At 53.9% G+C, this 70,309-nt stretch overlaps 4 protein-coding genes and 1 long non-coding RNA gene across 5 annotated transcripts in view; 2 read left to right on the top strand and 3 right to left on the bottom strand.

Moving 5' to 3' along the window:
* Positions 1 to 12,475: 12,475 nt before the first annotated feature.
* On the bottom strand, positions 12,476 to 25,580 carry LOC119109079 (uncharacterized). The gene is made up of 4 exons (XR_005095388.1): positions 25,453 to 25,580; positions 18,774 to 18,851; positions 16,388 to 16,495; positions 12,476 to 12,630 (listed from the first exon to the last, which is right to left on the bottom strand). It is a non-coding gene; the product is annotated as an uncharacterized LOC119109079 (long non-coding RNA).
* A 3,823-nt stretch (positions 25,581 to 29,403) lies between these two features.
* On the bottom strand, positions 29,404 to 39,470 carry LOC119110689 (tyrosine-protein kinase RYK). The gene is made up of 11 exons (XM_037234591.1): positions 39,383 to 39,470; positions 37,944 to 38,142; positions 37,403 to 37,536; positions 37,049 to 37,130; positions 36,685 to 36,846; positions 36,167 to 36,338; positions 34,695 to 34,984; positions 34,163 to 34,328; positions 33,147 to 33,299; positions 32,486 to 32,782; positions 29,404 to 30,510 (listed from the first exon to the last, which is right to left on the bottom strand). The coding sequence occupies exons 2-11, from the start codon at positions 38,044 to 38,046 to the stop codon at positions 30,399 to 30,401; spliced, it is 1,671 nt and encodes a 556-aa protein (XP_037090486.1). The 5' UTR covers positions 38,047 to 38,142; positions 39,383 to 39,470; the 3' UTR covers positions 29,404 to 30,398.
* Positions 39,471 to 39,825: 355 nt separating this feature from the next.
* Positions 39,826 to 45,818, top strand: LOC119109732 (cleavage stimulation factor subunit 1). The gene is made up of 10 exons (XM_037233481.1): positions 39,826 to 39,865; positions 40,168 to 40,260; positions 40,967 to 41,094; positions 41,554 to 41,759; positions 42,429 to 42,656; positions 43,320 to 43,480; positions 43,750 to 43,900; positions 44,099 to 44,192; positions 44,575 to 44,706; positions 45,385 to 45,818. The coding sequence occupies exons 2-10, from the start codon at positions 40,187 to 40,189 to the stop codon at positions 45,495 to 45,497; spliced, it is 1,287 nt and encodes a 428-aa protein (XP_037089376.1). The 5' UTR covers positions 39,826 to 39,865; positions 40,168 to 40,186; the 3' UTR covers positions 45,498 to 45,818.
* Positions 45,819 to 52,310: 6,492 nt separating this feature from the next.
* On the bottom strand, positions 52,311 to 56,822 carry LOC119109350 (activating signal cointegrator 1 complex subunit 2). The gene is made up of 6 exons (XM_037232963.1): positions 56,808 to 56,822; positions 56,562 to 56,618; positions 56,107 to 56,304; positions 55,032 to 55,210; positions 52,841 to 53,041; positions 52,311 to 52,470 (listed from the first exon to the last, which is right to left on the bottom strand). The coding sequence occupies exons 1-6, from the start codon at positions 56,820 to 56,822 to the stop codon at positions 52,311 to 52,313; spliced, it is 810 nt and encodes a 269-aa protein (XP_037088858.1).
* Positions 56,823 to 62,930: 6,108 nt separating this feature from the next.
* LOC119109352 (activated Cdc42 kinase-like) overlaps positions 62,931 to 70,309 on the top strand; it is an 18,083-nt gene continuing 10,704 nt past the window's right edge. Inside the window, 5 exon segments of the mRNA XM_037232964.1 lie at positions 62,931 to 62,956; positions 66,198 to 66,383; positions 67,005 to 67,142; positions 68,097 to 68,294; positions 69,666 to 69,815. Of these exon segments, the coding sequence (XP_037088859.1) occupies positions 66,297 to 66,383; positions 67,005 to 67,142; positions 68,097 to 68,294; positions 69,666 to 69,815 (573 nt within the window). The 5' untranslated portion in view covers positions 62,931 to 62,956; positions 66,198 to 66,296.

Here is a 70,309-nt window from a genome sequence, read left to right on the forward strand (position 1 = left end):
GCGGGGCCAGCCACCTCTGCAGCCGTGTACATCCTCGGAGCAACCACCTCTGCAGCCGGGCACACCCTCGGATCAACCACCTCTGCAGCCGTGCACACCCCTGAGCCAGGGCTAATCACCTCTGATACTGGGCACGACTCCAGGTCAACCACCTCTGAGGGCGGGCACACCACTGGGCCAGCCACCTCTGATGCTGGCCACACCAACGGGCCGATCACCTCTGAAGCCGGACCAACCACCGCTGAGGTCAGCACAACCATCGTCGGAGGCGGACACACGCCTGCGTCAAGCGGTGTTAGCCAAGTCAGTCACGCTCCCGGATCCGGCACCGTTACCACATTGAACCCAGCCGCGGAGGCCACAACCGACAGGCTTCTTGGCTCCTCCGGCCGGCTGTCCGCCTCCACCTCGCAGGCCTGGTCCTCTTCCACATCCCTGTGGCAGTCCTCTTCTACGTCCCTGTGGCAGTCCTCTTCCACGTCTCCGGTTGGCACCGGGACAGCGTCGGCCGGAGCGGCGGCTGCGTCGGCTGCGCAGAGCGTGCCCAGCACCATCGTCGCGTCCCTCCCACACGGACAGACCCGCACCGCGGCTGGAGCCACCGGCGCGACGGCAACAGCACCTCCGGCCGGCGGGCTGCTCGGAGAGGAAGGCGAAGACAGCTCTGACGGAGGGGCCTCCGGCGCAGCTGCCGACGCTGGGGCGTCAGCCGGCGCCACCAGCTCTCTGGGCCCGACGTCTGTGAAAGCCTGGCCTGGCCAGCACACGGCCCCGGCCGCCCCTGCCTCGGTGACACCTGGGTCCGATCACAGCGGTCTGAGTGGGCTGACATCTATACATGAGACAACGCACGGTCACCTGGCCGAGACGGGGTCTACAACTCAGACAATCCACAGTCACCTGACCGGCACGGCGTCTACAACTCAGACAACCCACAATCACCTGACCGGCCCGACGTCTACACCCCAGACAACTCAGGGTCACCTGACCGGCACGGCGTCTACAACTCAGACAACCCACGTTCACCTGACCGACCCGAAGTCTACACCCCAGACAACCCACGGTCACCTGACCGGCACGGCGTCTACAACTCAGACAACCCACGATCACCTGACCGGCCCGACGTCTACACCCCAGACAACTCAGGGCCACCTGACTGGCACGGCGTCTACAACTCAGACAACCCACGGTCACCTGACCGACCCGAAGTCTACACCCCAGACAACCCACGGTCACCTGACCGGCACGGCGTCTACAACTCAGACAACCCACTATCACCTGACCGGCCCGACGTCTACACCCCAGACAACTCAGGGCCACCTGACTGGCACGGCGTCTACAACTCAGACAACCCACGGTCACCTGACCGACCCGAAGTCTACACCCCAGACAACTCAGGGTCACCTGACCGGCACGGCGTCTACAACTCAGACAACCCACGTTCACCTGACCGACCCGAAGTCTACACCCCAGACAACCCACGGTCACCCGACCGGCACGGCGTCTACAACTCAGACAACCCACAATCACCTGACCGGCCCGACGTCTACACCCCAGACAACTCTGGGCCACCTGACTGGCACGGCGTCTACAACTCAGACAACCCACGGTCACCTGACCGACCCGAAGTCTACACCCCAGACAACTCAGGGTCACCTGACCGGCACGGCGTCTACAACTCAGACAACCCACAATCACCTGACCGGCCCGACGTCTACACCCCAGACAACTCAGGGCCACCTGACTGGCACGGCGTCTACAACTCAGACAACCCACGGTCACCTGACCGACCCGAAGTCTACACCCCAGACAACTCAGGGTCACCTGACCGGCACGGCGTCTACAACTGGAACGATATATAGTGACCTGAGTGACCCGGCATCTACAACTCAGACGTCTCACAACCACGCGGCATCTACAACTCAGACGTCTCACAACCACGCGGCATCTACATCTGAGGCAGTTCACATCTACCTCACCAGCCCGATATCTCCCACACCACCTGCGGGCAGCCTGGCTTACGAAGGTAGGAAAGGCGTTATGAAGCGAGGTGCTACATGTACGGTCAGACTTTTCCAAATCATAACACATGCCAAAAAGTTGTATTCTCGATGTTCCGTTGAGCTCTTCATCGAAGACGCAACAAAAAGTGATTATTTGTTCAAACGTCTCGAAATTATGGCCATGCAGAATTTTTAGCTGATTTGTTCAAGCACTTCGAAATTAAGACGATGGACTTTTTTAAGCCGATTTGTAAATGGGGTGATAGGGTGATGGAAGTGCCTAGATATGTCAATGTATAGCACCTAACGTGCTTACTTGCGGAAGCAAGAGTCACGGTGTTAGGCTTCCCCCCCCCCCTTATTTCCAAATATTTTGATGGTCTGGCTAAGAACGTTGAGCTTTGCTACCGACTTACATTTTTCGCCGTGTATTTCAGAATTAGGTTTCTGTGGGATTTGGACGGACAAACTAGATATCAGTCGAAAAAACAGCCATGCGAAAAGGGCAGTAATGACTCGTTGATGATGATCAGTTGCTCGATATGCATCATTCGAGGGAGGCACTATCATCGTGCTCCTATCAGCAGGACTGAAGATCCTGGGGGCAGGAGCAGCCCTCAATTACACAACTTTGGCATGAGGTCTGTTGCGCATGCCAAATATTTTGGACGCCATAAGGGCCTGCAGTCCACTCGGAGTGAGCCTCTCCCTTCGTTGCATGCCTGGCCATGCAACGCTGCTGTTGCATGGCCCGGCTCTGCTGCTGTCAGATGGACACGGATGGACGGTGTCATGAACTCCAGGTCGTTTTGGTGAATTGTTTTTGAATTCCAATGTTTTAATCAACGAATTAGAAACACGCACAAAGGGTCACACGAAGAGGTCAGGACTGCATGGTTAGAACATCCAATACGCTTGTATGATGTTACAACCGTATGGGCATTACAAAGCAGCATTTTTGCGCTGCGTCCAAGCCTGCAGTTTCCGGTGGCGCCACACTGTGACGCCGGGCGAGTGCACGCCATCGGAGTGCAGGCACGGGGCTGGGGTCCTGTGCAGCAGTGAATGGCACGTGGCTGAACCAGCTGACCGTCCGCTTCAGATGTGCCCCTGGTGGACGGCGGCCCCATCGACACGTTCACATCGTGGCGGAGCACCTGCCCACAAGGTGAGCGCCGAGCGAGAATCGCCTCCCTCCTCTGAGCTGAGCTGCCTGTTGTGACTGAGCCGGCCTGTTCTCAGTTCAGGCCCGGGTCAGAATCCGAGTCCAGCCGCAGCCAAGTCAAAGCAGTTGTGACGGAACTGAATCGCTGCAGCATTTGGGCGAGGCACGGATGATGATGGGGTGCGATCGGCTAAAGTGTGACGGCAGTCGCATCAGACATTCGCCTGTCACCAGAGCCGCCATTCCAGGGTACGCCGTCAGCGCGCTGATTCCGGCTGGCACCACTCTGTCATTCCAGGGTACGCCGTGAGCGCGCTGATTCCGGCTGGCACCACTCTGTCATTCCAGTGTATGCCGTCAGCGCGCTGATTCAGACTGGCACCACTCTGTCATTCCAGGGTACGCCGTCAGCGCGCTGATTCAGGCTGGTACCATCTTGAACCAGATGCGGTGCACCCAGCTGCCGAACTACCCTTCACATACCATCGCAACCAGCGTCGAGGTTGTGATGATCGACAAGTACAACGTGAGCAATCGACGCTGATGAACCGAGAAAGCAGCTCCACCCAGGAAGGCTGCAGTTTGCAACTGTTCAGCCAAGCCGAGGCGGTCGCTATAGCTTCTCGGCATTTCGCCATATGTGATATAATCTCTTCGAGGGTCTATCACATGATGTGCTGCTGTGCTCTGCGTGATTTGTAACTTAAACCAGGGTTATTTTACAAAAGCTTTTGCGGTGGATCCGGCAGGTAGGTTCTGATGACATAATATGATACTGTTATTTCGCAAGTAGTAGATTTCAGACTTAATCTGCATTTTTTAGCTAAATCTATTTTGGTGACTTTCATCACTGCACGTCGTATGCGTGAAAGGTAGACAATGGTGTCTAAGTCACAATGTTCACATAGATGGCCTTGGTTGAAATCAGGCCACGTGGTTAAAATCTTACAGTTAAATTTTTGTAGTTGGTTATTATAGTTGCTTTAGAGTCGTGTTTTTATTAAAATCTTAGAGTTGGTTTACATCTTATAGTTTGCTAACGTCTCATATATTAACATGTTATATGCAGTAAACATCTTATAGTTAGCCAGCAACATACACTTACTGAATTGTTATTGTTAATTGTTACACTACCTAATTGTTTTTTAACATTTTCTTCTCAATCAACATATTATTGTTAGTTAACGTCCTATAAATGGTTAGCATCGGATGATACGTTATCGTCATATAGGTAGCTAACATCTCATAGTTATAGTTCTAGACTCGCGCCGCTTGTCAGACCTTTTACTGGAAGATGACTAACCAGGGAGACCGATGTCTGTGGCGCGTGCTCCATTCTATCATAGATCGCAAATGGTAGCACTCAGAAGCACACACCATTCCATCTGACGCACCCAATGGCTTTTATCTCACGACAGAAACAGCCACGGCAGCCAGTGCACCGACGCCAACAGCGTCAGCTCCGGTCAGGCTGTCGCCAGTAACCACTAACAGCCACGGCAGCCAGTGCACCGACACCAACAGCGTCAGCTCCGGTCAGGCTGTCACCAGTAACCACTAACAGCCACGGCAGTCAGTGCACCGACACCAACAGCGCCAACTCCGGTCAGGCTGTCACCAGTAACCACTAACAGCCACGGCAGCCAGTGCACCGACGCCAACAGCGCTCTCCCTCAACAGCTCCGGTCAGGCTGTCACAAGCAACCGCTAACTTAAGCTCTTTTGAGATCCAGTCACCATATGTTGTTAATTTGCATGCGACATGCCTGGGCACAGAACCAATCAATATCCGCAGGAGCAGACAGCGTGGATGTTGTCATACCGCAAGCAATCTCCGGGCTTCGGTGATATCGTCCTTACCCACGTAAACTGCAGCCTGGCCACTGGACTCGTCTGAGCCGCGCAAAAATACACGAAAGTTATACCGATACTCGAGGGGATGACGACCAACAACAGTCCTGCCTATGCGCGCCCCAGTTAACTTTGCCCGGCATAGTGAAGACTGTGGAGCAGACAGTGCGGAGAAAGATTAGCCGCCTGGAGGTACACCAATTACTGACTGCCGCGGGCTACAGATATTGAAGTCAACACTCCATCGACCGACGCGGCCCTGGGCGCCGCCACTGACGCGTCCCTTGAGGGGTGGACAGCGGTGGGATTCCAATATTCGTTCTTCTCAATCGTTCGAGGTGTTCCGATGCCGTGCCAATCAACAGCTTCTGAAAAACATACTGTAGGAAAGTGAACACCCAAATTCACGTACATAAGTTCACGGACTAGTTAGCGGTACTCAAGCGAACTGAAGTGTAAGGTGTTGATGACTTAAACAATGTTTTCCCTCGGCCGAAGAAAGATAGAAAAGAGGTATTTCAAGAGGGAGTCACAGCTGCGAATTGTGCGTGTTGCTTGCGAACGACCTGAGTCTCCACTTGCTGGGCGCGCCACCATCGCTTAGTTTGCTGACGACCCTAAAATTTTGGTCGCAGGTAAACCGCAGGATTTGGTAAATTGCATTGATATCATGGAGACAGCTCTAAATAAATTTACCAATGAATTTGCACGATCAAAGGTAAACGGGATAAAGATCATCAGCGAAAAAACTCATCTGCTGGTGCTCGGCACGCTAAGTTGCAAAACCTTCCGTTCGTAGCAGAAACTTTTTGAAGACTGTAGTGGATGGGGCCAATACGGTAAAATTGAAGGGCCTGGAAGATCGCCATCTTAATACCAGGCACACTTTGATCTCTAAAATATGCAGATAAGCTGATCCGGATCTACAGCCACGCTCAACATGTTTTATCTGCGAAAATTATAAAAGTAGTTGTGTAAGACTGGTATTTTCCGATGTCCGTTACTACACGAGTGTGTATGCGTTATGCAGCATTTCTCAAATCGAGCAGGTGCATAATAGCATTCATTTGTGCGCCTGAGCTATTGCGTTCGGAAGCGTCATGACAACGTGCTCTGATGTAATCGACCGACTCCGCTGTATGCTGGCAGCATAACTAGTCGAACATCACGTCGTTTCAGCTGTCAAACGTGATATCGCGACAGATAATCTCCATTCCACTAGCGACTGCACTCATGGACGCGGGCGTAAGAAACAATACCCAAACAGGAATAGGGTGGCTTATGTCATCCAGAGTATGAAGGCCTGACATCGAATGTTGCATTCCAATCTTCATTTATTTGAAGTGAGCAGCATATGAAAAGCATGTCAGAGACGAGCCCAGGAATGAAAAAGGGGATTGTAGCCCGCAGCGACCGTGGCCGGCTGGCGGCAGCGCGCTGTCAACATCAGCCTGCGGCAGCGGCAGTGGGGTACACTCCAGTCATGTGCTCCTACTCCGCTCTTTTGGAAAATGCATACATCTTTGGCACCTGTTCAAAAATTGTTATGTCGGCACCATGCTTCATAGTTCAGCGGAGAGTGGCATGGTGAGCGGCCATAACATCCGCTACTCACTAAGCCTCCTTCTTCCACCACCCTAACAGGCATCTCACTTCGCTCATGCAGAAATCTTGACTTATTCCTCTGTGCAGGGGTGTCACCTTCTAAAATCGGCTGGGAGGCTCAGCCGAAAAGACTGGCCTAACCTACCCCACAAAACCTGACTCCTGAATTTCGGCCACTTGAATTCGGCCATTCGAAGTTAGTTTTTTAATATTTTGGGGACTTAAAATTATTCTTCTGTGGTGAATGACTTCCCATTTGAAGTGAAAGTGACCTGTCTTTTTATGAAACACTTATAATGGGCGAAAGTCAAAGAAAAGAGGATCTCAGTAAATTTAAGTAAAGGATTACTTATGATTACCGCCGTCGTTAACGGTATTGCATAACCACCACAGCCTCGCTTATGCGACATATATGCTTGCACCTGTTGGGGAAAATATGCGTTGGTTCTATCTATGCCACCATATATTTTTAAAAACGCCCGCATATAACAGTCAGACGTTCTTTATTACAATCTAGGCGTTGTCATCCGAAAAACTTGTCAGACACTGCAGACTGGCTTGACATATAAAGGAGTTGGCGCGACAAAAATATTAGGTGCCATAGATAAGACAATATTTGGCAAAAAACTAAGATGACACTACAAGTGTGTGTTTTAGTACCTACTACCCAGTATACCAACAGTTATCACCCCTATTATAACTTATTAGAAACTATTTTGGGGGAAATATGCGTGTCGTCGAGAGAATTCAAGCCCCGCTTGCTTTTCCAGGATCAAATCTCAGGACGAGGGAGGGGCGGGGTGATTCCGTCCCCGCCCGCCCCCAATGGGGTCACCGGGGAGCCGGTCCGGGGTAGGCCGGGGTTCGGCCAAAGTTTTGCAAAGATACATCTGAGGAAGAGGCGTGCTGGAATGCAAATGCAGCCTACCGTTTTGATTTTAAATAATGCCAGATGTCATATGAAGATCGATTAAGGAAGTTCCGGCACTTGGTAGAGTTCCGTGAGCAAGCACTACGATGTGCTTGAAGTCTTTTAACATTTACATACATTGCATTAAATGAGACAGTAGTATTGCCTTATTCCTCGGAAAGAAACAGGGGGATGGAGATATAGTTTGGTTGATTTTTCGGCAACATGCATTTATCAAAAGATTAGCAGAAGACCAAAAAAGACGTCTGTTATGGTTTCGATAAAGGTATGTTGCCGAAATATCACCCTAACAATATCTCCTTTCTCCTGGTTTTCCGAGGAATAAGGCTAATATTATTGTCTTATCTATGCGAACAATGTTCCCGCTAATTCACTGAATAACTTACGTAATTTCCTATACTGTTTTCATATTGGGACGATAGGCAGCCTGGCCCTGAGAAAGGGATTCAAAGCCGCTTGGTTGGATAACTATGCTATGTTTATGTATGACTTTATTGCATAACTGTGCATGCTATGACCACATGTGTATGGGCATACCACAAGACCGTATGTGGTATGACCATGAGACACCCATGATACCAAACGACACCCTATAACGCTCGCCCGTTGATCGAGCTCTGACAAGAGACTGTGTAAAAAAACTCCATTTTTCGCCTTCAAGCATTCTTGTCTAAAGCCCTCTACCGCCAGTCGTGCGCTGTAGGGTGACATGAGATTGCATCAGCTGTGGGGCGCCTTTGTTCAATCTCAGACACGTGCTCTGGCCGCCTACCAATTGTTCCATCGGAGCCTGAGGTTTGCCTGACCTCCGAAATGTCATCCGATACTTACTTTAAAAAGTTGCCTTCAGCGTCTCATTACCTGTAAGTTGCATAAGCCAGTTCGGGGATCACAAGGCGGTGCCGTACTTTCTGATTGGTTTAGGCGACCACCGGACGACGTCGCACTCGTTTCTCATTGGTTAACACCACGTCATTTCTGTACCCAAGGACCATGAATCGGTTCCCACGCGCACCGTATATAAACTGTACCTTTGGTGACCCTAAAAAGGAAGCTCCTACTCCATCAAGTTCAAAGACGCGAAATCGCTGTGTTGTGTGTGCGTCGTGGTGTGGACGTTGGTGATTGTAAGTGCACAGCAAATAGAAGCCCTATTTGACAAGATCTCTATTTAGTATCTGCGAGAAGGACTGGCACGAGCGAGGTTTCCACTAGCACTGTCACGCCACCAGTTAGAAATATGCTACAGATGGCTTTGACATTGATGAGGCTTGCTGCTAGTCAGTGTGTTTGCTGGTTGCGTGGCACCGATAAGGACGGCGTGCACCAAGCACGTGCTTAAGTAAATGTCGGAGCTTAGCAGAGTCTGTATTATGCGGGCAGCAGTTTAAAGCACCAGTCGTTATGATGTCCGCTCTTGGAAAATGTCCGGCCAAATGCTGTAATTATAACTCCATGTCATCATTTTTCACGTCAGTTGCGGGCTGTTGTTCGCAGGGACTTGACGGGCAGGAGCGAACAATGCATGTCTGTGTACATAACTAAATGAACGTCGACCAGACGTCTAGGTCTGAATAGACAACAGTCGTGACTAGCGCAGCGAGTTGGGTCGGGAGTTATGATGGCCACCCCGCCGCTTTCTTTCAGCAGGGTCCTGGCAATAGGCCTGTCGCTGCTAACAATCCTGTAACCAGCTATTGCCGGTGGGCGACCATTTAGATCATTTATACTGGGTGTATGCTAGAAGAAGTCGTTGGAGAGGTCTTGTGACGTATTTCAAGTTCAGCTACCCCGAGCATGTCTCGCTCTTTGCTGGCCTTACTGACGATGTGGGAAGACAATTGACCGTGCACCGTGCGGTCACTCGAACATTCGCTTCCTACTCATGTCCATAAATGGAAGTGCAAATCATATGTGAATGGGTTCTGTGTATGGGAGAGGCCACGAGCGGGGTATAATGCGGGGTCACCGTGGCCAGTCCATGACCTCCTATGAGGTTGCTCTTGGTGGTCTAACACTTCTGAGCATGCACGATGAATCTTGTGCGTCAAAAAAAAAAAACATCTGGAGGGTTTTAAGAATTTAACCCAGTGTGACCTTGACATGGATTAACCCTTACGACTTCCACCCCCTATGCCCAGCTCAGCCACTTTGGCTCCAGATACAGCGGGTGTAAGAGCTGATTGGCTTACTTCCTTGATTTAACTTGATATGACCAAGACCTTTAACAGCTTAGTAAAGGTTACGTGTCATAATATGTGCGTGCCGTAAACGCCTGACACATTGGATTCCACCTAACAAAGACGTTTTGTTCACACAGTGCTAAGAAATCTCCACATCTTTCTCACGCACAGCCTTGAGAAAAAGGAAAAAGGAGAAAAAGGAATGCCTCCACATGGTTAGAACTTAAAACTTTGGGACCACGTGTGAGAGTTTTACGATTTAAAGCCAAAGCATATAAAATTGAATCACGACACGCCGGGCGGTTATGGAAGTCCCCGAACCGGATAACACTTTTCCTTTGCCGACGAGCGCCAGATCATGAAGCGCCGAGGGAAGGCGTTATCCCGACAGCGTGAATAGTTTTGGTTTTGGTTTGTGCCGCAGCAAGCCGCGGACACGCCTTTCCTTTCTCGGGGTGTGGTGCTATTGGGGGCCGTGATATCAGCACTGGAGTGCGTGGAAAGTCACGCTCCAGACCGCGGATACGCCATTTTGGGGAGCCTGGTGCTATTGAGGGCCGTAGTACCAGCACTGGAATGCGTGGAAACCCAGGCTCCGGACCGCGGACATTTCTTTCCTTTTTCGGGGTCTCGGGCTATTGAGGGCCATGGTATCAGCACTGGAATGCGTGGAAACTCACACCCCAGATGGTTTCTGCAAACCTAGCTGCCGCTGGTTCATGTCGGTCAATATTTGTAGTACTTCACGTATTTGAAATATACGGGCCTCATGTTTTACCCTTTGTTCTGCGGGCACGTTTTACCCTCCCCATACGAGGGAGCCTTGGAAGCCCCGTAAGATCTTAAGAAACTAAACAAGCTAGAGTCACTAGCAAATGGCACTAGAAAGTCATCATTCTTGTATGGAAGGATTGAGACGAGGGTAAAGGCATGATGGATGAAATAATTGTTCAGACTACCGTCCGCGTCCAGTGTGTCAGTATATACACAACATTTCTGCCAGTTAAGTTTCCGGCGGTAGTCAGGTGCCATCGTGTCCCGAGAAGGACTGAACGTTATTTGGCTTTCAGCCATGAAGACATGGTGGTTCCTTCCCGGTTTGTTCAGCTGGTAGAACATTGGGCTGATGATCAGAAGATCCCGGTTCGGATCCCAGCGATTCTGAGAACAGAAGTCTGGGTACGACGAGTACATGGCTGGAAGCCAAACTCTCTCTAGTTTTTCACAGGGCTTGGTAACCACTAAATAACGACTCAGATCTCAGTAGCACGACGGTCGGAGAGTTAACCGGTCCAGGTGTTGTGCTCACACCGACGCACCGGACAAGAACGACAGTTCAGACAATGGTTACATCCATGGAAATCTGTCATTGAACTGTACCACGTAGACGTGACTGAACAAGGTATACTGTGACATTTGACATGCAGAGTCGGGTCGTATAGGTCAAGTTAGTACTGTGTATACCCCCGCTGCTGTCACGAGAACTGAGAATGTCACGACAGTGCAGAAAGCGTGGAATTGGTCTTGAAAACTATCTGAAGGACACTGATCAATATCGATAAGTGTGGCATGTGCTATGCCAGGTCAAAGGGGTGAAAACCAGTTTTTGGTTCGCTGCTTAAGTAAATCCAGAACCACACAAGAGTTATTTAGAATTTGTAAAATTTAGAAGCACTTGGAGAAGATAGATGGATGTAGATAATTATGGACAGGTGGATTTATATATTTAGCGGCCGCCACAAAGTGGATTCATTTTCTAGCTTACACGTCAATGTACATAAAAAGTCGCAACAAATACAAGAAAAGAGCACTTTTGATGCATTTTCCTTGTCAAACATGCGCGTGTTTTCACCAAATACACATTTTTATGTTTATAAACGCCTGCAGGCGGGTGGATAGTGTAGTGCCCAGCCAGAAATGCACTGGCCGCGCTCACCGCCTGCTGAGCCGCGTCCCGTTGCGCTCACGGCCTGCTGAGCCGCGTCCCGTTTGCGCAGTTTCAGATGACGGAATGCGGAAACAACATGCTGGTGGGAGCCTTGAACGATGGAGTGCAACAGGCGCCGTTCAGGCTGGAGAGAATGCGCTGCGTGCAGCTGCCGTCCACCCACACGCGGCACGCGTGCGTGTTGCACCCCACCCTGGCGAACGACGTGTCCTGCCCACCCGACTCATTTATCGCCGGTGTTAAGCTGGTGTCGGTTGATATCGTATACCAGCTGCAGTGTTGCCAGGTCGGGACGGTGTAACGCGACAGTCCAGTAGTCACCCGCTGGGTCGACACTGAACACTACTGCACACGCCGAGACGTCAGCACTCCGATGAGCTCTTGGTCAGGCCGGTGGTGTGCTTCAGAGCGGTGATCACGTGTTATTGCCATCAGCTGTCGCAGCGACCTTGCAGCCTCATGAGGCATGTGCCTAACGAGTGTGTAAAACCGTGACACAAAATATATGTTGAACGGTGGAATGTGTTAAAAACGCGGTGCATGGAGCCAGGCCTTAGCCTATCGGCTGTCACAAAAACTGAGAACTGCAGTGGAGGATGGACATACCTTCACTGCATGTAAGTCTACCCTGGAAATGATACGAAAAAGGACAGGCTGTTGTCACGGAGGGCATCTGTGAGGATAGCGTCAGGGAGGTCACTGAACTTCAATGCAAATCTTCTGCTGCGTGTTTGCGGTTCTCCAGAACGGCGGAACGACGGGTATCAGTCTGGGCTCAAGAAATTAGTCGAAAACGACGTCTGGTGTTTATTTGTTTTCCCGATCATCCACAAGATTTGACTGGCCAAGGGAGCACGTTACAGGCTGCCCTCGTTTGGACTACGTGATCCGTTCGGTGCACGGGGATCTGGCTTGATACCGGTCTTCTGGCTTTGCCACAGGACCTGAGAACACATCGTAGGGTCAGATGGGAGCGCTGCAGTCTTGATAGCATGACTGGAGAGTGTAGCATGGCAAGTGTTGTGGAGTTGCACCAACTTTCATTGATTACGGCTTAATTTTTACATTGCGTCATTGAAAGTCGCTCGCGGCTTTGCTGCACCAACTTTCCACAGTGTGATGCGTCTCACCTGGCAGGGAAGGGTAACCACGCGAGGGGTGCAGGGGCTCCCTTCGGTAGTAGATAAGCAGAGATATATGCGACCTTTCATGTAAATACTGAAATGATCATTTTCAACAGAGCGTTCAGCTATTTTGTTTTAACCGTGCCCATTACGTTCGCACTAATTAGTGCAGTTTTTTTCTAATCAACATTGTGTGTCTGATCGGATCGGGATTCCGTCGCACCCAAACAGCTTGAGTGCCGCTGGCAGGGGAACGGGGGAAGGAAGCCTGGGATAGGAGAGTGATGTGGGACGGATGATCTGGCCTGAGCAAGCATATTCTGCAAGCAGATAGATGGTGCTATCAAAAGCATCACGGTTGTAACACGCTCAGCACTCAGCCATTTCTTCTTATTTTCACTTCATCCTGCATACCGCAGGGTACCGGCATGCCAAAAGGACACCCTAAACAAACCACACCCCAAATAAAGAATCTGGCATACCCCGTGCAGGTCACGTTCTCGGTGGAAAGCTCCGAGGTGCATGCAGCATTGCCACGCATATCCACACTCCTTCGTCCAACAATTCTGAGGTGGTCCCTTATAGCCGAAGGAGTTAGCCTTGGCCATACCGTGCTAATGCGTTCGAAAGAACTAATTAGTGCTGAAATAGATTAAAAGAACCATTCACTTTTAGGGATACTCAGACAAGCATCAGGCATAGTGGAAAAAGCTTATTTTTACCTAGTTGATATGCTTTCGAGAGCAAAATACTGCTCCAAATGGCATCAGAGTCGCCGCCAGACTGGCCTTGTCAGAGTTGCTACTGTAGCGGACGGTGTGTGGCTCACTGGTGGTAATCATACGCGTTACAAGGTGACGGTGGTGGTATTAAAGGGAGTATTCCATATCTTTATGGGGTTCTGAACTGAGATAGCCACTTTGAAGATCAATCAGTGCACTTCACGACCCTGCCGTTCCTAAAACTTAAAATCTTCTGGTCTCTAAGCACGACGCCCGCGAACTTGTGCCAGACTATTTCGTTGCAAAATATTACGAGGTCACTCAGGCGTGCATGACGCCATGGAAACGTAAAGTAAATCCTGTGATCCTCTTGGCCATGCGACACTGAAGGCTCAGCTGGATATCATCGTTGAGCCATTCGCGTCTGGCGTAAATCAGTACCATTTCGGATACCAGCAGAGGCCAACTGACCATACAGCAATGTTTTGCATGCAGTTCAAGTTTCGATCGCAAATCACGTAGTTTTGTACTGCATAATGTAGGAAGTTGGACGGCGATACCAGTGATGACGGAAACAAGGCTGGAAATCTGATATCTTAAAAGTATCTTAACCGAGCATGTGAATGCGAGCGAACAATATAAAACCTGGTCCTACCAACAACGCACCGATGGCACGGCACCTCTCGAGAAGATGAAGTACTGCAAGTGAGTTAGCTCGTCCGCTACAACAGCAAGTTTGCACGACCACTTTGGCAGACCATCTGACGTCATAAAGCGTCCCACGATGCAGCAGAACGATGACGTATCGAGGATCATATTTACTGAATAGTGGAGCTTTGATGTCTATAGCAGTGTTTACACTTAGAATCATGCCAATAGTTAGAACTGAGCTTATCTGATGCCTGACTTAATGTGCTCACATATGAAACATTTCCTTTTAAAGGACATGGCTGCGAACTTCGGGGAGTGATCTTGAAAATCCTTACATCAGTTCAATTACGTTACATCATGGCATGAGTTCAATACCGTTTAATCAATCGATCAATCAAATAAATAAACAAAGATATATATATATATATATATATATATATATATATATATATATATTATTCATTCATAGCGTTATCAATAGTGATATACCGGTATATACTGACTGATATACCTAATATCAGTTACCATCGGTTACAACGATCATCATATTGATCACATATTCAATTGCTATATCATCCTCATCTGTTCCGTCGGCTGGCTTCTTATTTCCTTATTTCCCAAACTGAAGCACTCCAGTGCAGATATACCAATACGTAAAAGAACATCTAGAGGTCGAATCCACGCAACACCAAAGTATCATGTCAAATATTTCGCACCATTGGCCCGATGGGGCGATGAATGATTGTACCAACGAGCCGGCATTCCAGCTACGCCATCGAATGATTTTGTTTTTTCTCCTTTCGTCCTCAAAGAGCTTCGACACGTGCAAATTCAGCATTGATAGAACAGCCGCATGCATATAAACAGACACGCGGGCGCCAGGCAAGGTCAGTTCACCGAGATTGATGGTCCCGTAATCGATGTCAACCAATACGTTAAATATTGCTATGCATATACCTTTGAGGGCTGCAAAAACCCGTCAGCCCACGAACCACGTGGCCAATGTACTTGTTTTTTTACGATGCATGATTGTCTCTCTGTTTGTTAGTTTTCCCGGAGAAACTACAAAACGTAACAGATCAATTGGTGTCATGCGCATAGGCCACTTGATCTACGACACAAGTTTGAGTATGAGAGGAATGATGCCCCGATTACAATCGCTCCAAAAAAGCCTAGTTTCGTATCTCCGACAAAAGACAGTTGCGATGAGCACCATATGCATCTGGCACTGTTTGCGAAAGATTGCCCGACACAACGTCCGTGCCTTGATATGTCAGTGTAGAGTAACCCAGCAGCAACACATTTGTGTTATTCGCACAGTAAGAGCACCATGGAACATGATTGTTTCAACGCATCGCGGGAATCTTTGTGCTACGTTATGTTTCTCCCACTCTCCCGCTCTTTCCTCCCCATTCCTCTCTATAATATCTATCTCTCTCATGGGCTGTGCGCGACACCATATTCGTCCTCCTCTGCCGAATTCCATGGAAATATGCCGGTGCCCCCCCCCCCCCCCCCCGCCGCTGACCGTCAACAAAGCATGCACTGGCTGGTACGGGAGCTCTCAAACTGGGCGAGCCGCCTCGTTACACATGTGGCCACGACTCGCAGCACTTATCAAACGGGCTGGTACTGGCCTGGGGAAACCGAAATGTTTGGCCAAGACGTCTGTGAGTGAATACTTAAAACAAATGTCAAGAATAGCGGCCCGTCCAAATTAAAGGAACTGCACGGCGCCAATGCTCGCAGAAATCGCTAGTCCGTTCGCTGGTGGCGTCTGTCATCCTTGGAAAGACCCACAGAGCCCTACGTCTCTCTCGTAGTCGCCAGCTTCACGGGCGTGGGCCCCCTCCTCAGGTCACGAGGTCGATGTCTCTCTCGCAGTCGTCAGCTTCACGGGAGTGGGCCCCCTCCTCAGGTCACGAGGTCGATGTCTCTCTCGTAGTCGCCAGCTTCACGGGCGTGGGCCCCCTCCTCAGGTCACGAGGTCGATGTCTCTCTCGCAGTCGTCAGCTTCACGGGAGTGGGCCTCCTCCTCAGGTCACGAGGTCGATGTCTCTCTCTCGCAGTCGCCAGCTTCACGGGAGTGGGCCCCCTCCTCAGGTCACGAGGTCGATGTCTCTCTCGCAGTCGTCAGCTTCACGGGGGTGGGTCCCCTCCACAGGTCACGAGGCCGCTGGTCTCACTCCCTCCGCATGACTCACCGGGGCGCTGCCCGGACCGCACGAGGCTGGACACCTCAGCATCGCCAGCCCTTGGTAGGCGGATACGGATTCCAGTGAGTGTTGAGGGCCCCTTGAATGTGCCGGTACCTGTGAAATGAAATTCATTTCTGTCTACACCATCATCGATGACAGCATGCTCGAGATATTTAGTGGCGCATTTGTTTCTGGGTGAATAAAGTAAGGTTAGCTGTTTGGAGCGTACAATTTTGGCTTCGTTTACGTTTGCTGGACGTGACACCACAATTAGGGTTTAAAAGGGTGTTTAATGAATACAAGAGCGTTAAGACGCGCTCGGGTGGCCGGCTGGATACCCTTCGCTCGGGAGGGGGTTAATTTGACCCCACTGGGATCTCGGGAACTAAGAGAGCTAGAGACACCAAATTTACAGGGTGTGGTGACCTGTACGTGAACTCACTTATGTCGAATTTTGAGATTCCTGGGTCAGGACATGTTTCAAATAATGCATAAAAATATAATTCCGGGTTGGTCTCTGAAGTGCCCCTAGAACTTAGATAACTGTTTCTTAGCAAAAGACCACATCCTCATTCAAGGTCAGTGACCTTTTTTTTACCTTTTGAGAGTCATGGTGACCTAAATCATACAACACTGTTCCGAGTTTTGCATTCGAAAAAGCGACGAAGATTACGCTATGCAGTATGTTCCTAAAAAATAAAACGTCTACCTGGGTCGTTTTAGGTCAATGACCTATTCTGACCCCTAAAAGTCCATGGAAGATGTAGAATACGGTTCATGCAATCAATAAATTCAAAGTGAGCAGCGGAAACTACCCCACACAGCAAGCCCCACGGTAAGAAAGCATGTTGGTTTTGACCTTAGTCCAACCTTTCTAAGTGACCTCAGGTCAATTTTACCTTCTCATTCAATTGTTGTGTTGCCAAAGAAAGCATCTCAGGGATATATGGCTTTGTTTAGCACTCCGTTGTTGCATCTGATTAAACGATTCCCTACAAATTGACCTCGCTGAAACCATGGCCTGATTTTGACCTGTCATAGGTCCGCGACCTTACAAGGTGCATCTAAATGTTTAACACCAAACGATCCGCCATTTAATTGTCGATAGTTATGCAAAATTTGGCGCGGGTGCGCCGCGTCGCTCGAAAACAATTCTGGAAAAACCTTTAGGGAGTCAATTTGACACCCACCCGACCTCGTGTTAAGAAGCCTTAATACGCCCTCAAATGAGGGTCAATTTGACTTCCTTCAAATATTAGATAATTAAGGAGCTACGCTACACAGACGTGCCAAATTTTGCAAAGCTGGAGGTAATGGAACAGCAAATCCTTTGATATCAGCAAGTTGGATGTACCTTGTACGGTCACTGACTTACGGGAGATCAAAGTCAGGCTGTGGCTGTCAACGAAGTTAGCCTAGGATTCGTCCAATCTGGTGCGACAATCAGAGTGCTAGACGAAGCCATGCACCCCTGAAAGTTTCTTGGGCAAAACAATAAAATTTAGGATTACAAAAAAACAATGGACCTGGGGTACGGTATGAGGATTAGACGAATGCGAAAACTAATCAGCTTTTGAACTCGATAGCTTGCTACATGCGGTAGTTCCTGATACTCATTTCGAACCCATTGATATCAGAAGCCGCAACGGACATCTTACATGGACTTCTCAACGCTCAGAAAAGGTCAGGACCTAAAATAACACAGATCAGCATTCTGTCTTTTGGAACATACCATCTAGCACAATCCTCGACGCTTATTCAAACGCAAAAATCAAACCAATCCTGCAGGATTTTAGTCACCGTGATCTTCTTACGTCAAACGATGTCACTGTCCTTAAATGAACACTAGTGTCGTTTTGCTTCGCACGGGTACTTATGTCCATGGCTGTTGGATGAGGACATCTGGGGTACATTGGACACTAATCTCGACTTTTAACCTTGTGTGATATTATTTGAACTAAACATCAGACGTAGGAACCTCAAAACTTGATACAAGTGCGTTCACATACAGGTCAACCCATCCCTTGATTTTGGTGTCTCTAGCTCTCTTTAAATGTTGAGATCTCAGAGGTCCAATCACTCTCCCCTATCCCCCCCCCCACCCGAGCGAAGGGTATCAACTGGCCACCCGGGCACGTGTCAGGTGACCGTTGATTAGATTGGGCAAATACATCATATAGCGCTATATTTTTTCAAGCTACCCTTAGATATATTCAGTGCATTTGTAATGTTAACTACATGCTGGACTTCAGTTAGCCTTCGACGGGCATTTGATGTTCATCGCGATCCTTGCGTTCATTTCAAATCACTGTGATAAAGATTCTTGAATGCTAATTAATTGAGGGCAGTATGCAAAACATCCTCGTGGAGAACGGAATGCCACGAGACGTACTTGTTCTTTGATCCGGCCAGGCGTCCCCTGGCGATTTCTTCCTTCAGGTTACGGTAACATTTCTGGCTGTCCACATATCTACAAAAGAACATGATGTCACGTCATGCCTTACAGAATGTCAGTAGGTATATATCATATAAGGCAAACGTGATACCAAGCCGAAGTCACCATTATGTTTACAACTACCATTAATTAGCCATGCATAATAGCGCGACAGCGTTTTGACAGATCATGGCCGTTGCCAAGTGGAGTGAGACGCTTCAAAATATGTTACGATTTTGGCATTGTGGCATTGAGAGGCTTCCGTGAAGATCGGAATGCCATCATGAGTCTTTGTCAATCTTGTACGGACCGTGGAAAACGAGATGCGTGCAGCATTTATCATAACCCAACCGAAGTGTTGATTTGATATTGTAGACAATCCTAGACTTTCGTCCAGTCTCTATCCTTCCCGTCAGAGCAAAAACCGTATTGAGGGTTGTGCAGTACCACCTTCTACCTCCTTTGTGCACAAACCATCTCCCTGCTTTTTCTCAATGTCGCTCCAGACATCGCTGTCCTATTGAAACCGCCCAGCTCACGGCCCTGTGTCCTCAGTGGATGAGAGCAAAATTTGTGTTCTCTGCTTGATAGATCTTAGCAAAGGTTTCCGGGAAGTCGATCATTCCAAATTATTTCCCAGGGCGTGGTGGTATAGTGTTAAGGTCGTTCACCTCTGGACCTATCGGCCCTGACCTCGAGCCCCTACCCACCCCACTACTGTATCCCATATAATACGTAATAAATGAATCCGTTTCGAAATGGCCCCGGAAGTCGATGAGACGTAAGCGCCAAATCATTACTGAATTACTTTTCAGGCTGCAGCTGCAGTGGAACAAAAACGCATAGCTTAAACTGTATCTTTCTGACCAAATCGAGGGTCTGGTTTTCTTCGTCATCACATACCGGTCAGCTGTCAGTCTTCGGTCCCGCTTCCAAAAGCTCAGAAATTTTTCAGATGCCCTCGAGAGAGCCTCTACTTCGACGCTTTGCGAACGACCCGAGCCTGCATGCCACTGACGCCTTTGTAATACAAAAGGTCGATGCGCAGGCACTGGTTTCTAGTCGAAAATTTTTAGCTCAAAATTGCTAAAACACTAAATTGTGCAGACGCGTTGCCAGCTTAGAAACGTAATGAGTCACTTCAAGTGGTTGCTATTACAACGAACTTTATGCCAACAAAGGAACATCCGACCTATTTCGGGACTTGTCACAATCTACAGGGGATCGCTCCTCACAACGTAAAATTCCGGGTATCCTCCACCGCTCCTTACTCGGAGGCCAGGAACCTCGGTGTTAGCTTTGACCGGTGCAATGCTGGGGACGCTGAGATGCGCACCCTGACCCGGAAGTGTTGTGGGGTCCTAGCTGGCCCATTTTACCTTCGCCACAATCTTCCCCGGATAGTCCTCTCATACCTTTCTCTACTTATCTTTTCGCACGTCCGATACTGCCCAACCGCTAAACCTTACCACCAGCGTTCGCTGATGTCTGACTCTCTTTTAGCATGTCCTCAAAACACATTTTATTAGTCTCGAGCGTTACGCAGAATTGATGGCACCTGTCGTGTTCGGATAGGATTCTAAATACTATTTCGTGACTTCAGGGTTCAATGAGGGATTCAATCCGTGATGTCGTTGGTGTCTAACTTGTCAAAGTGCGCCGCGTGAATGATCTGCCCCTGTGTCACTGACTTGCTGATGTGAGCAGACTCAGGCCCGAGAATAGCCCCGGTAACCTTTGTCAGGGTTCCGGACGGGCCTTCGAAGGACATAACGGCAACTACTAAAGATCACCCATGCTCCGAAAAGTGTCGAACATTAGGACGAAACTGAACGGTACTTACGTATGCGAAAGGGCTTATCAAGGTTAAATGTGTCATCATTTATTCATTTTGAGCATTGATCATCATTGATGTCTAAAATGATTTAGGCATTTATATTAAAATCATTCAGGCATTAATTACCATCTTAGGCATTAACGTGCATGCAGGCATGTTAATGCATGCATGCACGTCTTGGTCAATCGCATGGGCCTAACAGGAGCATTCCACAGTTGATGTTGAGGAAAGCATCAGAAATCATGGAAAAAGCTCACTTGCAACTATTAGTGTGATTTTAAGTGCAAAAGACCGTTCTAGACTAAATGAAATCCTTTTTTAGTAAAGATGTCCGTCAATGCCTCATATAATGTTATTGTGGCGTTCATATCGCTGTCAGATTAGCCGTTTGACAATTGCCACTGCAGAGAAACGGGCTGACCGACTTGTAGTACTTCAACTTTCCGATAGGTGGCTTGTAACTGATGCGTGTGAACCGAACGAAATATCGTTATGTATGCGGTTTTGGCTCTTTCTCGTGGCGTTCTTGTACTTTTGTCCGTAATGATTTCTTTCTTCTTGCCTTCGAATGCCTGGTTACGGCACTATCTAAAGTTATTCGATTTTCAGCTTCACTTCTTGCTTTAACAAGAACAACCGCCCAAATGCCTGTGTTATGCATCACAAAACGTGGTTTGTATGCAAAAGTTACGTGAAACGCTTACAAATGGTTGCAAGCCAAGCGGTATCCGTTGATGTGGCAATTCAGGCTGGCATACTCCAGGTGCGAATAACTCAAACATTATTTTTTCTTGACCTATAACGCTATATGTTCATCGATGGGGCGAATTTGTGGCGATTCTATGGCGTCCTGTATATCTGGGCGTTTGTAAATAGGGCGGCATGAAATGCCTACACAAGTTCGAGTGCGTGCAGCTAAACAACGTAAGGAGTTGAAGTCTTGGGCAGGACGTAGCTGTGAACTACAGGAAATCATCTTGAACATCGCTATCTCAGTTCAAAACGATATACAAATGTGGAACAGTCCCCTTGGTTGAGTTTCTGGCGAAGATCCTGCGGTATTCAATCTGACGCAACCAAAAAAAAAAAACACCCGAAAGGAAAGAGGCCATTACTGCCTCCCTGGAAATTCCGGGTCAGTTAGAGACTCAAACCCCAGCACCGCACGGCAAGTCGTTAAGACGGCATCTTCAAGGAATATGACGACATACCGGCATCACATTTTTCAAATCCACCTCTTTCAGACCCGTAACTGTTCGGAGACCGCATGGGAAAATATGCTCGTAAGGTTGAAGCACAGTATTAGAATTGGTGTTAAAAACATGCGCACAACAATCCAGCGGGTGATGCTACAGCTGAGCAAGAAAATCGCGAGGGTATATGGTCCGTTTGGCGCACCGGCGTGTCCGTGTGGTTACCAAACTGAAAACATTCGTCGCGTCGTTCTCTCATACCCAAAATGCATAGAGCAACGAAACGATCTGTTTGATAACGCATCTCAAATGTTGCACATCTATTTCAGACACAATTTACCTTCGTATCAGCTACAATCTCTTTTGTATGGCGCAAATCTCAGGGACGGTCCATGTCCAAGATTTCTTACTCATTGCTAGACGATTATTCGATCCAAGTGTCGTCAATGATTCTCTCACCATACCATAAAAACGTGACATACTCTATGAGGTGTGTGATGACTGGTCATCTGACCGAATGAAGTAGATGAGCGAGCTGTACAGTGGCGGCGGTGACAGTTAAACATGTCTTTCCGTCTGTCTCCGACAAGGAGTCTCGATTTGAGCGTTTGCTTTTGCGGCTTTCTGACTTGCGTTCACATTTCATTACATATGTTGTTCAACAAACATGACGAAGATGATGATGACGATGGTGATAATGAGCATAACATGAATAATGACGTTTGGTTCATTTGAAGCGCAACATTAATTTTCTAGTCAGCGTGACGCTCTGTAGACTCTTAGCTGGAGCGTAGACGTCTGAATGACGTGGCATGTTTTCTTTTAACATTTCAGGAGCCCTCATAGCAATAACTACACATGCAGGGTGTTATATTGCCAGGTATGTCTGCACGTACTACGCGTGTGCCAGTGCCATGAACCGTACGAACTACGCTATTCGTAATGTAAGACACGCTCTCCATCCGTTGTCGGCCGCGTGGGAGCAAACTGACTTGTTAATAAATTATCACATTGTGCTATTTCTGTCTGGCGCCGGTCACAATTATCATCATCACTGTAATTAGTGCTGCATCACACTTAGGCACAACGCGGCAGAGCGACAAAGTATTACACGACCGGAAAGCACGAAACAAACACTGAATGATACAAATTAAAAGGTTATTAGCCTCAAAGGTCCCTATAGCCGGTCTGTCCCGACAGCTTAGCTGGTTAGAGCGCCTGCCTTCCGATCCACCCGTTCGTGGCGTTGTTGTTTCGAGTCACCTTAAACGCCCGCTTTAGCCCTTGACAGGTATGGTCTGCGGCCGGTGGCCACGGCCGCGCTAAAGGTCAGGCGACGTCAGCGGGCAGAACAGACCGTTCGAAGTATTGCGGCACGTTTAACTTGGGCCACTTAAGTCTGTTGTTGACGTAGAATGGTACGATCGGATGACAGGGGTCGGCAGCCCAACGACAAGCACTACGTAGTGTGAAGTCTGATCCCAGAAATTCATCCAGTCAAAAAGGTTCGGATCAAATCTTCCAAAACGTAGGCGGCGGGATTTATCACAGCGCTCGCCCAGGAGGAGCCACAGGGCGTCCACCACACCGTCTTCGCTCGGTGGGACACACATCAAGTGGTGTGTCTATGCTACCGACGGCCACATCTAGGGTCTATGCTACCAACGGTCACAAAAGACTTTTCTTGTAAGTTTTCACGCTGCGTCTATAAAAACTGAGTTTGATGTTGTGGCTGCTATATCAGTTGAAATTGCCACCTGCCGTTTTTTTTACGTCTGTTCCAGGCATGCTTTGTGGCATCTTAAAAACAGAGGACCAAGCATTACCTGACCAGGAATTGTTTTGATTCCGGCTGGTGGGACAGATGGCACCACCCTACACGAGGCGGTGCAGGGTCACATTTGCTGGGGTTTGACATCAAATCGCTTCCTGCCTCGTGACACGGAGGATGCTGCACTTCCACGAACAACGTTAGCCAAACATCACGCACGTATTTAGGTGGCGATACTAAGTTGCCAGCAGATACCACGAGCGATCATCCAAGACTTCGGCTAATAGTAGAGGATCCTTCTTGTCAGATGAGATCCCTTGGAGTCTACATTGGTCGCAAACGCTGACGAACTGCGTCTGACGTTGCATTGGGTGGTCTCGAGAGCCAGAAGTGATCCTGGAGTCGTCCCACGTTACTACGTTGCTGAACAAATGCGAATCGCGAGTTCTGGCGAGAAAAGGGTCCTAGCAAGCTCGCTGACCAGCAGTATCTCCAGCAATCCTGAAATGGCTTAAATGAATGAGACGGAACCAGGAACTAGTGAACCTATAGTTATCAAACTCATTTGGATTCAGACCCGCGTTTTCAACGGCGCGGTACCACGGTTCTGTGTCAAAACGGCTTTAGCACAGACACCGCTGCGAGGCTGACCGTGAAGCAAACGCTCTGTGGTGACCAGGCCCGTCCCCGAAGTAGCCCCACGCTTCAAACTCGGTATCATCTCCGCAATTCCCTCAGTAATGACCACACGATAACCAGTAGCCTCATATCCTGAACAGCATAAAGGATCCGGCACTGATATTTTGGGGACAGCTGCTCGTCTCGTCAAAGTGACCTCGAAAGTCATCAGCCCTAATAACGGGCTGTGCAGGTTGTCCTGTAGTCTGTGCTCGAGTAACATGCCGCCATGGGAAGCCCGTTTGCCCGTTTCTACGGATTTCTGATTGCCCGAGTTGTCGTGAGTACACCACAAGCCTGATGAAAAATAGTGTGGTTGAAATGGGTCGGGAAATACATAGATATCGTGCATCAACATGACTTGACTTCGGACAACACTTACCGAACCAGTGATGATGTTGTCAGCTGGATTTGGCAAAGCACCACGCATCAGGTAACATGGCAAAAAGCAAGACAGCCGGTCCTTATGCAGAAGTTCCGGTCAAGTTGTTTACCAGTTTTCAATTCCGCGGAAGTTACGCAAAGAAACCTTTTGATCAGATCACCTTTTACTCATCATGGGAATTATCTTCGTCCTAACTGGAGACGAAACTCACAGGTTCTCTACTCGCGATGTTTAGGTTTGCGTCTGAGAGTCTTAGGAGTCATTAATAGATTATATTACGCGTGGACGAGAAGGGGAGGATTTGGGCGTAGCGGGAGCGTGACAAGGGAGAGAGGGAAGGTTTTAGACAATATAAAGTCATGCTCAGGTGGAGTCGCAAATCGTGTTAAAATCTTTAAAAAAACAACATAAAGCTTAGAAGATATGCATAGTTGGCTTCCTCTCGTGATAAAGGAAGCGCCGTTATGGATTCATATCTCTTGCTCAATTAGGGGTTAAACGGACGTGAATTTGGCGACGTTGTGCCTTACGCAGCGTAACCAGGGTGAGGGAGGGTTCGCCAGCACAACCAGTGCGTTACCAGGGGAGAGGTTGTGAAATATCCAACACGTGTGACGTAGTTTATGGTCTGCCCTTAGAACCTCGTCCGGCCACCCCAATTTCAGGAACCGCCACACAGCTGGAAGTGGAGATAGCATCGACTCAGCGCTGCTGGCAGCGCACTGGGACCGGCCGCCAGCCGCGGTGCGCGCCTCCTGTCCCCTCCCACCCACCGTGCCTCGGTGTCGCGGCAGCGCTCCAGCATGCGCTCGCGCAGGTGATCGTCCGATGTGGCGTGCAGCTGGTGCCAGGCGTCACGCTCTGCCAGCCACTGGCGGCCATAGTCATGTGCCACCATCCTGGCCATAATCTCCTTCTCCTGCGGCAGCGGAGGAGGAGCCCGCCTTGCAAACACATGCGGATGGCGGGCGCCCGAGGAAGCGCCCGGTGTGACCGGCACCACGACAGGGGCTGGGATAATGTGGCAGCCGGTCCTACCGGCACAATAGCGGGGGTCAGGTCGGCCCACAGCGGGAGCCAGGATACTGTGGCAGCGGGTTCGGCCGGCACCACAGCGGGTGTTAACTCGGCCCACAGCGGGAGTCAGCCGGTTCGACCGGTACCACAGCGGGAGTCAGAGTACACTGCGGCCTCGGGTTCGGCAGGCACCACAGCAGGACACTGCGGACACTGCGGCAGCGAGTTCGGCCGGCACCACAGCGAGAGTCAGAGGACACTGCGGCGTCGGGTTCGGCAGGCACCACAGCGGGAGTCAGAGGACACTGCGGCGTCGGGTTCGGCAGGCACTACAGCGGGAGTCAGAGGACACTGCGGCGTCGGGTTCGGCAGGCACCACAGCGGGAGTCAGAGGACACTGCGGCGTCGGGTTCGGCAGGCACTACAGCGGGAGTCAGAGGACACTGCGGCGGCGGGTTCGGCCGGCACCACAGCGGGAGTCAGAGGACACTGCGGCGGCGGGTTCGGCCGGCACCACAGCGGGAGTCAGAGGACACTGCGGCGTCGGGTTCGGCAGGCACCACAGCGGGAGTCAGAGGACACTGCGGCGTCGGGTTCGGCAGGCACTACAGCGGGAGTCAGAGGACACTGCGGCGTCGGGTTCGGCAGGCACCACAGCGGGAGTCAGAGGACACTGCGGCGGCGGGTTCGGCCGGCATCACAGCGGGAGTCAACCGGTCCGGATGGTATCACAGTGGGAGTCTGAGGACACTGCGGTGTCGGGTTCGGCAGGCACCACAGCCCACAGCGGAGTCCGAGGACACTGCGGTGTCGGGTTCGGCAGGCACTACAGCGGGAGTCAGAGGACACTGCGGCGTCGGGTTCGGCAGGCACTACGGCGGGAGTCAGAGGATACTGCGGCGGCAGGTTCGGCAGGCACTACAGCGGGAGTCAGAGGACACTGCGGCGGCGGGTTCGGCAGGCACCACAGCGGGAGTCAGAGGACACTGCGGTGGCGGGTTCGGCCGGCACTACAGCGGGAGTCAGAGGACACTGCGGCGGCGGGTTCGGCCGGCACTACAGCGGGAGTCAGGGGACACTGCGGCGTCGGGTTCGGCAGGCACCACAGCGGGAGTCAGAGGACACTGCGGCGGCGGTTCGGCCGGCACTACAGCGGATGTCAGACCGCCACCGCGGCGACGGCTCAGGATAGCCAAGGAACCATATCTGTTTAGCCTGTCATTGCGTATTGCTCAAGCACCTTGGATATGTTGTGAATGTAATGATCGTTAACACAATACAAGTTTATAACCATTAGTATAGGGTTAATATACATATCATCCTTTGATATGATGACGTCCGCTTTAGTCCATTATTGATGGGATGCCTAGGAAGATCCAGGGGGATTTCCGTCGAAATGATGATGACAACAGGCGCTCAACTTACGTGCAGGATACGACGGGATGAACAGTTTGCTAGTTGGATGGCGAAGACTTCTTGCCTGCCCCCGGCTGACCGCCGTCCGTCTTGTTCTTCACGGTGGCACACGGGAATGCCACTGGTTGGTGGGCATGGTGCGAAGGCGATTGTTGCGCTTTGGGCTCGCATGCGCAGGGCTGGGCCGCCTGTCCACTGGCACCGTGACATGCCGGCGGGGGACAGCCGTCCCCACACGCACGACCTGCCGCGGACTGCTAGGTCAGGGGACTGCGCGAGGGGCGATGACCTAGGGCTGACGAGGAGGTTCACCGGACCGAGTCCCACATGATTATGAATGATTGGAGCTTAACGTCTTATGAGATGTCAGGGCCATTTTAAGGCAGGGAGTCTTACACTAGTCTTCTTCGATTCTTCGACGTGCGGCAAACCGCAATGTAACAAAGAAGAGGAGCATGCAAAGACGGCAGGAAAGGCGCGCGATGGCTCTCGTAATCTCGATCGGCTGTATAATAAAACCAGTACGCTGGTCACTATGGCGACATTCGAGAACCAACATGTATTCAAACTTACCCTCATTCGTCATGGTGCGCACTGCTGGTTGTTCGTCAAATTTGCGCGAAGCAAAAATGAGAGAAACTCAGGCAAAAGCACGCATATGGTCCAGTGTGAGGTTTAACCAAAGAATGGAAAAGCACGTGCACGTGAAAAGCCGGTGTGCACGTTAAAATAAACCGAACATAACAGAGGTGAAACTGCTAAATGCCATTTTCGAACTTTCTCCCAAAACCATGCGGATTGTGAATAAACAATGTCTTCTATTTTCTTCATGCATCTCTCGTGCCAGAACGGCATCTTTCACTATTGCTATTGACATAAACTGAAGGCGTCTTACTGTTCCTTGGAGCCTCGAGTATACTGTTGCTGTGAAATACCATCTGAACAATAACAGAAACTTTTAAGTGCATCGAATATTTAAATAGCTTCCTAGCGACACTTAACACCATCGTGGTAAACCATCGCAAGGCATACATAAAATGTGTGCATGTTAAACAATCGAGTGATCGCGGCATGATGCGATTAAAAAGGATCGCCCGATGTGGTTAAAGACGGAATGTTAAGCATTTGAAGATACTGAGGCATCAGATGCGAAGAAACACGCTCACTTATCCTTACTGGCATACTTTTAAACAGAAAAGACCGCTCCAGACAAGGAATGCCTGTTTAGTAAATTGACCCCTCAATACGCTGTTTGATCGCGTCACCGTACCGTGCACTACATTGAGTCAATTGACGACCGTTGCATCTGGAAATCGTGCTCACAAACACCACATATGAATGGCTCGACCATTGTGATTGTGTAGACCTTTACCGCCGTATGGCTTATGGAATGGCAGGATTTGAATAGCGTTATTACTTGCATGCTAAGGTGATCTTGACGTACCCTCGCCATTTTCGCCGGCGCGCAGCTCAGAAACTAGACGGGTTTAGGTCTTAAAAGGCCAGGGCTGTGAACTGTACCAAAAGGCCTTCAAGATGGCTTTTTCAGTTCAAAATCCCACGGAAATGTTGAACACTCCCTTTAAGGCGGTTGATGATTGCTGAACGCTGAATGAAACAGGCTGCCACAGCGGGTATCAGTCTGTTGATGTCCCCAGCACGTGAAATATGCGTCATCACTTCCGATCGGGTTACTTACGTATTTTTGAACACAGACATCAGTTTTGTTAAAAATGCATTTCCTATTGTGGCACAACTCAGTACAAAACAGGGCAAAGAGGCTACCTAGGGCTACTCGGGGCTTTAAGCCGATGACACTTGACACCCGCAAACACCTTGATATTCGACAATGGAAACCGCCACTCACGGGGTCGGGCGGATACGAAGCTCTAAAACCCTGATACAAAAATATTAACTAAGATGAGAAAACTCAGTCACACAGTCGAAAACACACAAAACATTTGAAGCGTCGGTGACGGCACACTCCCACAAGCGTGAGGCCCAGAGCACAAGCTGGTATCGCAATGCGTGGACGTCGGTTTGCTCGCTACACGTCAGTAGCGTGAATGAAATCATGCTATGAAATGGTGTTCGTGTACAACCATAAAAAGCGTCGTGCAATGCAATCAGCACAGTTTGGCGGGACGAAAACTTCTCTTTACACACAAATCACTCAATAAAACTGTCAATTATAACATATGAATGTATACCGTCAACAATAGTAACTGTGCAATAACTAGAGCCAGTAAAGGCGTTCAATAATACCGGCAGTTCATGGCAGCTGAAAATCGGCCTGCGAATTTGTACCAAACGTTCAGTGCAGAACACATAGCTTTCGGGTGCAGCAGCCCAGTCAAACGACACGATACAGAGCGTCTACTTCCTTGTCGCTCACCGACGGAGGAAAGACATTAGCAGAGTGTAAACCAGCGGGCACAACACCAAAATACTGATCCAGTTCATAGCAGCAGCGACACTCGGCCGCAATGAGACAAGGGTGGGTCGAGGTCGCACGCCAGGTGTCTCAGGAGGATGACACGCCGCCGGCCACCGCCGATGCGGTCACCCCCGCGCAGCCCCCGACACGGCACCGGCGGTGAACCGGAGGCAGCGCAGCGCGGGGTCCCACGGCGACCGGGGCGGCACGTCGCGCGATCCCTCCGCTCCGGAGAGCGCGCTGATCGGTCGCCCTGAAGCGACTGCCGACCACCGGACGAGCGCGCCACATGGCACACGTACGAATGACGAAGCACGGCGCGCCGGCGGGCTCCCTTGGCGAGCGGGCAGCTGACATCAAGCGTTGCGGTACGCACAAACGGACAGTAGGCGCTGGCGAACGCAAGGAAGCGTCGTGGGTACAGCGACAACAAAAGGTACGGCACAATATCACAGGGCTTTATCCGACGATGAACATTACAATGGTACGAGCAGCCAAGATGAAGAAACGCAACATTGAGGTCGGTTGTAACAATTGCACTGCATTGCCCATTCACACTCCACCAGCTCACCACGTAATCCGTAGCAGCCAATACCAAAGCATCCACCGCGGGGTGGCCGCACAGTCTACATCGACAGCCAACCCAAACGCCGCCGAACTCTCCAATTCTCGAAATGCAAAACCCTGACGCACGGTAACCCCACACAAACGGAACGCTCCGTCTGCGCCTAATATCGTAGCTGATGCACTGACGTGGCGTGCGTGCCTGCCGGAGTCACCCGGCTGGCGGCCACGCCCCCGGCCGGGAGAGCGGAGCAGTGCGCAGGTCCGCGCCGAGACGGTCGGCCACTACACGTAGTTGTCGAGGTGCATGTGGAAGTCGATGAGGCAGGACTGCAGGTGGTGGAGGCCGGGCCGCTCGGCCGGCTCAGTCGCCCAGCAGTAGGCCATGACGGCGAACCTGCCGGACAGGCGGCGGCTGCGTCAGCCCGCCTCTCAGCGCCGCGCGTCGAGCAGGGACCCGCGCTCACTCCGCGCGGCCGAACGAGGCTCGCTGCAAGCTGACCGTTCTCACTTCACCATTCGCCGGACGAGCGTTTATTCCACTGTCGCCAGACGAGGAGCCTCCCTCGGTCCTTCCACCGCTTTAAAGTATCACGAATACCGCCGTCCTTTTCAAGGAGTTTGGCTGCATCTTTTACAGAAGTGGCTATGAAAACGGATTCTCTATCCGTAAAGTTTGTTGCGAAGACCCTGACCTCACCAACCCCGGAGACCAATGCCAACGTGACAGGTAATTTTGTCCGTGCCATTTTAACCGTGGACGTGCACCATGAAGACACGGCTGCCCCAAGCGAGCCCGGTCCTCTCATGGCCGGTCGTCCGGTGACGAGCGTCTCTGACGGGCCCCACAACCGAGCGCGGCTCTGGCATGGCACGTCCGGTGACGAGCGTCTCTGACGGGCCCCACAACCGAGCGCGGCTTCTGGCACGTCCGGTGACGAGCGTCTTCTGACGGGCCCCACAACCGAGCGCGGCTTCTGGCACGTCCGGTGACGAGCGTCTCTGACGGGCCCCACAACCGAGCGCGGCTTCTGGCACGTCAACCAATAGTTCAAGCTCATATCGCTGTGAGCTAACCCGCAGCAAGTCCACGATAGGTCTGCCGCACCAGTGATGCAGTAATCAGAGCCCTGTCCACTGAGCCGCGGGGACGGCGCGGTGGAACCAAACGGAAGGCAGCGTCGCGTGATTGCCCTGCCACGGATTACTGTCAACAAACATACGGCGCTTGACGGGTCCAACCGATCAGACCAAAATATTCAATGTAGGCCCCTATCTTGAGCTCCGTATGATGGGACTGTGGAAAACCGGCGATGCACGGTCCTCTGCCCTCCGGGCCAAACACAGATCGAAGCGGCCGGTGTTTTACCCAAGATTGGCCGGCAGGCCGATCCACCAGTTACCTTCAGAAAATATTGACAGCGTTATAAGGCTGTTTTGTGTTCCACAGGAAAAGTTGACTGAGGTAACAACCGAGCTCAGAGGTTCTCGAGAGAGAATCTGTGGACTGACTTATACATTTACTGCGACCAACCTAACAGCCGTACTTCTGTATTTTTTGTCAATTCGTTCATACGCTGACCGCAGCGCAGGGAGACAAAGCCAGCCTCATCGAACTGAAACTGAATGATTCCACGGTAGAGATCGCCGGTGATATTTCTTTAACTTCAAAGCATCAGCCCTATTTGATCTGGCTGGACGTTGGATGTTTCGGTCTAATTTCATTCAAACAAATTACATCATTACGCGATATGTCAGCAAACCCAAAAGATAACGTCCTTTAGAATGCATGTTCTACGACACATGCTCGTTATTGGGCGTCCAAACGCGACGCGTGGTTAGCGTGACGTCGACACGGAGGTCACCACCCGTCACCCATGACACGGAGGTCACCACCCGTCACCCATGACACGGAGGTCACCACCCGTCACCCATGACAAGTGGCGCCCTCCGATGTCGCCGAGGACACAAACACGTTAAAGAACAAGCACCAACAATAACGGCATGATGCCTTTTGAGGTTTCCCGAAAGCCCAAGGGGAGGGTACAGTGAGGGCCCTTGTCCGGAGGGGGTTAAATAGCGCGGCGAGACAACTCACTCCAAAACCACAGGACAAAGCGCGCGCCCTGACCTACCAACCGGGGGAATAACCGCTGGCCATTACGGCCGGGGGTAAATGTTTCTTCGGACACCCTACCACAGTGGATAATTAGCATCCGGCCGCGCCAGCTCGTACCAACCTGGAGTCCACACCGCGGTATCTGCTACGCCCCTACACCACATGTGGTTGTCTGTCCCACCCCACCTACTGACGGCCGCCACGCCGCCTCCTGCACCGGCCAGTGTCCGGCTCCGCCAGCGGCCGCACTCACAGCTCGTCCGGGCAGTTGACGGGCTGCGCGAGCCGGTATCCCTCGCGCAGGTAGGCGGCCATCTCGAACGGGTCCACCTCCACGTACGGCTGCTGGCCGAGCGTGGTCAGCTCCCAGAAGAGCACACCGAACGACCAGAGGTCGGCGGCCGGCGGGAAGCGGCGCTCGGTCAGCGCCTCCAGCGCCAGCCACTTGACCGGCCTGTTCTCGTTGTCGCCCAGGCAGTGGTAGTCGTCGGGGAAGAGGTCACGCGACAACGCCAGGTCGCACAGCTTCACGCGCAGCTGGTCGTCCACGCTGCCGGGAGGGAGGCGCGCGCGGTCAGCGCCGTCGGCGGGGCGCTGCGGAGCCGGCCAGCTCCACAGACACCCGGCTGCGACGCCCGCGTTAGGCGAGGCCCGGATGGCGCCTGGGACCGTAACGTACAGTAAAGCAGCCGCGAGGGCAGCTCAACGCCGGCCAAGGGTGGATGACTTCACTTGACAGCCCCTTGGAAACCGACTGCCTTAGTCCGACACCGCACCAACCCACAAGCACACAGCTCTCACTTCGTTGGCGTAATCGCGACCTCGCACGACCGCTTCTCAACATGCCAGCCACTTCACACCGCCAACGCGGCTCGACAGCAACACGCCCGGCAGGCCACCGCCGAGGTACGTACACGCAGTTGCGGGCGGCGACGTCCCGGTGCACGAGGCCGTTCTGGTGCAGGTGGCTGAGCGCGTTCAGCACCTGGACGGCCATGTGTACCACCTCCTGCGTGAGCAGCGTGCGCGACCACGCCTCCCCGACCGTGCGGCACTGGTGCAGGAAGCTGCGCCGAAGCACGGCTGTCGTGGGCGCGGCAGGGAAACCACAGGACACGGCTGTCAGTGGGGCGCGGAAGAGCCTCACAGGACACGGCCGTCAGTGGGGCACGGCAGGGCTCTTCAGGGCACGGCTGTCAGTGGGGCGCAGCAGGGCTCCACAGGACACGGCCGCCAGTGGGGCGCGGCAGGTCCACAGGGCACGGCTGTCAGTGGGGCACGCAGGGCTCCACAGGACGGCCGTCAGTGGGGCACGGCAGGGCTACAGGGCATGGCCGTCAGTGGGGCGCGGCAGGGCTCCACAGGCACGGGTCAGTGGGCCGACAGGGCTCCACAGGGCGGCCGTCAGTGGGGCACGGCAGGGCTGCACAGGCGGCCGTCAGTGGGGCACGACAGGGCTCCACAGGACACGGCCGTCAGTGGGGCACGACAGGACTCCACAGGGCACGGCTGTCAGTGGGGCACGACAGGGCTCCACAGGGCACGGCTGTCAGTGGGGCACGACAGGGCTCCACAGGACACGGCCGTCAGTGGGGCACGGCCGTCAGTGGGGCACGGCCGTCAGTGGGGCACGACAGGGCTCCACAGGACATGGCCGTCAGTGGGGCGCGGCGGGGCTCCACAGGACACGGCCGTCAGTGGACCGGCCGTCAGTGGGCCGTCATGGGTCGAGAAAAGTGAGCTATTTAACACTGTACAGTTTAATGCAGTCTAACACTGCACTACATAAGAATGGTGGGTCCCCTTTGGCAGTCGGTGTGCATTTACAACAGGCGGTCCGGGAGTCGGTGTGGCGGCAGTCCCCGGCCGGCCAGCACCACCCTTCAGCTCGGTCTCGCGGCAGCCGCTGCGTGCCCGGCCGGAGGCTCACCTCTTGAGGTTGACGCTGGGGTAGTACATGTAGACGATGCGCGGGCGCGAGCCGTCCGCGCCGTCCGACACCACGCCCATGGCCGAGAGCAGGTTGGGGTGCGCCAGTTGCGTCAGGGCGGCCGCCTCGCGCAGCATCAGCGACACCTGGGTGTCGGAGGCCACCTCTGCCGACCGGCCGGCCGACGGGGTCAGGCGCAGCACGCCGCCGGGCATGGGACGGAGCGGGCCGCGGCTGGCAGCGGCGCGTCCAGGCCAGGCCAGCGTGTAGCGATAGTCGGACACGCATCGCTAGTGGCCAGATACGCTGCTCCGCGTCATCGCACACGCTGGCGCACGGGCAGAATAGCAGAATAAACAGAAAAGTACCGAAGAACGGAGTGGCTTTGCTTGGTAGCGACCCGCAGTGCGCGAGCGACGCCCGTTTCTGGACCCACCACTGACACAGCGGAGGCCAACACCGCCGGCTTTGACCACCGGCGGTCGGTTTGAACAGAGACAGGGCGAGGCTGCCACCGTCCCGTCACACTCACCTGTGGCCATCTTGACGAGCACGGGCAAGTCGTCCTGCTCATCCTTGACCAGGTGACCCTGGCAGATGCGGCCAAACGTGCCCTCCATCAGCGTCCGCTCCACCTCCAGCCGGTCCACGTCCAGCGGCTCCAGCACGGCCGGCGGCGCCGGCGGCAGCGGCTCGCAGGGCGGCGGCGAGTCGACGGAGCGCGCCGGGCTGGCCGGCCGCGGCGGCGCAGTCAACGGCAGAGGCGGCGGCGGCGGCGGAGGCCGCACCGCCTCCACGGACGAGTACTGGCTGGGCGGCGAGCTGCCGGGCCACAGACGCGTCACCACACGACGCACGCCCTCGGAGAGAGCGGCGAGCCGCAGAGGAGCCGTCGGATTCAGTAGCAGTCCAACTTACGACGCATGCATTTACTGTCAATTTAACTTTGCTACATAATGTTGTGCTGTTGTATTTTCACAAGGGGCTTTATGGTGGCATACCAAGCTCGTACTATGCCGATGTACAGAACATCACACAAAACAGTAGGTAAGCAAAAGATTGCTAGCTTGCAACAAACGTCGTCTTCACGCGAAACAGCATCTCCTGGAAGTGCGTTACTTCACGGCGTGTGGTTCTCCCCGACACAACTTCCCGCTGCCCGCGAGTTTTGCACGGAAGGAAGGCGCGTCGTCAGCAACAAGCCAGCTTAACCTCACGAGCCGCCGCCGGTTGTGGGAGGGGGATTCGCGTCCGGTGGGATGACACTCAGTCGCCAGGGGGGGAAAGGACTCCCAGCCGCCGGCGAAGGGGGTGGAAGGGAGGGGACGGCTCACGGCCGGTGGGAGGGCTCCCAGACCGCCAGCGGGGGAGGGGGGGGAGGATACGACTCACGGCCGGCGGGAGGACTCCCAGCCGCCAGCGGGGGGATGTGACTCACGGCCGGTGGGATGACTCCCAGACTGCCAGCGGGAGGGGGGAGAGGATGCGACTCATGGCCGTTGGGAAGACTCCCAGACCACCAGCGGGGGGGACGAGGATACGACTCAGGCCGGTGGGAGGACTCCCAGACCGCCAGCGGGGGGATGACTCACGACCGGTAGGAGGACTCCCAGACCGCCAGGGGGGGGGGGGGGTACGACTCACGGCCGGTGGGAGGACTCCCAGCCGCCAGCGGGGGGAAGGACTCCCAGCCGCCAGCGAATGAGGTGAAAGGGAGGGGGACGACTCACGGCCGGTGGGAGGACTCCCAGCCGCCAGCGGGGGGAAGGACTCCCAGCCGCCAGCGAATGGGGTGAAAGGGAGGGGGACGACTAACGGCCGGTGGGAGGACTCCCAGCCGCCAGCGGGGGGAAGGACTCCCAGCCGCCAGCGAATGGGGTCAAAGGGAGGGGGACGACTCACGGCCGGTGGGAGGACTCCCAGACCGCCAGCGGGAGGATGACTCACGGCCGGTAGGAGGACTCCCAGCCGCCGGCGGGGGGGGGGGGAGGGGGGACGACTCACGGCCGGTGGGAGGACTCCCAGCCGCGGCTGCAGTAGGCGATGCCGACGCCAGTGCCCACAGCCACCACCAGCAGCGCGCCGAGCGCAGCCAGTCCCACGTAGAAGGTGGCCGCCGAGCCGAACCCGTCCTGCTGCGTCATCACCACGATGTCCGCCTCCAGCGCCGACCGCTCTGTCACGCCAGAGGGTCACGGTACAGGTCAACCCTCGAGGCAGAATGCGGGCGCGGCCAGGGCTCGCGCTCCGAGACAGTCGCCGCCACCGCTCTTAACCGAACAAAGGACATTGCCTGAAGGGGCGTTAGCCATGTTGATGTGACACAGTGATTTGGACATCGCAAATTCATCATCGTCACCGGCCGCAGCCGCAACCAGAGCGCTATTGAGGGCTCAGCACGTGCCAGCAGCCACCTAACGACTAGCTGCCGGTTGGCCGGGTCGGTCAGGGTCGGCGGGGGGCCGGCAGGCGGCTCCTGTCCGTCCATCCGTCACACGCGACCATCCGCCGTCGCGCCTCACCGGTGCAGTGCTTCCGCCGGCGCAAGTTGATGCTGGTCACCCTGCTGGACGACATGACGTCCAGCTTGATGACGAACTCGGCCGGCGCGGCAGCCACCGCCGCCGGGTCGAGCGAGCAGGCCAGGCTCAGGCGGAACTGGCCCAAGCGCCGCGGGATGGTGCCTGCCAGCCGAACGCACCGTCAGCGACACGGCTACGCACAGGAGGGGTAACGTTGCGACCGCAGGCTGGCTCAGGATGGTCGCACGCATAGTTAGCGGATGAACGGCACTTCGACACTAGCTGCGTAACGCACCTCGCTACACACGTTCGTCAGTGTTCGGGTAGTCGGTAGCCGCAGTTTGCTGCTGAAGCACTGTCTCACCTGTGTGTGGAATGTCAAATGCCAGTGAGCGCAGCTTGTTCTCACTGCCTGGAAGGGGGTGGCTGACGATGGCGTACGTCACCTGCAGTGGATGGCACCACCTCCATTAGGCCATACCCTGCAGCAGCTGCCGTCAGCTAGCCAAATCCACAGATCTGAATTTGACCATGGCAGTACCCTTGGTGTGTGGCCATGAAAATCACACGTGTAGCTCTACACTTCCCAAACTGTCAGAGATAACTAAACCATACACAACATGGCCTTTAGTCAAATAGAGTAGCTTCATCAGCTGGAATCACTGCAAATTTGTTAACACCACATCTCCCACGCAGACTGCTCTACATATTGACTTACATTTTCCAGATCCCTAGCCCTCCAGGAAAATGTTAAACTGTTCATCTCATATGGCACCTGGAAGTTGTATGCCACTGTATTATGATTGACGTTTCCGTTTTCCACGTAGAAGAAGTTGCCTGGCCACCCAACCACTGTGAAAAGGACAGTGGTATTTAAACCCAGCACAAGCAAGGCATGGTCTTCCATGACAATTATGAGGATGTTGCAGGGTCATGGGTTATCACCACATTCAAGTTGGAGTCATACAACACTAAATGTCCATTCCAGACAAATAGGCAGAAAATGCAGCATGGGTCCATCTCACAAATACAATTATGTGCAATACCCAATGTCATTATTGGGTATTGGACAGCCACTTTAGCTATGTAGCTATCTAGATACCTAGCAAATAATTTTAAATGATTGACATGTTTATACAATGTTGTGATCTTAAGCAGCTTGGAACAAACAGCATCTAGTTTGAAATACAAAATATATCATTGATGTACAGAGCTGGCACGACCAAAATGTAGCTGTATTTCATCACACATGCACTTACCATCCATTTTTCTGACTTCATCTTGTGACAGAAAGAAGTCAAATGAGCTGTGGACTGAGGCTAGGATGGAAAGGCTAACCACAAAAAGAAGAGGCTCAGTCATATTGATGACATACTTTCAGCACCAAAAAGGACCAATGTGGTCTATGCACTTGATCCTGTGCTGGGCCTCTATAGTTTTGACCCATAGGTAAAAATCCTGAAATGAGAGCAAACAGCAGTACTAGCAACAGCAGACTTACTAAATGATGATACAGAACAGCAGAAGATGACAAAAGACCCACCAATGACTACCTAAGCTCTACCAACAATCAATGATCTGTAAGGGAGCATCATCAGTTAATTATTCACTGGCTATCTCTGAGGTATGCAGCTGGCACCATTCCAGACTAGTAAAAATGCATGCCACCCGAAAATTTCTGATGGACAGCAAAACAGCCAATCATTATGGTGCTGCACATGTCTGCTGTGTGGATCTGCGTATTCAGTTTGGCACACTAACCACCATTTTCAATGCAGATACACATTTTTAGAGAGGTATGATGTTGCAAATATAATTTCAGACAACAATACTCTGAAATGCTGCACACAAAACATCGACATTGTGCTCTGGGCATCATGGCAGCACATGATGAGATGATAAAAAATGCTGTCACTTAATGCTGAAAAAGTTTATTGTTATGCATACAATATTTAGGAGCACAAACCCCTTTAAGGGAAATTTCCTGGATGCAGCAATGTCATTCAACAATAATATCCCTCATGGCAATTCTGTTGATGCATGCAAAGTTTAGGTGCCCAATGGTCACTGTCAAAACATACTATCTGCCCCAAAACAGCTTGTTGACATGTTTGCCATGGTTTGCAGACTGGGTAAAAGCTAGATAGAGCTGGTGTAAGTTTGATGTCAGCCATATACCCCCTTCTCTGTCTGAGCAGAGTGATCCATGGTCCCATCCTGGATGACAGAAGTGACTGTAATGTTGCAAGGGCCCTGTCAGGGACAACTCTGCACAACATTCATCCACTGCACAGAAGGCCTATAAAAATGGGTGTGCTCAACACAGCACTTGTAAGCACAAAACTCAGGTCAAGCTGAACTGGGTTCAATTTTTATACTAGTGTAGTATGAAAAGCCTATAAAGAGCATGTTCGCCTGAATTCACCCTTGCAAGATTAGCTCTACACATTGTAATTAACTGTGACTGTGCACTGAAATCTGAGGGCTCAGATTTACGGTGTACATTCACTGGAATTGTTGCCGCAATGTCGCTGCTACGCCTAACATGTTCGACGTCACGTGCATTTTTTGCAGCCTGGTCAAGAGTCCCAACGAACCCCTCTGACCTGTGTAGGGTACCCATGCCCCACATTGCCCCCCCCCCTTCCGACAGCAACATGCCAGTTCGTGACAAAATATGAAATATAAAGCAACTAACCAGCTGTGTTCCACCACGATCTCTGAACCTGGCACACACCTCTCACACTCTCCTCCCCGCTCCCCTGCTTTGACTGATGTATATTACACCGTGCGCTTGAGGAACTGCTCAAACATAAGCAGTTAAGGCGACAGATCTGACGCATCTCGTTCCTCAACGCAGCTGATATTGGTGCAGCCAAAAAATGTACCTGAAATGTTATGAGGTCATAAGAAATAAAATGTAATATTTCGTACATCATACACGATTTGATCATTTCAAAAACCAAGTTTGTTCCAGTAATATTTCAAAAATGTGTTATTGCGTATTTTAGTATTTATCAGCTAGAAAGGCTTAATTTTCCTGTAGTCTACCATTAACGTCAGAGATTCAGGCTCAGTTCCTCCCAACGGTGGGTGTTATTGCTCGCGCCATTTCAGCAGTGGTTTTTTTTTGACGTGAGAAGTTTACACACGAGCCGCGAGGGGGGCCTGTGGTGTTGAGGTAAATGGCATTGGGCGTAGCATATTATTCCACCTGCGAAAGGTATCCAGTTTTTAAGAAAAGCGTAGGATTTTTTAGGGAGGCGTCATTTGTTTGAACCTCTGGAGCAGCAACAATTTCAATCCACGTACGCCATAAATCCGGTCGCCCATTGGCACACGGTTCCCACCAATTTCAGCACGTTATTTCACATCAGATGGTTTTCTGGCTCCAACGCCAGCACTTCACAGACAAAGGGTAGCATCCTTTTTACCTGTCGTGAACTATTATGCATGCTCAATGAATTGTACATTTGTTTTCAGCTGAAGGGTGGCAAGCATCATGGGAGATACTGAAAAAGTTGATCTCAACAGCCTTGTGAAGGTGCGGGAGGCATTATACCGGCTTGTCATTAGGTATGTCAAGTATGAAATCCCAAGAGTGTTGATGATCAGTGTGAGCAATAGAGGCCTGCTTTTGCTGGCAGCATATACTTCCAGTTTTTGTGCTGTCACTTTGTTGTGGTAATGCAGCCGAGAACACCAATTTTGGGTTTGCTGTTTTATATTGGGGGAGGGCTTTACCTGTATGCAATGTGCAACATGACATGAGTACCTATCATTGTTTTAACAGCTGAGTTAGAAGCATACTGTCTTTTGGAAAATGCATTAGTTTCCCAACAAACTGGAGTTATCAGGCTTAGCCTGTCAAAGGCTGTAACCCATGTATCCCCTGTTAGTGAAATGTTTGAAGATTTGACATTGTACTCTAAATAGTATGTACATTATAAGATGTAAATTTATGTCCTCTAAAATGGGAAATGCTGTTGTGGACAGCATCTGGTTCAAACGACTGCTGATTTCAGGATATGCTGATGTTGTGTCATGCATAGGTTAGAAGTTTGCATTGATGCATATACAGATGTTCTCAAGGCTTTGACCTTTTGATGGGCAAAGAAAGCAAATATACTGGAGTAGTGATGACATTCATCATCAAGCAATGACTTTACAGTTCTGACTCTGCAGTCAGCCTCAGCTGCTGCATGGATGGGAACTAATATGTGGCAGATCTCATCATGGAAAGTGTTCAGTGTTGCTTGTTAACCTACCTTATGGTTCACAGTCAGCTGTACTATGATGGCCAGCAAACGCTTGCCTCAAGCATGCACCAGACCATACACCCAGACCCGCCCTGTCCTCCGTCGGACCGGCTGTTCCGGCTTGTCCTGCTGGGGCTCCAGAAAGAGAAGGGTGAGCAGGCTGGATGTGAAACATGTTGGGATGCTGGGCTTCTTCTGTGTGTTTCCTTCACTGGAATTTTGTGGTGTGTTGGAGGATTGTCATGAAGGCTTGTTTTGCCAAACTCCGAGGCTTCCACCTGCTAGCATCTACACTGTTGACAAAAGTTTCAGAGCGATGATAGTATATTTCAGATGGCAAGGTCATGGAATGATGGCTCTTCTGCTTTGTTGTCATTGCTTGGATCCACTTTGAACTCAGATGCATGTGATTGGCACCCACATTGCCTGCACTTGCAACCTATCACTTTTGGCCACGTCGTAAGACCCCAGAAACTGCATCACGAGTGTGGCAGCTCCGCACCAACCACGGACGTCTCGCTGGGGTCCTCACCTGCGAACCTCGCGGCCGCCGCGGCGCGCGCGCGCGTCACACCGGTGCGGCCGCTGACCCGGCGTGACCTCCGGCCAGAGGCGAGCGACGAGCGCGGCCAGCCGGAGGACCAGTTCACGGCCGGCCTCGACCTCGAGTTCGAGTCGGACATGCCGTCCGTGGCGCCAGAGCCGGCCGCCTACGAGACGTGCTACGTGACCTCACACAAGGGGGCCTGCCGCTCGGCCTGCTTCTCGCCCGACGGCCAACTCGTCGCCACCGGCAGCGTGGACGCCAGCATCAAGGTAGGCCAGTCAGGGTCAGCGGCGGGGGGCGGCGGGTCGGTTAGGTGCTGCTGGGTCGTCGTCATAGTGTGACGGACTGCGGTCTTGGTGCTGGCCGGCCCTGGAGTGCGGCGGGCGGGATCGGCACTGCTGGGCCGACACCAAGACGTGGCCGGCTAGGGCCGTGATGCTCAAGCGCCAGGGGAAGGGCAGTGTTGGTGCTAGGCTCCAGCTTCTTCTGACTGGGGGCGTGCGGTCAGAGCGTTGCTGATGCCGGCCGTGGGTGCGCTCCGCGTGTCAACTGTGCGGTGCTCGGGGAGATTGGCATTACACCAGTATCGTCCCGAGTGGAACGTCACTGAACACACGTCAGTTTGCCAAGTGGCGCATGCACGTGGTGAGCACTGCAGACTGGTGCCGGCAAAGATTTAGGCAAACAAACTGCGGGGTCAGTTTGAACAAAGTAAGCAGGAGCTTGGAAATACCGGTGCATACCGCCGACTCAATGGCACGTGTATGTATTTCATTGCGTTGAAGAGATAGATCGGTTGTACCATGTTTGTACAAATGGGCGATGCCTGTTCGCATGGTCCAAAGCCTGTGTTCCTCCCATCTAGGACATTCCAAGCGCCAGCAGCCACGTGACTCAGTCCTCTCGTCACCCGCGACATGCGCCCGTCCCCTCGACAGATTATCGACGTGGACCGCATGCTGGCCAAGAAGGCGCACGAGCACGGCGACGGGGACTCGGCCGGCCACCACCCGGTCATCAAGACACTGTACGACCACGTGGACGAGGTGACCTGCCTCGAGTTCCACCCGCGCTTGCCGCTGCTGGCCTCGGGCTCCCGCGACACCAACATCAAGATCTTCGAGTACAGCAAGTCGTCCGTCAAGAAGGCCACCAGTGTAATCTCGGTACGCGATTGTGAGGATGTTGCTTACACGAGGCTCTTGTGTGGTGATCACAGGTGTCGGCTTGGATGTGTGATAACGTTCGGGCCTGCATGCCGTTGTACCAGTGCGTGGTGGTACGTTACAACGCAGAGATCAGCACGGCAGCATAGGCAACGGGGCATGCTCGAACTTATGACGTCAGTGCCCGCATCTGCCACTGGCCGGTGGCAAGCAGCGAGCTGTTCTTCTATCCAGTGTTCCCGTCACTCACGGAGGCCGGAACGTACCGGGCTGATGTCGCCGCCCGGCGCGTCATCCAGCGCGTGCTGTGCGCACGGCTGGAGCCGACGTGTGCCGCGTGCCATGCGCACGGCTGGAGCCGACGTGTGCCGTGTGCCATGCGCACGGCTGGAGCCGACGTGTGCCGCGTGCCATGCGCACGGCTGGAGCCGACGTGTGCCGCGTGCCATGCGCACGGCTGGAACCGACGTGTGCCGCGTGCCATGCGCACGGCTGGAGCCGACGTGTGCCGCGTGCCATGCGCACGGCTGGAGCCGACGTGTGCCGCGTGCCATGCGCACGGCTGGAGCCGACGCGTGCCACGTCGCCATGCGCACGGTTGGAGCCGACGTGTGCCGCGTGCCATGCGCACGGCTGGAACCGACGTGTGCCGCGTGCCGTCAGGACGCCATTCCGGTGCGCTGCTTCAGCTTCCACCCCACCGGCGACTACCTGGTAGTGGGCACCGACCAGCCCGCCGTGCGCGTCTACGACGTCAGCACCGCCCAGTGCTACGTCAACCCCTTCGTCAAGCAGCATCACACCAACCGCATCACGTCCACACAGTACGGCTGATGCGCGGCGAGGGCAGGGCTGCAATGCGCGGAGCGAGCCTCGTGCGTCGGTGAATAGCCCGGCAGTGCATGTCACATGCTGCTCGTCGAAGAGCGCACAGCGAGAGCGTAGTGTCTCTCTAGTCTTCGACTGCCGTCAGTCTGTCAGGTGTGAACGTGCGGGACCAGGGGGGTGGTTGGACCACACTCGCGCAGTGTCCAGGCGAACCGAGACGACGAACTGAGCGTGTCCGGTGACCTAAGTTGGGACTGCGTCACAGATGGTCTCCAGACGCGCGGGTATACGTCACCGGCTCCAACGACGGCACCATCAAGATCTGGGACGGCGTGTCCAGCCGGTGCGTCAACACCTTCAGCAAGGCGCATGACGGCGCGGGGATCTCCTCCGTCGTGTTCTCCAAGAACGGCAAGGTGAGGTGGGCGGGCGGTGGCGGCGCGCGGGGCCGGTCCAGACCGTGGACATCTGGCCGCACATGCTCTCCGGTATCCTGTCACACGCGTGGCGCTCCGTTTCTGGGCCGACGTTTGCCGGTGTGTCCCGTGATGGTGGGCCGCGTGCCGCGCCGGGGCCGGGAGGCTCCCTCTGACCATGTGCTCTTGACGCTGCAGTACGTGCTGTCGTCGGGCAAGGACTCGATGGTGAAGTTGTGGGAGCTCTCCACCAGCCGGTGTCTGATCGCCTACACCGGAGCCGGCACCATCGGTAAGCTAAACCCCCGCTGGGGGCGGCCGATGCGCCATCGCGGCAGCGTCGCCTCGGGCGCGCCGGGCGCGGACCGCCGGAGGCGGTGGGACCGCCGCGGGATGGTCTCCACAACATATCGCGCCACGCGTGCGTAGTACCTGTGTGTTCAGGATATAAACAGAGGACGCAAGGCAGTCATCTTAACCTGTGGCACTCGGCTGGTCGTGTGGAATGATTGACGCTGACGACCTGCTGACGCTGCCATGGCACTGTTCGGCATAAGCTTTAAAGCTTGCGTAGTGGCCTGTGGCTTGTTGGCGAGTGATTTTTGTGGGTGCGTCGGTTGCTAGCAGGCCATCCATTTATCTACAATGTACGAGCGTCCACATGTGGCCGTCAGGTAAGCAGTATCACAAGAGTCGGGCCATCTTCAACCACACGGAGGACTACGTCATGCTGCCGGACGAGGTCACCAAGAGCCTCTGCACGTGGGACTCGAGGAACGCCTCCCGCAAACAGCTGATGTCGCTCTGTGAGTGCTGGCGTGGGTCCGGCCGCGGGCCGGCTGCCGGTCGGAGACCGCATCTCGCACCTTAGCACCACCGCAGCAGCGCCGCTCGTGCTACGCTTGCGCGCGCGTTGGCAAAATCGAAACTTTTTTCGTTAACATCTGTCTTGATATTTGGCTCCAAGGCTCGAGCGGTTTCGGTATCTATATCAGTACATGGCTCCGAGACTGCAGTGGTTTCGGTCGTGCTCGCCGGGCTGCTCGGGCGCGCCGGGTCCCTCAGGTGCCGGGAGCGTGCTCTCGGGGGTCCGTTCCTCCTCCGCTGCCCCTAGCGAGGCGATGTAAGGCGAGTCGGGAGGGCAGTCAGATCCGCTGTGCGCTCTGGGCTGGTCGTCACGTGTACGCGTGGCCTCGAGTGTGGGCGATTAGCCGCTCTGTCCTTCTGTTCGTTCCTAGTTGCCACAGCAGCGTAGCCACGGAATGGTGGCTGGTGCTCTCTCATGCGACTATGACCGACCGGCACTGCCCGCTGATGGCCGTGGTGCGCCGCGGTCTGTGATGGCGCGCTGCGGCCTGATGACGAGCTTCGATCTGTGATGGCGTGCTGCGGCCCGTGATGGCGCGCTGCGGCCCTTGATGGCGCGCTGCGGCCCTTGATGGCGCGCTGCGGCCCGTGACGGCGCGTGCTGCTGTGACCCGCAGGTCACAACTCGCCGGTGCGCCACATCATCCACTCGCCCATCACGTCCGCCTTCATGAGCTGCTCGGACGACTTCCGGGCCCGGTTCTGGGTGCGCCGCACGGCCACCCATTGAGCGGCGGGCCGTGACTCCGGCCTCCAGTGACGCCAGTGTGAGTCACTGACCTGGTGACCAGGTGCAGTGACCGGGGAGCCGTCTGGACAAGCGGTGGGGTCAAGTACTCGGCTGTCGGGAGAGGGGAGGGGGTGGCTGACCCCGAGGTCACGCCTGTGGCAAACCGCAGCTGCATGACCTCAGGTCAGGTGCCCGGTCAGGTGACGAGCGGGCGTCGCCGCGACCCCGGCCGGCTCCGGCGTCCCGTCCGCCCGCGGCTCTCACCAGGTCCAGGGGCAAGGCGATGCTCGACCTTATCGATGCCTCGCACGGTAGCGTCCGCTGCGGCATGATGCAACGTCTTCATCGTTGTGTATCGGAACCAAGGCATGCCCTTGCGGCAGGGCTCGCTGCGGCGTAGGAGTGCGTGATACTGGGTCTGCCGGTGCCTGTGTGCTTGTGCCGCTTGGTGTCAGGAGATCCTCGTCATTACAAGCATCTTCATTGTCAATACACAACGTCATCATGTGTGCGTCTTTGTTTAAATATCCGCATAACACCTGTACATAACAAGTTATAAACCACAGCAGTGCGATCGGCACACCGGGCGTGCGGAGCGGCCGGCGCCGGTCCAGACCCGCGCGCTGGCCCGCCCCGCCCCCGCCGCATAACAGTCTCATGTTGGCCCCTGAGGGTCGGTCCGCCGGCCCGCGGCCGCCCGCCGCCGCCGGCCGACCCGCGCCACTAGAACATGCCCCCGCGCTGTTATGCGGTCGCGCCGCGCCGGTGCTGGTGCCGAATTGTTCTCGGGTCTTGCGGCGCCGGTTTCTGTAGCACCTGCTTGTCCGGCCTGGCCACGGGGCCTCGCCGATTAGAACCGGGTCGAGTCGGTTGCGGTCTGCGCGGGTCCTGTAGCACCTGCTTTGTCCTGGCCCTGGCCACGGGGCCTCCTGCAATATGTAGACCCGAGCCGATTTAGAACGGCGGGTCAGGTCTTGCGGCGCCGGTCCTGTAGCACACTGCTTGTCCTGGCCCTGGCCACGGGATGCCTCCCGCAATATGTAGATATCACCGAGCCGATTAAACGCGGGGGTCAGGTCTTGCGGCGCCGGTCCTGTATCACTTGCTTGTCGCTGGCCTCTGGCCACGGGCCTCCCTGCAATATGTGACACCGAGCCGATTAGAACGCGGGGTCAGGTCTTGCGGCGCCGTCCTGTAGCACCTGCTGTGCCTGGCCCTGGCCACGGGGCCCCTGCATATGTAGATACACCGAGCCGATTAGAACGCGGGGTCAGGTCTTGCGGCGGCGCCGGTCCTGTGCACCTGCTTGTCCTGGCCCTGGCCAGGGCCTCCCTGCAATATGTAGACCCGAGCCGATTAGAACGCGGGGTCAGGTCTTGCGGCGCCGGTCCTGTAGCACCTGCTTGTCCTGGCCCTGGCCACGGGGCCTCCCTGCATAGTGTGGACCCGAGCCGATTAGAACGCGGGGTCAGTCTTGCGGCGCCGGTCCTGTAGCACCTGCTTGTCCTGGCCCTGGCCACGGGGCCTCCCTTCAATATGTAGACCCGAGCCGATTAGAACGCGGGGTCAGGTCTTGCGGCGCCGGTCCTGTAGCACCTGCTTGTCCTGGCCCTGGCCACGGGGCTCCCTGCAATATGTGGACCCGAAGGCCGATTAGAGAACGCGGGGTCAGGTCTTGCGGCGCCGGTCCTGTACACCTGCTTGTCCTGGCCCTGGCCACGGGGCTCCCTGCATATATGTGGACCGAGCCGATTAGAACGCGGGTCAGGTCTTGCGGCGCGCGGTCCTGTAGCACCTGCTTGTCCTGGCCCTGGCCACGGGGCCTTCCTGCATATGTGGACCCGAGCCGATTAGAACGCGGGGTCAGTCTTGCGGCGCCGGTTCCTTAGCACCCTGCTTGTCCTGGCCCTGGCCCGGGGCCTCCCTGCAATATGTGGACCCCGAGCCGATTAGAACGCGGGGTCAGGTCTTGCGGCGGCCGGTCCTGTAGCACCTGCTTGTCCTGGCCCTGGCCACGGGCTCCCTGCAATATGTGGACCCGAGCCGATTAGAACGTGGGGTCAGGTCTTGCGCGGCGCCGGTCCTGTAGCACCCCTGCTTGTCCTGGCCCTGGCCCGGGGCCTCCCTGCAATTGTAGACCCGAGCCGATTAGAACGTGGGTCAGGTCTTGCGGCGCCGGTCCTGTAGCACCCTGCTTGTCCTGGCCCTGGCCACGGGGCCTCCCTGCAATATGTGGACCCGAGCCGATTAGAACGCGGGGTCAGGTCTTGCGGCGCCGGTCCTGTAGCCCTGCTTGTCCTGGCCCTGGCCACGGGGCCTCCCTGCAATATGTGGAACCGAGCCGATTAGAACGTTGGGGTCAGGTCTTGCGGCCGCCGGTCCTGTAGCACCCTGCTTGTCCTGGCCCTGGCCACGGGGCCTCCCCTGCAATATGTAGACCCGAGCCGATTAGAACTTGGGGTCAGGTCGTTGCGGCGCCGGTCCTGTTAGCACCATGCTTGTCCTGGCCCCCCTGGCCACCGGGCCTCCCTGTAATATGTATACCCGAGTCCGATTAGAACGCGGGGTCAGGTCTTTGCGGCGCCGGTCCCTGTAGCACCCTGCTTGTCCTGGCCATGGCCACGGGGCCTCCCTGAATATGTAGAACCGAGCCGATTAGGAACGCGGGGTCAGGTCTTGCGGCGCCGGTTCCTGTAGCACCTGCTTGGTCCTGCCCTGGCCACGGGGCCTCCCTGCCCTATGTAGAATACCAGAGGCCGATTAGACCTTGGGGTCAGGTCTTGCGGCGCCGGTCCTGTAGCACCTGCTTGTCCTGGCCCTGGCCACGGGGCCTCCCTGCAATATGTAGACCCGAGCCGCTTAGAACGCAGGGTCAGGTCTTGCGGCGCCGGTCCTGTAGCACCTGCTTGTCCTGGCCGGCCACGGGCCCCTCCCTGCAATAGTTGGACCCGAGCCGATTAGAACGCGGGGTCAGGTCTTGCGGCGCCGGTCCTGTAGCACCTGCTTGTCCTGGCCCTGGCCACGGGGCCTCCCTGCAATATGTAGACCCAGAGCCGATTAGAACGTCGGGGTCAGGTCTTGCGGCGCGGTCCTGTAGCACCTGCTTGTCCTGGCCTGGCCACGGGGCCTCCTGCCAATATGTGGACCCGAGCCGATTAGAACGCGGGGTCAGGTCTTGCGGCGCCGGTCCTGTAGCAACCTGCTTGTCCTGGCCCTGGCCACGGGGCCTCCCTGCAATATGTGGACCCGAGCCGATTAGAACGCGGGGTCAGGTCTTGCGGCGCCGGTCTGTAGCACCTGCTTGTCCTGGCCCTGGCCACGGGGCCTCCCTGCAATATGTAGACCCGAGCCGATTAGAACTTGGGGTCAGGTCTTGCGGCGCCGGTCCTGTAGCACCTTGCCGCCGACCCAGAGGTCACTCCCCCCACCGTCCCCTCAGGGGGTGGTGAGGACGGCGGGCTGTCGGGCCGGCCGGGAGGCTGTGGGAGTCATCGGCGTTGGCCACAGCTCTGTCGGGATGTTTCGCATGGGACGTGCGCCCGCGCGTTAGTTCAGCCCGGGCTCAGTCGCCAGCGCCATCTATCGTGTTTGCCAGCAGGCGTGACCTCTCTCGCCTGACAATGCCGTGCCGCGCAGTCACCGCAGGTCCAACAATGTCGCTCACGCTGTACTGAGGTTAGCGTCGACCCTGCCGGGAGACTGAATGCAGCTAACGCCACACCCTGCACGGAAGGTGCCCCTGTCGATCTACACCCGTCACTGTCCTCTGACGTGCTATAACATTCACCAGTCCCGTCCCTATGTGGGACTTCTCCCCCCCCCCCCCTCCCCTCGTCCGCCACGCCTCTGTTAGGCTACACCCCTCACCCGTCATGTCCATCTGTAAGAATCCCTCATCCGTCACGTCCCTCTGTCAGGCTACACCCCTCACGCGCCATGTCCCTTTATAACGCTACACCCCTCACCCGCCACGTCCCTCTGCAAGCACCCTTAACCCGTCACGTCCCTCTATAAGGTTACATCCCTCACCTGTCGTGTCCCTCTGTAAGGCTACACCTCTCACCCCTCCGTTCCTCTACTAAGCCACACTTCTCACCCGTGACGTCTCGCTCTGGTGGCGGTCCCTGGCGCCGGCCGCCGCGACCGCGCTGCTGCTGTTGCTGCTGCCGCCGCGCCTCCTGGCGGGCGCGCACCTCCTCCGGGTTGGCTACGAACTGGTCGCGCCGCGGCCCGGTCTCGTCCTCTCCGTCCTCGTCCGGCTGGTCGCGACGCCGCCAGCGCGAGCTCGGCAGCGCCTGGTTCAGCGGGACTGGAGCGCCACTGTGGGAGAGGAGGCGTACGTAAGCGGTGACGGACCGGCTGCCGGGCGGACTCACGCTCTCGCGGCGGAGTCCGCGCGGTCCCCGCTGGTCTCCGGACGTCGTAACTGTGTCGTTACCCCAGCCACCTACCGCGATCGCTCCCCGAGCATAGAGAGTTCCACGGTCTCGCGTCCACCGTAGCTGTCTCGGGCCGTATTAGCGGCGTCCTCCCTTCCCCCACCCCCGGCCGCACCCGCCGTCTCTAATCTGCGCCGCAGACTCCTGTTCCTGTCCTGGCGCTCCCCTGCATGCCGCACCTGTCGACCTCGGTCTCTTCCTTGGGCTCCTCTTGGCCGGTGGACACGCCGTCGTACGTGTCGTCGTACTCGTCCTCGTACTGCGCCGCCTCGTACACGCTGCCGTCGGCCGAGAGCGAGCCGAACAACTCGTACCGCTCGCGCAGGCCGCTCTCGCGCAGCGCCGACTTGTCCGCCAGCTCGCGCGCCAGTCGCGCCGTCGTCAGCCTGCGACAGGCGTCGGTGGCCGTCACGCGCACCGCCTGACAAAAGGCAGACACTATGGGGCTGGGCTGGGTCGGGATGTCCGGCTGCACTGTAGTGGGCTGGGCTAGGCTGGGTGACGGGCACCGCAGGAATAGGTGTGCCCGACGGGACTGGGCGATGCAGGTCGCGAAGGACAGCGTGGACTACCACACCGGCCAGGCCTGGGAGTGAGTGAAGATCAGCGGAGAATGCACGAGTCAAACAAGGGCGGTCAATAACTCATGCTGGGATGGATGGTGTGCCGGACATGGACAGGTTCTGTGCTAGACGGGGGCGCGCTCCCTCACGCCGAACGGCTGCAGTATCAGCGTGGGCGCCGCCAGGTCCGAGCGCACAGCAGGAACCATCCGACACCAAACGCGCCCAGGCGAGGACCTGGCCAAGTGCGGTGGGTGGCACACAGAGTAGCCTGGATCCAGCGCACGGGAACACAACGGCGCACGGGGCAGCAGCCAGTGCGGGGCCGCTTCAGATAATCACACAGAGAACGGGTTCCCAGCGCATGTCAGCCACGGCGCGCGTGCAACCATGGAAACCGCAGAGACCGGCGAAGCTTACCAAGCTGTGCAAGAGCTACCAACAGGAAGCCACCCGTGCGCGAGTGTCGTATCGGCCGGACGTGACCGGTGCGCACCCGCGGCCCCCCTGCCCAGCGCAGCGGGGCCGCGGCTGCGGGCGGGTCGCACGCACCGTTTGCCGCGGTGGAAGCAGCTCAGGTCCACGTCGTCGCGCGTCATCACGTCGTACTCGTCGCCGTCGTAGACGTTGCGGCGCGACGCCAGTACGTTGTGAAGCGGGCGGGCGGCGGCCGGCGCCGGCGCAGCGACCGGCGCCGCCGGGGGGGCGGCCGGCGGGGCGACCGGCGCCGCCGGCGGGGCGGCAGGCGGCGGCTGCTCCTTGGTCCGGTCGAGGGCGGCCAGCGACGCCGGCAGCGACTCCTCCAGCAGCGCGTTGATCACCAGCTCGGAGCTGTAGTTGTAGTGCTCCAGGCACGCCTGCCGAGCACGTGGTCGCGAGACACGGTCGGTTCGGATCCAGATATGGCAGCCAGTCATCACGAGCCTACGCACAGTGGGCTGCTGATAGCAGGGCAGCCTTGGTGCGTTTTCAGTATGCATGCAAGATACGTGTTGTGATTCTTCGTGCCAAACAAACTGCGTAACGATTGGTTGGACGCCAGTGCGATCAGCAAGTGTTAACACAACATCCTACTAGAATCCCACATGCAAGGCGACTGAATGCGGGTCCCGCCAGTCCCCCTTACCAACACAAACACACTTGTTGTCTCCTCACCATTGGCTAGTCACGGCCACATTCAGAAGCATCGTCCTGCAACTGCAACCCCCAAGTGGCCGTCGGCCGCCGCCAGCAGCGCGCTCACCGTGACGAAGCTGTAGCTGAGGTCGGGCAGCAGGTCGCGCACGTGCGACACCATCGAGTCCAGCTCGACACCGGTGACGGCCGGCCCGGCCTGGGCGCCGGCCGGGCCGGGGTCGTGCTCGCCCGGCTCCGACTGCGGCGGCGCGGCAGGCTCCGGCTCCGGTGCCGCGGCCGGAGACCGGCCGTCCGGCGCCGCGCCCAGCACCGCGTCCACCACGTAGTCGAGCCGCGCCGGATCTCTGGGCGCGCGGTCAAGGAGACGGCCACAAAGCCCGCGAAGGGAGCCGGGTCGGCGGAGGAGGGACTCCTGCGCCACGGACACGCTGCTGTGCGGGACTGCGCATCGACCATTCATGTAGAATCACCCCGAAGCCCAAGGATGCACACAGCCGGGGCTGATCTACCCCTCCACATGTACATGCTGATGACCTGGGGCATGAGGTGACAGAGTTCAACTACGTTCATGAAATACCACGTATCTGTCTTCGCCCAGTGATGAGTGCACGCTGTGGGCGCCCGGCACGGTCCGGGCGCCGGCGGTCGGCAGCGCCAGCCTCCTGACATCAGCATCAGCCCGAGCAAGGATACAGGTCCGGACAGCCGCGGCGCACGGTCTCCACGTCGTCGCCGATGGCGTACTGCAGGTGGTAGTCAGCCATGAAATGCTGCTCCGCCAGACACTCGGTCATCACCTCCAGGAACTGCTCGCCGCGCGCCTGCAGCCGCTCCCTGTCGCAGACGCGGTGGCGCTGTCGGACGGGCGTACACCGGCGGGCCGCGGCAGGCGCCCGGTACAACCTCCTGTACGCGTATGATCTGGCACGCGCTCAGCATCGCCGTCGCGGTACATGCGTACGGTATTGTAGACCAATGCTTGAATCAGAAAAGCCTGCCGTTTATTGAACCGCAGACAATCTCAATAAGACCTGTGTTGCACCTATTTTCAGCTCTCGTTCGCACAACAGTGATTTGCAGCCTAAATTCTAGGGAATCCGAACAAGAGCCAAGACAAAGCGACTAAAAGCCGCTCAATCCAGATCCAACTGTCACAGCTCGTCAGTCTGTCGCCGTCGCGTCCACACGCTCGGCGGCGACGCACCTGGCCCGGCCCGTCGGCTCCTCCTCTCGGAGCGGCCTCAGGCAGCAGTGGTCCACCAAGCGGCGGAACACGGAGACGAGCGAGACGCGAGCCAGCTGCAGGTGGCGCCGCACCACGTCCGCCGCCGGAAACGCGTCTTCTGGCCCGGCTTCCAGGCACCGCCACAGTCGTGGAATCACCGTGTCATAGAAAGACGCTAGTCTGCCGTGGTAAGGGCAAAGTCTGATTTTCGGGGAGGGGGGGCTCACTTGGGATGAGCTCTCACAGAGACCACGCCAAATGGACGTACGGGGCGTGGAAGAGTCAGTATGGGCAAAAGCTGTGAGAAGGCTAAACAGTGAGCTAGAATCGCCTTTGGGCTAGGGTGGGAGTGAAAAATTCCTGCACAAAAAGATTTTACTGGAAAGGAAAATTCAGTTAACAAAAGCTAGAGCTTATGAGCCAGTAAGACATGATCGGGCAAACAAAGGCATACATTTCAAGTCAGCACTGATGCAATGTCATGAACCTGACAAAAAATGTGCTTGCTTTTTCACATCTTAGGTCATTACGCTGAAACAGGATACATTAAACAACAGTTATTTCATAACAGTGTGATAAGCACCAAAAACTATGTAACACCAACGTTTCGATGCTGTACCTTGCACTTTCTTGCCCCAGGATGTTTTAACACAAAATACACTCCCGAATCATACCATGTTCCTCTCCTTTTCAGCGCCAAAGATTCATCAACAACTCCTCCACTGAACCAGTTCAGTTCCCACACAGAGTACAGCCCCGTCCACCCATAAAACGTCATTGAAGGTCCTGATATTTCGGGTGCAAACTGAACGAAGCCAGTGACCTATTCCTGATAACCCCATCGAGTTCAGCGTCTTACGACCACGTCTGACTGATTGTCGAGTAAACATTGCTGATGAGCATAGCCAGGTCACCCGTGCGATGGTTCCGCGTCATGCAGAATGAGCGGAACCGAGCACTCCTGTCGTGTGAGCCTTATCGTGTGTGCAAGTCCACCTAAGGCAGCTGTCAGTGGCCTGTGCCGAAATTACACTGTGCGCCGGTGGCCTGTAGCTATATGACATGCGCAAAAAGGGCAGTGTGATATTGAGCACAGACGTTCGATATTGTCTGGTATAGAACCACGATGTGCATTTCAGATGTGCTACCTAGCGGTAAACGGCGACGAATCTTTTAAACAGTGACGAGCAGGCGGTGATAAATCCATGTAGATGGCAGCACTTGCCGCCGCGACCGGCGAAATACGCTGGGAATATGGGGAGGGGCAGATAGACAGCACCGCAGACACAGGGGAACTTCAATCTGGCAACGCCTGAGATATTTCGTCATCCAAACCCGCCCAGAGGGAGGGGCAAACAGACAGCACCGCAGACACAGACGAACGGCAATCTGGCAACGCCTGAGATATTTCGCCATCCAAACCCGCCCAGAAAATTCAAAGCCCTTTCCTCTTCCCCCTTTGGCATCCGCAATTCAAACGTCAGACGGGAAACGAATCAAGCGCCAATCCACGGACCTGGTCAACACCACTCAGGGTTCGTCATGTGGTTCACTATCATGTAACTCGTGACGTCACATATCACGCCAATGGCATTGGCCATCATCATAATCTTGGAGCGGCAGGGCCTGCACGCTCGCGTTATGATCGTCGCAAGGGCCGGGCGCAAACACCGATAAGGATGTGCTTTTGCTCTTCAAAACAATTACATGACGTTAACAAAAATCAGAGCTAGGTCCAGACAATGTCGGGTCAAGGCCAAATCGCTTCATCTGATGTGTAGGCTGCAGAGGCTAAATCGTGTTCAAGGGGCCATGGCACAAGCTGGGTTCGAACCCGGGCCCCCAAGTGGGAGCTGAGGACACCGGCCACCCTGCAATTACGTTCCTTTTTGACGACATAACCATATTTTCGTTGACTTTAGTGAAATCAGATTGGACTTCGAAATCAACTTCGAAATCGACTTCGAAACCGATTCGGTTCCACTGGCTTTTGAGCTGAAAATATGGGCACCTCTGGCCCTGGCCCTGGACCTGGGGCCGGGCCAAACCGCTCCGACCCCCTCCACAGTAGGCCGAGCGGCGAGAGATGGCGGGCAACGCCCGTGGCACCAGCCACCACCACACGCCCGCTCACACCGAGCGTCAGCGGGGACGAGTCGGCCGCGCCCACCTGGCCGGGAAGCGGTTCTCGAGGAAGTGGGGGCTGCCGTCTGGATACACGCGCAGGAAGGCGTCCAGCGACGTGGCCAGGTCGACCACGTACTGCGTCAGGTCCCAGAGCTCGTGCCAGCTGATGGCCACCTGGTCCAGCTGGGTGCCGGCCACGCGACCCTCCACCCGCTCCAGCAGCTGGCGACGGCGGAGCGCGCGGCATCAGCGCGCGGCAACAGCGCAAGCACTGCTGTCCGACAGCCGTGTTAGGTGGAGGTGGCAGCGCCCAAAGTACTAAGTTGTGATGGGGACCCCTCGTGCGCTGGGTCGTTATACGCTCCAGCACAAAACCAGCACACAGCCCAGAACTGATGCCGAGAACAAGCAAACTGCTCGGGTGTACTCGCTGCGTAACCGTCTACAGCCTCAGCTAACCTGCTGGAGCTTAGGCATTTTCCGCCCATCTTGAACGACCGTGACGAAAAGGCAAAAATAGCCACGGATCTGAAAATTCTTTATAAACGAGGAGGAAAATAGAACAGACGTTTTGCCTATAAAGATCCGCGTTGTGGACAATGTTGAGCGCCAGGGACGGGACATCTCGAATGCCCTCGACCATCCCAGATTTGCAGACTGTATGGGTGCAGCTGGCAGGTGGCTACATGACTTTTTTCTGCGACCATGATGGCTTGATACAGGGCTTAATGGTCACGGCGTTGCGGATAAGCACAAGATCATAGACACACATACATTAACTCAAGGAAACGAAAGTTTCCCATCCAGCAGATAACCAAGGTTGGGCCCGAGCCAACATTAGTGACATAACACATGCCCACGAGGTTGGACCCGAGTCAGCGCTATGGACATATCACAACACATGCTCCCTCCAAGGCCCCCACTGTCCCATCCCCGCCCCGCACCACACTGAGCCCTACCATACCCCATGTTCACCTGTGCCCCCCATACCCGCGTCTGGGGCAGTACCCACCCTTCCACACCTCAAACGGACCCCGCATCCATCCCTCGGGCAGTACGCGTGCCCGGCGACCCCGACAGAATGCGTGTACCCGCGTACTCCCAATGTTGCGCCTTACCTCAGGCAGGGCGTGTACCGTCAGCTGCAGGTCCTCCACGTACGCCGGCTGGTGGCAGAACAGTGTGGCCAGCTGACGGCCGAGCAGCTGCTCGTTGCTGGCGGCGTAGACGGCGCACAGGTCCATGAGCCGCGCCATATCCCACAGGTAGTTGTCGTACACCAGCCGACCGAACAGTGCCGGGCTCAGGTGGTTCTCCTGCGGCGGGAGCGGGGCGGTGCTAACGCGGCGCACCGGAGCCGTCTGAGGGCCTAGGGGCTCGTGTCCAGAGGGACTGCAGGCTCGCGCTCTCCCCACCTTTCACGGCGGACTGCAGCAGCCATTTTAGAGCCCCTCCCCATCTCCGACCACGCACAACACCTTCAGAACAAACTCCTGAGACCAGGCGCCGACGGTCGAGCGGCGCCACATCTCGCCCGCGCCTGGCCCGCGGAAGCCCACGGGCGTGCGCCGACCTTGCTCTCCTTGTAGGTGGCCATGCGAAGGGCGAGCTTGAGCACGAGCAGCGCCACCTGCTGGACGGCGCGGCGGACGGCCGGCGCGGCCGGCAGCAGCTGCAGCTCGTGCGGCCGGGGCAGCCGCTGCAGCGTCACGTCCAGGCAGGCGGCCAGCGGCAGGTCGTACACCACCTGCGACCAGAACCTGCCGACGCGAGCAGACGGCCACTGAGACAGGAGCCGGCCGAAACGGAGAGACCCTACCTGGGTGCGGCACATGCCGATACGGGCAGGCCCCACCTGAGATCGGAACCTGCGGTGCGGGGAGCCCCCACCTGAGATCGGAACCTGCGGTACGGGGAGCCCCCACCTGAGATCGGCACCTGCCGGTACGGGCAGCTCCCACCTGGGATCGGCACCTGCCGGTACGGGGAGCCCCCACCTGAGATCGGAACCTGACGGTACGGGGAGCCCCCCACCTGAGATCAAACCTGCCGGTATGGGGAGACCCCACCTGAGATCTGACTTTCAACACAAGCAGGCCCCGTGCGAAATCGGGATTGGCCACCACGGAAAGAGGCGTGGAATCAGATCCTGTCGGCACGCGGAGAGGGCGCATGAGATCAGGACCTGATGGTACGGGCAGACCCGCCTGAGATCGGAAAGTGCCCACGAGGGAAAACGGCGACTGAGGCAGAGGACTGACAGCAGCCAGCTGACACAGTTTTGCCAACCTGCCACAACCGGTTAAAACCAGCTGGCACAAATACTAGCGGCAAACACTCAAGCAATGCGGGACATGTTCTCAGACGATGGAGCATCGGCTAAGCTGAAGCCGATGTTCCGTGATTTTAGCTTCCTAAAGTATGGACAAGGTCGCTGACCTGAGATAGCCTTAAATTACCCTTGGTTGGAAAAAGGTATTCAAGTTAAGAGTTGACTGTGTAAGGATACTTGAGAGAACTTCCAACACTGGCTACGAGTTTGATGTTGCTTGACCGTCGTTGAGAGGGAATTCACGACATATAAATCCAAGCATATCACACAAACAAGTTCAAGCAGAGCAACACCTGTGCTGCGAATTTTGTCCTTGCCTTTGCATGCCTAAATTGAACTTCCATCTCACCCCAAACCACCCGAACGCGCCGTATTCCAACAGGTGCCCGGACGCGTCTAACATTGCTGGCAAACAAGCATAGCCTAGAGGGAACACTGTCTTGTAGTCCCACAGTCACGAGTGAATATCGGGTTCGCACGAGTGCCACCACAGCAAGCGCTTGGTCAAGGCTGTCCTGAAAGGATGCTGAAAAACTAAAACTTTTGTCGCGCACATAGTGAGCATAGCGAGTGGAACAATACGTTCTTAGGAAATGGTGCCAGCGGCCCAGCGCCACAGCGACGAGCTCGGGTGCGCGGCACTGGGACAGGGTGTCCCGACGGCGGCTGACCTGTGGTAGGGTCGGCGCAGCAGCCAGCGCAGATCCTTTATGAGCAGGTCGGCGCCGGCCAGCCAGCCGTCCACTAGTCCTGGCTCGTCTGGTGGCCATGTGAACGCTACGTAATCACGTCGCTCCGCCCAGCCCGCATGCTGCAATCACGTGCATACATGACCACATCATAACATGCCATACGAGTCATGGGAACATACAGCACGTGATGATAACCCACAACGGATTTGGAGGCCCATTCGGGCATGGCAGCATGCCTCAAGGGATGTGTCCTTTGACCACATCATGTTAAAAGAGCAAGCATGTCCAGTGATTCCCCATTCGGCCTCACCTGTGTCAGATAACATCTCCACTCATCATGGTTCATGCACACAGCTGTTGTTATTGAATGCCCCTTCCCAACTATAAGCTATTATGGATCAGTTGTGATATGTCCACACACAGTCTTTTCAGCACATCAGATGCACATCAAAAAGTATGTGGCATTAAGAGAGGGTTGTACTCAGAGGACTCTGTCATCATCATCGCAGGAGTCATCATTACATGCCAGTCGAGCTTCATGGCGGCCGGCAGTGACAAGCATGGGGCCAGCTATCATGGCTTTGAGTACATGTCAAAACTGAGGGTGATGATGCTGAAGTCAAGACAAAACCATTTTCTGTGCCCAACTAGTGCCAAACTGTTTGCTGGACACATGCATGGAGCTAGACACAATGCAGCATCTGACCAAAACATACTATGTCTGTGAAAGATGGATGACCACCAGTGAACTAATCATAGTGGGTAGTTGGTACTCACAATGGCATCTACCTCTGACAGGACGCCTCCCTTATTGATGGCGATCTTCTGGTGGTCAATAGGAGGAGGAGAGTCTGACTGGACAGGTCTTGTCTTGGCCTGGCAACGTGCATCAGTCTCAAAACTGACAATGCATCGGTCTTGATGACAGCAGTGTAAACATTGTTATCACACAAAACAAGAGTGCAAAACAGAATAATGATTATAGTTGATGGCCTTACACTTTTACATTTTGCATGGTAGATTTGGATTTTGATTTTTGTAGACTTACATTTGAGGTGATAGGGTAATTAAGAATCAACATCACAGCAAAGCAGGGCATGTGCTTCAAAACATAACTTGAATATCCTCACCTTTGCTCCTCCAGTCATTCCAAAACAATGAAATGTTTTCTGTGTAGGTTCAATCAATTCACCTAAAACATTCAAGGTGTTAAAAGCATGCAATAATGATGAAAAACAAGTGATCATAATGGTACAACAAATGTCAACTCCATGACTTCATTCAAATGTAAAGGTGCCTTAGGCTTTCTTAGTCATTTCTCAAAGACCAATATCACTGGAATAATCACAGCTGATGCTCAAACCCAATGCTAGCTGACCTGAAATAGATAACTGTACTGCCTCCACTCACGCTGGTAAGAGGCCGGTAATGATCCACATGTAAAGAGACTTCTGAGCATAAGGTTAAATCCCTTGAAGCCAATCTACCACCTGGTACCCTAATTTACCTATCTTGTGCATTAATAGTGCAGCATGAGCTTTAGCCACACAATTGTACATATATTTCAATGTTGTGGCCCAGGTTTGCTTCAGTAACAGTGAATGTATCCACTTTGACACCAGGGTGCCGCATCCCAGTTATTAAAAACCATGTGGCAATGGACTTGCTAACCTCTGACAATGTTGGGCTTAGTGGTTGATTTATAAATGATACATGCACCTAGGCTGTGCAAATCCGTCGTTTGTGCACGGGCGTACGTTCGCGGCCGTACGGGAAAGGCGCGGGAAAGGGGATATTGCTTAAATAGCAGGAATAACAGCACCTACCTGCGTGCACGATACCCCCGTCCCGGACGTTACTCCTCGAAAGCCCCACCAATCCCCAACGTATGGTCCACGCAACCACGACCCCGGTAAATTGCACCACACTCAGTCACACCGCATTGCATACAGGACAGGCGCCCGATAGCAGCAATTTTTATCTTTCTGCGCTGCAGTGTCAGTCATACGCCACTTCCGCCCCATATTACTGCTACCACATCACGCTACCATATTCCCCTGATTCTTGCGCGCATCTTTCCTACGAAAAAAAACTCGTGTTTACCTGCCGCTCGCGCGAAAGTGATGGAATCGGGTGTTCGGCGGGGGGTGTGGGCTGCCGGAAAAGTTTTCAACTTAATTTTTCCCTTCTTGTTTTACTTTTTACTTCGGACCACACACCAACTGTGGCTTACCGCCGACACACGACGTGCAAAGTGGTATTTGGAAGTGTGGCTTCAGCCCCGGTGTTACCATCATCTATTGAACCCGTACGCTGAGTGCTTCTTCCCATCTCGAATTAATTTCAATTTTCTTCCCTCCATGAGTGTCGATTTGCTATTTTTTGGGTGGGCCACTGCACCCCCCCCCCCCCCCCCCCCCCCACCGCCCACGTCCAATTTGTACCCGTCCCCCAACGGTGAGTTTGGCCCACCAACCTCTTGGCACCGAAATAAAGGAGGGTGTCAACGATGAGAGGGGTCAACATTATATCAATTGTAAGCAAGCTCTCTACTGCCTAGATAAGACAGCATTATTTGCCTTATTCTTCAGAAAAACCAGGAGAATAGAGATGTAGTTAGTTTGATATTTCGGCAATATGCCCTTCTCGAAACAATAGTAGACGAAGTGAATATACCATAGTTAGTGACAACAACAATAGCAGAAGTGAATGTACTGATACCTGTTTCACAGGAAAAGAAGTAAATTTACTACGAAAACGAAAATTGGCAAGGTGACGTTCGGTTGATATTTTTTTTTTCTTTGGCAGATACATAATTTTGATCGCATGATTACAATGTCTTGTTGAATTTCGTCAACATTTGTGCTATTGTCTGTTTCGGCACTGATTAGCGATGTTTCATATTCCACAGACTTGCAGCAAGCTGCGTGATTTTGTTTCAAAATCGTAAGATGAAAACAAACTGCTCGAAATTAAAACTAAAAAACGCGACCCGGTTATTAGCCGTTTGCATTCGAAAGAACCGTTCAAATGTGCTGACCTCCACTTGGCCTTGAATTATCGATCGAATAGTTCAAAAACTTGACGATCGACACCTGTTGGTTAAAGTGATAGCGGCATTTGCCCGATAACATGCCTGATGAGAGTGCTGAGTTGTTGCCGGCACCCCGCCTTGCGGCTATCAGCCAGGGATTTTCATGACAGTTTCCGTTTCCATGACTCGTTTATACGTGGGTCCGCAACAAACCGAAGTTTCATCAATAAAACATATGCATTTCAGTTAGCGTAATACGAAACTCTTCCACGGACCAGCTACGAAAAAAGTCTTCAACATTTCCCCAAACAGCTTTAAGTAGATGACGTCCTGTTAGAATACCTTTCCCCGCTCATTTCATTACACACACTGTGCAAGCCTGCTGCGTTTCTGGGAGATACTGCTCTTAGCCTTTGCGCCTCTGAAAGGAAAGCGACTCAAACCCGCTTTGGTTAGAATGCGCGGTGAATGAAGCCCGTGATTTCAATGTCATGTCCAGCTCAGTCTGAGTATGGAAGCGCTGCTAATCGAGCTGCCCCTTCAGTGGCCACACGCGATTTACACTAATACACTCGGTGCACAGTGACCTCACCCACGGAGATGCCGGTGAAATTGGCTGGGGACGGGGACGGGGTTAGCCATGAAGAAGTTAGGCCATCTCCATATTCCAGAGCTTTTCATTTTAACCTCACAAACCATCGCGCGTCTTATGGCACTAGGTATGTGAAGTATATTGCATCGTTTATCCGCTCGGCTGTTGCGATTTTTATCTTGTGAGAACAGCCATGACGTCATATTAGAGAGTGGTACCAGACGCCATTGCGCAGAAAGCCAAAAACATTGGGGGACCAAGTCAACATTGGGGGGAGAGGCAACTCAACATTGGGGAGGCCAGGGTCGTCACAAAAAAATGCAAATCGTCACCCGTGACCAGTCCGATGTGCTGTGAATGCTAATGTGTTCCTATTCTAGGTCTAAAAAAGCTGTTGAGATGAAACATACTTTCGTGTTACTGTTTGAACGTATTTTTGCGCAAACGACATCGTTTTTCTCTGCCCGCTAGCCTCCGCCTAATGTTAGTTAACATCAGGTCTGAAAGATCCAATTGGACATTTCAGCTCCGAAATGGACCCGGATTTGGACCAGTAGGATGCCTTATAGATTGAATTAGACATCCTATCGTCCAATTATACTTTTTTGCTGGGAGCCACGAAGCCGATGCCGCGCAGCCTACGAACACTGCAATACCGGGCATCAGGGTTTTTTGGGGGGCTTGGGGCTTTTCATCAGGGCTTGTTTGTTTTAAGGCTTGCGAGCGCACATGGTTAAAAGCATGTGATGTACTTCTTTCAAAACTGGATTGTGGAAAAATTAGACCTCTGGACACACAGAGTTTGGGCATCTCAAAGCCAATCAATTTCAATCCCATTTCGATCTGCAATCTACGTGAACTATCACTTACGTTCTTGGAACAGCTTTGCCAACCATTGGATCGGCCTATCTACGAAGACAGAGTCTTGATTTGGCCGTAGACACCAGCCTCAACAAAGATTTTGACTGCGTATCCACAAGCATCACCATAGGGTTATTTCTAAACGTTGCTCGGAGTTGGGGAGCAGCTGCCTTCCCCCTACCCCCCTTTATCCACCGTCTCCGTGGGTAAAACATGCACATATCAGCCAAAAGTATCTCTACCAGACTTACGCTATAGGTAAACAATTCGCTTCGGGAGGTAAACACCCCAAAACAGTTTCTGGAAGAGGGCCTACAATAATTTGGTAGTATATACTTGTTTGTTTTTACAAATGCGCAGCTATACAACTGTGCTACGATTATTGCGCGTAAATATATGTGGCGCAGGACTCTCCGCTGATGCACTCAGGGATGGGACACAGGAGTATCCGCCCCCTGTGAGGCAGTGCTTGTTGGAGATACGGAAGTGAAATAGTACCCGGGAACACCCGGTCATCTGGGGTGGTGTGCGCCCGACTTCAAATATGCGTACTTTTTGTGCAAGGGTTTTGAATAGGTGCGGAACCTTGTTTGATGCATTGCTTAAGTTAATGGTTTGTTTGACTTCTTGAAATCGCCAGTGGTAGGGCTGTAATGCTCTTACTTCTGTGGTACTCAAAAAAGGATCGAAGTGTTGGACTGATCAACTAATTTTAGGTCTGTGTTATTCCTTGCTATGAAGTGCTCTAAAACTTGCAGCACTTCAGATGATTTTGCACAATGAATGAATGTGGCCGAATGTCATTTTTTAGTTGCATTGTAAAATGAAGTAGCATCATTTCCATGGTATTGCCATAGTCACTGTGCAGTCTGCCCAAAATGCTGGTTAAGTATTATGCAATAATGGCTATTTTATTTTTCAAGCTAAAGGAAATATTGACCACCAATTTTTTACCATTATGGTTGTGAGTTTGGCTGGAATCAATTAAGTACCTACAAGCTGCAACTAAAGTAAGATGCAACTTAAACTGATAAAAATTGCATGGGTTTTATCATGTTGACCAGTGCTTGCACAATATGATTACTTTAATGGTAAATCCTGGTATAATGAAGATCAATTATGTCATCATGGTAGCTTCAAACTCAGTGATAAGTCTACCACCTTCCCTGAAAAACCTGGTAACTGGGATGCAGCTGGGGTTTTGGAAGGTAGAGCTGTGCTTGTCAAGTACTTATGACACCAATTTTTCCTTTCCGTCAGTAGCCATTGGTGAAGACAGGTGGTTTAGGTTTAAAGCACTGTTTAAAGCACTAGCTGTTTGGGGGGGGAGGAGGGGCAAGGTATTCTGCACCCCTGGTTAATACAATACCTTATGAGGTATGAGCTCCTTTTGAAAATTTTTTGCAGGATTGGCTAATGAAAAAAACAGATGCTAAACAAAGCTCTGAAAGCTAAAAGAAAACAATAGCAAAGGTTTAAGGCCGGGTTCTTTCTGTGATTGTCAGTGCCATGCTATGGAACATAATTTGTATTGCTCTATAGAAGCCAGAAAAATAAATGACATTCAGTTGATCCCGTGTTTTAACTTGCAGTCTAATGCAAATTGTATTGTCAAACATAATAATAACATGAAGGTAACTGTACTTTCAAGATTACTGTGCATTGATTGAGAGCAGCTTAACTAATCTAACATAGCCTGACTTAAGTTCACTCAACCCAACCTGGCCTTTTATAGCCTAACCTAATCCTGACCTGACCTGATCATATCTGGTCTAGCCAAATCCAGCCCAATCCAGCCCAGCCCAGCCCAGCCCAGCCCAGCCCAGCCCAGCCCAGCCCAGCCCAGCCCAACACACTAGTCCTAGCCAGCCTAAAACTAACCTCCTTCATCCTGTCTCTCCTCCCCCCCCCCTCTGCCTCTAACCCATGTATATCCCATTGCTGTTAAGTTAATAGATTCTCCATGTAGCTAGTTGGTGTTCAATTAGCATGCCAAAAACATGGTATGATATAACCATGTTGTCTTCTGGTCATCAGCCAACCAGAAAATGTTTTCCCACACATGGAAAGTGTTTGTGCACCATGCATGCTCACATGCAATGTTGTTAAGCTAGCAACATGTTTACTCAGACCTGGTACAAGCTTATAAAGGTTAAGAACATTGGGACATGACAATAACTTGAACAATCTGCCTAATGAACGGCATTGGGCACCAAACAGCACTCTAATCTAGGGTGAGAAAGGGGAGTTGTAATCTCAGTTCTGAAATTTCTGAAATTTGAAGACAATAAGTCATGAAACAGGCATATTTTTTAGGTTTAAAGCACTGTTTTAATTTAAGGTTTGTAAGATGTTGGCTATTTAAGAAGGTCATATTTTGATGTTGTGAACCCTGAAGTGACAGCCCATTTCAGCCTGTGGCAGTTTTGCAACAACCAAAAATATCTGGAGTGCAAACAGGCCCTGGATCTTCTTCTCAGAGTCACTGGCTTTCAGAGGAGTATGCCAGATGTTGCATGTTGTGTTTTGCCACAGGATGATGTGGTCATTTGCATAAAATCCATTATTGAAATAGTTAATGTACATGCAGAGGATGGTAGTGTTGGTTTTCTGTGAGCTGTGGACAATAGATTCTGTGGAAGGTTGGGGGATTTGTCATTAAGCTGTCAAGTTTGGCAGAGCAAGATGTGAGGCATGCCATGAAGCATCAAAAATGATTTAAGGACAGATGCCTAAAAATTGCTGTTGCTTTGGCCTCATGCCACTTTTGTTGCATCCCAAAATATCATGCAAATAGAAGATTTAAAGGTAATTGAATCAACCCAGTCTTGTATTTTGATTGAAATCCAGATGCATCAGAACTTTCCACTTGAGGTAAAAAAACAGCCTCTCTGTCAGCCTGATTTTGATTATTAGTGGTGAAGATGACAGTCCACCTACAAGGTCAAAGCTCACTGTCATCACGATCTTTGTTATAGAGAGAGAAAATAGTAACAGAGTTGTGCAAGGAGCAACAGAGTAGCAGAACATTCCACTTAGCCTACCAGGTTGTGGGGGTGAGGAGCAAATAACTAATTGTGATGTAGCAAAAAACGAGTTACCTCATCGGAGTGTGATTGTGCACGAGCCAGTCACACTAAGAAAATACCTGCATTGCTGTATGCCATTTTGTAACTTCCAGAGCACCATGTGGCTGGGTCGCAAGCCAAAACATGACATCAATTGGAGCTTGACATTCTGGGCCTTACTGTATCGTGATGTGGCGGTATTAAACTGAACGGCGTTTTTTGGGGGTTTCAAGCCTGGCATATGTAATGAAATAGTACATCCCAGTCATGTGAGGTGGCTACCTCTCTCTGTCAGGCCTCCCCTCTCTCATGCCAGCCTTAGATGCTCATAATTTATTTGTTTGTTGTCAGTTCATCAAAAAAGAAATAAATTCATCTGTCATCATTGTTTTCACTGCAACATTGGATGTATATGCTGTAAGTTTCAGAATGGAATCCTGGCCATTATGAACACTGCATATACTATGCTGAAATATTACTTAAAACATCAATTAAATACTTATGAAGGTTTTACTGAGAATACCATTTTGCCAGCATCTCAAAGACCTAGCTTGATTTGAAGCAAACAGTGGTATGTGTATCTGTATCTGTGTGTGTGTGTGTATCTCATCTGGTGTACCCATTTTCCAGGATGGCAACTGGGCTGTGATGTACATTTGTCTTTTTCACCTTGCTTTCTGTTCGGTCCTGGCCTGAGGTGCCCTGCTTTGGACCACAAAGTTTCTCAAGATGTCGTTTCGCGGACCTGGGCTGTATGAGTTTCTTACGGAGGCAGAGCTTCAGCAATACTACAATCATTTCAAAAATGACTTGAAGGTGGGCCACAGGCTGGAGTATGGATTTCACACATGTCAGACAGTTTTACCACTGATCTTTACAAATGGATGAAATGACTTCCTATGTGACATGTCATATTTGTTTGCACATGTTGTGTGCTGGAGAGCTGGCCAGTGTCTTACATTTCAAGTGTGGTAAGCATGTGTGCTCTGAACAGTTACCATGTAGGTTTTGGTTGCCAGGTCTAGCGGATGATTTTGCCTCCCGTGTTTCGCTGAACAGGACTTTGGACGGCGTAGCATGCTTTACGATGTTGCGGCGCGGCTGTCGCGCGTCTGGGTTGACCCCCGTGAACCAACGCCAGCTGGCCTATATATGTCAGTCAGGCCAAACAACAGGCTCTCTCTGGGCCTCTTGACTTCTATTCTTTGCCGCTGGGCGACGTGTCCGGTATCTGAGGTGTTACGTGTTACGTCTTAGGTGTAAGGCGTGTTATCCCATGTGCCATATTGCGTGACATGTTTGCACGCGTCGGAACGGCGTGTATCGGAGGAATCGGGCGGGGGCTGTGTTAAGTCAGGGTATTCCGATAAAATTGTGCACGTCAGGCAAAGCGTGGCTATAAATGCATGGCGTTTACACGTGTCCGCGATTTTACAGGTTCAAAATGTGCCCCAAATCAAGTGGGTGACAGATGAAGATCTGGCCGTGATGGGTTTGTCTAAGCCCGAGATAAGACGTCTCAAGAAGTTCTTCGGAAAATACTGTCCACAAAACTATTTGTCGAAAATGAAAAGGGTATGTGCGTGCTTCGAAAATGCGGCTCAAAGCATTGTACGCTTCTCATACCCCTCATAACTGCCGGTAGGATTTTACCGTGTCGCTTAACAGTGTCTCAGATTTACAGCTTATTGTCCTCTGCGGCGCGCCCGATCCCCTCTGTTTGCCTCAATGCTCTGCCTGTCGTGACGCGTCGTCCCCTCACTCACCGCCGCTTGGTCATCCCTCGCCTGGACCTGTGTTCTGCACGGGAGTGAGTCGGCGGCGCGGCGGCCTCACCGTCCCCCGTGCGGCGGCCTCGCCGTCCCCCGCGCGGCGGCCTCGCCGTCCCCCGCGCGGCGGCCTCACCGTCCCCCGTGCGGCGGCCTCACCGTCCCCTGTGCGGCGGCCTCACTGTCCCCCCGCGCGGCGGCCTCACCGTCCCCCGCGCGGCGGTGTCATCGTCCACCGTGCGGCAGCCTCACCGTCTCCTGTGCGGCGGCCTGACCGTCTCCCGTGCGGCAGCCTCACCGTTCCCCGTGCGGCGGCCTCACCGTCCCCCGTGCTGCAGCCCTCACCGTCTCCTGTGCGGCGGCCTCACCGTCCCCCGTGCGGCAGCCTCAACCGCCTCCCGCGCGGCGGCCTCACCGTCGCCTGTGCGGCAGCCTCACCGTCTTCCGAGCGGCGGCCTCACCGTCCCCCGTGCGGCGGCTTCATCGTCTCCTGTGCGGCGGCCTCACCGTCCCCCGTGCGGCGGCCTCACCGTCTCCTGTGCGGCGGCCTCACCGTCCCCCGTGCGGCGGCCTCAACCCGTCTCCTGTGCGGCGGCCTCACCGTCCCCCGTGCGGCGGCCTCACTGTCTCCTGTGCGGCGGCCTCACCGTCCCCCGTGCGGCGGCTTCATCGTCTCCTGTGCGGTGGGCCTCACCGTCTCCTGTGCGGCGGCCTCATCGTTCCCCGTGCGGCGGCCTCACCGTCTCCTGTGCGGCGGCAGAAGCTGCTGGGCCGGCGCGACGACGAGCTGCCGGAGCCGCCGGCGGTGCCCGACGAGTCGCCCTCACGGCAGCGGCACACCATCAAGATGCCCAAGCACATCATCCCGGCGGACGCCATCGTGGTCAACAAGGAGCTGGGCACCGGCGAGTTCGGAGTGGTGCAGCAGGGCGTCTGGACCAACGAGGAGGGGCACAGGGTGAGCTGCCCGGCATTGCGGGACCCCAGCGGAGGGTGTGGCGGGGCTTGGACAGGGAGGTGGGGGCGGGACACCGGCTGACGGTGAGGCGTAACTCCGGTGGAGGGTGGGGTGGGACTCTGGTGAAAGGTGGGGCGGGACTCTGGTGAAAGGTGGGGCGGGACTCAGGTGAAGGGTGATGCGGGACTCCTTTTGAGGGTGGGGCGGAACTCCGGCTGACGGTGGGGCATAACTCCGGCAGAGGGTGGGGTGGCGGATGGTGAGGCGGGGCCCCGACAGAGAGGTGGGTGAGACACGGCAACAACGGCGCGGATCTTGGTTTGATATTTGCAAAAAGAGCCTGTTGGAGGAGAGGGGGGTGAAAGGATCCGGGGAGCCGTTGTTGGAGATTCCGGAGGAACTGGTTGGGGCGAGCCTTATGATGCAGGGGAACCGTGGACGATAAACGGGAAAATTTGGATGAGGGAGCTTGAGGGGGGGGGGGGTTGTGGAATGCTAGTGGAAAGGAGCGAGGGGTGCTCATGGAAGTGTAAAATAAGAAATCAGAGGTGTGAGTTGGGGGGGGGGGGGGGGGGGCGGGGCAATCGGATGTGGAGGGCTGACAAGGAAGCTGGCGGATGGGGGCCTGAGGAGAGTCCGTGAGCGGGTAACAGGGGAGCTGTTGCGAGGCGAACGCGAAGGGTTTAGTTGAAGGGTTTAAGTGCAGCTGAGACAGTGCAAAATGTTTGGCCTTTGAGACTGAAGGCGGCGTTTAGTATCCAAGCCGGCCGCAGTAGTCGGGGCCCATTTTTGAAGGCACGATAAAAGGGGAACGTGTGGGGAATGTGGGGAACGTGGATTAACGAAAATGGGAGCATAGCTTGCATGCCAGTGGAAGTCCCGGGAGGGAAGAGATCACGAGGTAGCTCAACTCGTGAGAACGTGTACCAACGGTCAGCCGAATCGTCATCTAATGCGTGTCTCTATGCCATTTGTATGGGCCGTGGTTGGCAAGCTCTGCTCATTTGTGTGTATAGTTCTGCTCCATACGTGGGCGAATGTGCTGGATGTTTTTGTTTGTTTCTGTTTTGAAGTGGACAACATTTGGATTGTTATTTGCTGATTACGTCGGATACGTGACTGAACTTGGCACATCGAGCGCTGGATGGGATCCCAGGTGCATCGCATCTGCGGTCGCTGAATGTCAGACCAACCTGTACCATACGTCACGCCCACAAAGTCGGAGCTGTTCATCCACTGATTTTGTTTATGGTTTAGTGCGGGCATGGTACTGGGAGCATTTGCCCCTGAGGTCTATGGTAGGTGACGGGCGCGTGCCCTAGTGCTGCCGTCTCTGCCTCGTCTGCACTCGCTCTTCGCCTCGGCCACCAGATCCAGGTGGCGATCAAGTGCCTGAGCAAGCAGCGCATGCAGTCCAACCCGACCGAGTTTTTGAAGGAGGCCACCATCATGCACAACATTGAGCACGAGCACATCGTACGTCTGTACGGCGTCGTGCTCGATACCAATGCCCTGATGCTGGTGAGTGAGCGGCGGCCGCCGCCGCCGTCGCGGTCTCTCTACTGTCCGTGGGCGCGGAGGGGCACGGACGATGTTGGTGCACCTCCTCCCACTTCCCCCCCCCCCCCCCCCCCCCCATTCCAGGTCCGACACAGCGGGGTGGCCACTAGCTCCGTGACGGTGTCGGAAGATCGAACGGCGGCGCAGAATCGTGTGTTGTGCATTCCGCACCTTTTGGGCCTGCTCGATTATTTCCGGGCGGTGTAATTATTTGTCGGAGACTCTATGTTCGATCATATTTTGGACAGGCTATCCGTTCACGCCGCTTAACACCTGGCTCTTCGTCTCTGTGTGTGAACGTGGCCGTTTGGCTGGTAGTGGCAGGTGTGTAACCAGTGGACTAGGCTGATATGCTGCGGTCACGTACAGTGCATGATGTGTGTTTCTGAATGAGGTCCCTTTGATGGCATGCAACAACACTACTTCTGCTACGTTGGACTTCTCCCGTCGCTGAG

This window comes from Pollicipes pollicipes, unplaced genomic scaffold (assembly GCF_011947565.3).
Source record: "Pollicipes pollicipes isolate AB1234 unplaced genomic scaffold, Ppol_2.1 Scaffold_7231;HRSCAF=8579_pilon_pilon_pilon, whole genome shotgun sequence".
Classification (NCBI taxonomy): Eukaryota; Metazoa; Arthropoda; class Thecostraca; order Pollicipedomorpha; family Pollicipedidae; genus Pollicipes; species Pollicipes pollicipes.

Excerpts from the sequence above, each read along its gene's own strand:
- LOC119110689 (XM_037234591.1), bottom strand. The coding sequence starts at position 38,046 with ATGACTGAGCCTCTTCTTTTTGTGGTTAGCCTTTCCATCCTAGCCTCA. Across the intron at positions 36,339-36,684 it reads CCGGCGGAAGCACTGCACCG|AGCGGTCGGCGCTGGAGGCG; the intron begins GTGAGGCGCGAC and ends CTGGCGTGACAG. Across the intron at positions 34,329-34,694 it reads GCTCGTCAAGATGGCCACAG|AGGTGGCCTCCGACACCCAG; the intron begins GTGAGTGTGACG and ends GCCGGTCGGCAG.
- LOC119109350 (XM_037232963.1), bottom strand. Across the intron at positions 55,211-56,106 it reads CGGTACACGCCCTGCCTGAG|CTGCTGGAGCGGGTGGAGGG; the intron begins GTAAGGCGCAAC and ends CGCCGTCGCCAG. Across the intron at positions 53,042-55,031 it reads GAGAACCGCTTCCCGGCCAG|ACTAGCGTCTTTCTATGACA; the intron begins GTGGGCGCGGCC and ends TTACCACGGCAG.
- LOC119109732 (XM_037233481.1), top strand. The coding sequence starts at position 40,187 with ATGGGAGATACTGAAAAAGTTGATCTCAACAGCCTTGTGAAGGTGCGG. Across the intron at positions 41,760-42,428 it reads GCGTGGACGCCAGCATCAAG|ATTATCGACGTGGACCGCAT; the intron begins GTAGGCCAGTCA and ends TCCCCTCGACAG. Across the intron at positions 42,657-43,319 it reads AGGCCACCAGTGTAATCTCG|GACGCCATTCCGGTGCGCTG; the intron begins GTACGCGATTGT and ends GCGTGCCGTCAG.